Here is a 57,087-nt window from a genome sequence, read left to right as displayed (position 1 = left end):
TCTGAATGTCTGATTTGTCAAACCCCCCGAACCCCCTCCTTTCAAAATTCCTGGATCCACCATGACAGGTACCTAAACTTCTGTATACCATGGTTACACCTTGATCTTTATACAGTCTACATGCCCTAGGAGCTAGTTACTGAGGATGAGAGTCAAGCAGCCTGCTACAGAATGGAGGCCATTCTGTGAATATATTGTATCCATCTGACATGGTTAGCAACTCTAGGATAGCAATAGTGTGCATGTTTATTGTTTACTGCTGAACTTGGCGACATACCAGATACATGTAAGTAATCAAGTCTTGACCAGCCAGTGGTCGATATTATGAGCGATGATCCACATTGTCATGGTGCACTTACATGGTGTCATGAAGTCACCTAGCATGATCATCAGATCAATTTGGTTACCTCTAACAACCATGCATAGGTAGTTAAAAACAAGAACAGACACAACAGAAAAACTGCTGTTATTTGCTGATTAATAAAAACATTTGTATAGGGACGTACAACCAATATGAAAACACTTCTTTTAGAACATAATTCTACTGCATCATTATGTATACAAAGCACTCCTGACCAAATTCTCTACTTCTGATACTGGGAGGTCAATTGTACGAGGATTGGTTTCAAAAATTTATATCAGAACGATTCTTCACAACCATGATGCTTCACTTAATATCCATTGCCAACACTGAAGAGTTTGTGTATAATTCTGTCATGGTAAAATGGAGGTAAACTTGTATTTTCAGTATTTATAATTTGCTATCTGTTAAAAGTACCAACATTGGAAAACCCCTGAAACTCAACCCTTGAAATATATACCTAAATGATTCGCTTGGAAAAAAGGCTGGTATTACCAGGTATTACAGACACGCACAGAGGCTCAGACACCACATAAAGCCCATTCCAGTTAAGTTTCAATCCAAGACACAGGGGCATTTCACACATAAAACCTACAGTGAAAGAAGTGAATATAACATGAGCATTAGTTTTCCCTCATGTTGCCCAAGACCACGCTATCTAATTTGAGACAAAGGTTGGTAAATAAATCAAGATCTGACTGGACAAAGCAGTGATTGATAAAACGAGCATTACCCCACTTTAAAGTGCTACAGTGATCAACCAAACCCTTTGCAGGGGCTGATACAGCTTTTTGAAAAAAGGGGGGTGCACAGTTCATTTTAACACATTTTTACGAGAGTTTCAATGGTCATTTAATAAACTTTCAGGACAAAAGAGGGTTGCACACTACTGCACACCCCTTCTGGATCCGCCTATGCTATGTCAGTCATATTTTCTTACTTTGGATCCACGCAGAGGATAATGCAATAACATAATAATATCAGAACATGAAAATTGTATCATAAAATGCATGTGGACATTGTAAACGTTAAAGCCATGTTCACTATGCATCATCCCAGGTTTAGTCAGAATGACAAAAAGAGACTTAAAAAAGAAAAAGCCACGATGTGGGTAAAATCTCGGAAACACATCTTTCTCACAATCAGTTCTGAAATACAGTCTGAATTAAAGATTAATGAAAATAATCCGGTGATAACACAGATATGCCTTTTATCTGATAAACTCTTGCAAACACATCCATTTCACAATCAGATGTGAAATGCAATCTGAATTAATATAATCATTCAAAATGATCCTGCAACCAGAAAACTATGCCTTTCATATTCAGTATGCCATACTGATGACAGAGAACACATGTACTACACATAGTGAATATGCTGCACAAATATGCATGTATTACATGTTTACTTTTGTATAATTCAGATAAAAATGTCATGCATTTTTTATATAGCATTAAATATCTGTAACATTTTTAACATTCATGATTTAAAAACTGGCACGTATAATCAGTGTATGAAATAAGGCCCGTTGGACTGCCCGAGATGGGCTAGATTTCTGACAGACGGTCTCAATTTACAGCTAGCCAGCCCGATGGTTTGGTAAAAGTTTAGTCAACATGTTCCATACATCTGAGTAAATTTCTTTGGATTGTCTAGTCTGGTTAAATCCATTTGGGGCTGAAAACATTTTGAAGTTACCCACCCTGATGTGTGGCTGGGTTTTGGCTTATTTCATACACAGGTATAATGAACCAATGAATTAGGTGTGCATTCTAACTAGTCGTTGTTGTACACATGCACAAAAATGTACACTAACATATGTATAAATAAGGAATTAAAAATCAAATATGAATTTATATGATAAGAAGTTTTATTCTACTCTTTTGTAGAATTAGACAAGAGTCATGGTAGAACTAGACAAGACATGATACCACTACAATACTGAAAGTGGAGGAATGTCATGATTTGCAAGTCATTTACATTTTGAGCTTTGTGGTAGGGGATATGATGGCCACTCTGACAAATGAAACTGAGTGGATTTTGAAAGAATTAAAGCTCTTGAGTCGGATTCTTAGAATAATCAGGACCATAATTAGATGCAGCATAATAGCAAGTAGAAAATGTACACAGAAAATAAGAAAAGAAGTCATTAACAATTACGAATATGGACTCTTGCAAGGAAAATTGGCAGCCATCTTGGAAAAATGACGACCATCTTGAATTTCCAGTGGATAATGATTAATGCTTCTTAGTTAGTTAATCCAACTATGACTATACATATTTCTGTGTTTCTATCACCATATTAACAGTTACCCGTAAATACTGTTCCACTACAAGGAACAGAATAGGGTATTTAAGGGGATTTTAAAGAATTTTATAAAATACTGCTGGAAATCTGGAAATAATTGTGTCCTGAAATAACTGTTTATCCTGAATAATAAATTGTCAAATAAATTGTATGTCCTAAAGCAGTGATTGAAAAACCCATTCCAACAAAATAAAGCTCTCAAGCCACAAAAACAGACCACCCTCAGAATATTGTTCAGTATGTCTAGTGAAAAATCACTTTTTCTTACAATTTCTCCAGTATTTACATTGCTCATTTACTTTTCCTTTCAAACTACAGCTTATGAGTTTAAAACCTTTTCAAGGATTAGAGAAAAAATAATACTGGAATTAACTCAGCCATGTTTAGGAATTACTAAATCTAGAGCGGCACATCGACATCACAATATACAAGCTTGTCAAGTATGGAGCCAATCAGCATCTTCTTGTTGTAAACAGTTGCAACAGTTGACGCAGATATCAGGTTTCCGTCATCAGTGAACAATTCTGTCACAGAAGATACAGATCCATCCTTCAGTTTTATCTGCAGGACCTGAAAGAAAGAAGACAGGTTTGTCGTGTTTGTTGTTGAATGTCAAACTCGACAATATTCCAGGTATATGATAATAGTTGAGTAAATAATCGAGTCTACACTAGACAATCCAGTGATTGACATCATTGACATTTTCAATGCTGAAAACATAAGAAGCAAGTCAGGGGGACTGATTCTACCTAGCCTTAGTCAATGGTACTGGGGACCTATTCTACCTAACAATAAAAGTCAATGGTACTGGGGACCTATTGTACCTAACAATAAAAGTCAATGGTACTGGGGACCTATTCTACCTAACAATAAAAGTCAATGGTACTGGGGACCTATTCTACCTTACAGTAAAAGTCAATGGTACTGGGGACCTATTCTACCTAACAAATAAAGTCAATGGTACTGGGGACCTATTCTGCCTAACAATAAAAGTCAATGATACAGGGGGCCTATTCTACCTTACGATAAAAGTCTATGGAACTGGGGACCTATTCTACCTAACAATAAAAGTCAATGGTACTGGGGACCTATTCTACCTTACAGTAAAAGTCTATGGTACTGGGGACCTATTCTACCTAACAGTAAAAGTCATTGGGACTGGGGATCTCTTCTATCTAACAATCTGGCACTGACGCCTTTTGTACCTAGCAATAAAAGTCAGAAGTACTCAGGACTCCTTCTACCTAACAATAAAAGTCGGGGTACATGAGACCACTTCTACCTAACAATATTAGTTGGAGGTACTGGGGACATTCACTACCTGCATACAGGCTCCCCCACATATACAGCTAACTTGACCTGATCCAACCATGTTATTACCTGTGACGGTGACCTGACAGAAGGGTCGTCAAGGTAAGCCATGGCCTGGTAACCAATGGGATGTAGCCCGATGTAGAGGTCACCTGAGACAGGATCAACGATAACGTTGTCAGGTGCTGCGTGAAGGGGATAGATCTGGCAAAACATAAATAACATTTCATATTAAAAACACATTTACTGGCGGTAACAAATTTTACCTACATTTTCAGTATGAAATGAGACGAAATATGAAAATACTGAAGCCTATTGCATTGATACTGTGATAACATGACAGGCTTCCAATTCACATAGTTTAATCTTCATTGTTCATTTTGACAGGTACATGCTGATCAGGACACTCTGGCGACTCGTATCATGGCGGACGTAAAACACATGTGCTCAGGGAGCCTTCATTGCATGCGATATTTTACGAGATCAGGGAGTGGCTCATTATTTAAAGTTTTATTATGACATATACCAAAAAAATCCACCATACTGACTACATACTTTAAAATCATTATTTGCATAAATGAAAACATTTTATAGTCAGTTGTGGACATTGTCTGAACACAACTATGCACCCCAGCAGTACTTTATAAATCGACTCTTGACTGAGTTTGGTTTTACGCCGCTTTTAGCATTATTCCAGCAACATCACGGCGGGGGACACCAGAAATGGGCTTCACACATTGTACCCATGTGGGGATGCGAACCTGGGTCTTCGGCGTGACGAGTCAACGCTTTAACCATTAGGCTACCCCACCGCCCCTGTATAAATCAAAAACAAAACACCAGAATATTGAATACTGGCACAGAAAGCTATATCAGGTTTGGTTACATTCAAGCTTTCCTATTACTGTTGTCACAGAGTAAACCCATTTTTTTTTTTAGTAAATGGTGGCTAACAGAGGCTTACACTGAAAGGAATCAATAATGGTCTGATGTGCTGCCAGTGACCACAACCTGACGGGTGAGTGAGTGAGTGAGTGAGTTTAGTTTTATGCCGCACTCAGCAATATTGGCGGTGGTCTGTAAATGATCGAGTCTGGATCAGACAATCCAGTGATCAACAGCATGAGCATCGACCTGCACAACTGGGAACCTATGACATGTGTCAACCAAGTCAGCAAGCCTGACCAACCAATCCCATTAGTCGCCTCTTACAACAAGCATGGTTTACTGAAGATCAATTCTAACCCGGATCTTCCAGGGTACCTGACAGGTGGATCTGATCCATACATCTGACCAATCAAATTCCACCTACTTCTGTCACATCTGGGGCCCGTTCCACAAAGCCACCTTAGTATCATGACTCCCATTCTTAAACACAGACTTACCGTCTCATAGGGCTATGATCGTTCTGTGGAACAGAGCCCTTGGACCATTCCTTCATCAATGTTCTTTGTCTAATATTTATTTGTCAGCTTTTTAACATGTGTTGTCCTTTACAATACAAGGCATATGTCTGAGTACAAGTGAAGTATTTTGTCTCAACCAATCCTTTGGTTCAGCTTACCTCTCTCAGGTGTATAGAGTTATCATTTCTTCTCTCGTAGATCCTCAACTCATGTCCCATACTGGCAGCAACATAGACAAATCTGCAACATTAAGAGAAACATAGATGACTGATATAACAAAATAGATGTAACAAAACACAAAATGAGAAGCCTTCCAAAAAAGGGCACGACCTGGGTCCCTCCTTAACTGGAGGCTAATTAGCATTTGTAAATTTGAAGATTCCTTTAACAACAACAAAGGCGTCCTCACCTTCCATCTCTGGATAACTGTACACCGTTAGCCATAATGATTCCATCAGCCACTATACGATATGCTGTACCATCGAAGTAACCCACATCCGCCCAGGGCATCAAGGCAAGGGTTTCAAACATCCGTTTTAAGTGACTGGAAGTTGTCAGGTAGTTGGTGTAGTAGAAGCTGTCTTCACTGGTGGCCACAACATCATTCACCCTGGAAGAAGATCAACATGATTGAGATTGTTTCAGTGACCACTACTGGGGGTGGGGTAGCCTAGTGGTCAAACCGTCCCCTTGTCACGCCGAAGACCAAGGTACGATTCCCCTCATGGGAACAATATGTGAAGCCCATTACTGGTGTTGCCTGTTGTGGTCAGCTCTGTCTCTGGATCTTAATCCCATTGAATGTGTGTGGGATCAGCTACAACATCAGTTTTCAGAGCTTCCAAATCAAGCACAGACTCTGGATGACCTTGAGAATGCACTCAGACAAGAGTGGAACAATCTCCCACAACAGAGCATCGTGAATCTCATTACAAGCATGCAACGGAGATGCCAAGCTGTTATTAGGGTGTATGGTGGCCATACTCATTATTTATGTGACTTTTGGTACGTTTCAATCCTTCTTTCAACCAGCTGTTCACTGGGTTCAATCTGCTTGATAATGTTTTATGCCATGTTCGCGAATCACAAATGGATTAAATTGAGATTTGTCATTAAATATGGATGAAAGGAGGTGTCATTGTTCTTCTCTCGGAATCTCTTCACTGTGTGCCGATTTACAAATTTGGAATGGTCGAAAAACTTCATGATCCCTAATATGTTTTGTCCAGTATAAATAGCCACAGATATCAATTTGCTACAAGATAATCTATCAGAAATTGATACCAATAATAAGAAAAATAACTCTAAGGAAAGTTTATGGTAGCCATAGCTACCTGATGACTGTTAAGATGTCTCATGTATTCAGAAAATGCTACTTACTGTTTCAGAGTTGGATCACCGTAGTAGGATTTCACATGCTGCAGTGCAAGTTTCTCAAATGACACCTGGAATTTCTCGATCTTCTCCTGTCCGTCCTTTTCGTGGTTGACAACAAATAGGTACACTGCGCCTGAAAAGAAATCAATTTGATGTTTTGTCGTCAATGTCAAACGGATATGTACTGTAATAAAGTTTTGTCATGGATACAGAATAAGGACACCTTAATCTCACCCCATCTCTTGTCCTCAATTGCTCTGATGCCATGAAGCTGGAGTTTATATCCTGTACATCAACACGACATCCAAAACTCCTTGCATCCTTGCGACACCCTAAACTCACCTGTATCCTTGTCCTCCCAAGCACTGATGCCATGGGGCTGGAGCCTGTCCTTGTCAAAATTCTCCGTGGACGTCAGCGTCATCTCCTGCACCACCTTCCTCGGGTTCTTCATGTTGAACAAGTAGATCCTCCCCTTGATGTTGTTTTGTTTATAAAACTTATCATAGTTTGATGGGTTTTCATTTACCCGAAATCCCTGCAAACATAAGATTATGATGAATCAGCCAAAGACATGCACTGCTGTAGAGAGGCACACACTTATACACTCCCTCCTAATAACTACCCATGATATCCAAGAATACATTGAGAAGAGGGGAAAAATATCCAGTGAGTGAGTGAGTGAGTTTAGTTTTACGCCTCACTCAGCAATATTCCAGCTATATGGCGGCGGTCTGTAAATAATCCAGTCTGGACCAGACAATCCAGTGATCAACAGCATGAGCATCGATCTGCACAATTGGGAACCGATGACATGTGTCAACCAAGTCAGCGAGCCTGACTACCCAATCCTGTTAGTCGCCTCTTCGACAAGCATAGGTTACTGAAGGTTCATTCTAACCCGGACCTTCATGGGTGAAAAATAATATTCATGACTCTTTCTCTCCTGTTTTCAACTAAATACAAGTCACCATTCTGTATGGGTTAACCTCTTTATGAACTCACCAACATGAAATAGAAATTTTGAATTCAAATGAATGCTCTTGTCTGCCGTTTGTGAGATAATTAAGGTTGGGCAGGTCAGGATGTACAACTACTTACAAACTTACTGATGTAATGAATGTCATCCCATTCGGCAACATATGCATGTTTTCCGATCCAAAACCTACAAAGAATAGGAAAAGTCATCGGCTTGTGGATGAAAAGATTACTGATCTGAGTACAGTGTGCCAAATAGTTTCCAAATTTAGCTGTCCAGTTGGGCTAGCTGTGCCTGAAAGGTACTAGCCCAAAATAGAATTATCTTGTCCAAATTTTGACAGAGGTTTCATCATTAAGCTACTAATTTGATGAACATTTGTATCAGGTTATAATCTTGCATGATTTAAAAGTGTCTTAAAACTTAACAACTTGGAGAGCGTGATATATTTACAAGATGACACATGAAAATTCGCTAGTCTGGCCAGTGACTGGAGATTTACCGACCCAAATGGATTTTTCCTAGCCATGGGCTAACGGGCCGGTGGTTATTTAGCGCACTGTACAAAGCAAACTTTAGGCTAAGTTAATCATAACTCCCATACCTTAACATAGACTTACTACTGTCGTAGTGCTAAGGTGATTGTAACTACCATACCTTAACACAGACTTACGACTCTGTCATAGTGCTAAGGTGATTGTAACTCCCATACTTTAACATTGACTTATGACAGTCGTAGCGCTAAGGTGATTGTAACTCCCATACTTTAACACAGACTTACGACAGCTGTAGTGCTAAGGTGATTGTAACTCCCATACTTTAACACAGACTTATGACTGCTGTAGCACTAAGTTGATCGTAACTCCCATACTTTAACACAGACTTATGACTGCTGTAGCACTAAGTTGATCGTAACTCCCATACTTTAACACAGACTTACGACAGTCGTAGCTAAGGTGATTGTAACTCCCATACTTTAACACAGACTTATGACAGTCGTAGCGCTAAGGTGATTGTAACTCCCATACTTTAACACAGACTTATGACAGTCGTAGTGCTAAGGTGATTGTAACTCCCATACTTTAACACAGACTTACGACTGCCGTAGCACTAAGTTGATCGTAACTCCCATACTTTAACACAGACTTACGACTGTCGTAGCACTAAGGTGATTGTAACTCCCATACTTTAACACAGACTTACGACAGTCGTAGTGCTAAGGTGATTGTAACTCCCATACTTTAACACAGACTTACGACAGTCGTAGTGCTAAGGTGATTGTAACTCCCATACTTTAACACAGACTTACGACAGTCGTAGTGCTAAGGTGATTGTAACTCCCATACTTTAACACAGACTTACTACTGTCGTAGTGCTAAGGTTGTTTTGTACAATGACACCCTGGCTTTGTGGGGTGTCCAGAACGGTGTCCTTAACATTTCATTTAATTTACGTGTATGACTTCATACCGGGCAGTAAACAAGTTCCTTTGTTACAATTTTGAGATCAGAGGAAGTGGGTAAGGTTTTATGCTGCTTTTAGCAATATTCTATCAATATCGCAGCTGGGGACACCAGAAATTGGTTTCTCACAGTAAACCAGTGTCAGAAATAGAACCGGGTTCTCCTGCGTGACGAGTGAGTGCTTAACCACTTGGTTACCCAACCATCCCTTCACAGTTCTTACAAGGCAAAGGGGTAGCATAGCGGTTGAAGTCTTCCCTCTAGACACATAAGGAACTGGTTCAGTTTCCCAAATGGGTCAGCATGTGAAGCCCATATCTGGGGTACTCATCCAAGATATTGTGGAATACTGTTTAAAGTGATGTAAAACTCAGGTCACTCATTATCTCACAGAGTTTGATCAAGAAAATACCACATGGTGAAACATTAACCCATACCCATTCCTTCAACTTGATGACAACGGCCCGGGTAATGGTTGAATACATGCTTGGTAAACCCCATCAGGAAACTGAAATAAACAACATAAGCAACAAACAAACAACATAAACAACATTGCAATAAATGTCAGAATTTCACTATGGCCATTTTTCATTCATGGAGACCTCCAGGATCAATTTAGGTTCTACATTTGCCAAACCCTGAGATGTTCATTAAGAAGTAATGGGAGTCTGAAGCAGTAAAGCATATGAGGCTGACTATGGTACCAATGTTAAAGACTAAAACATTTGTGTGATGTTCTCTGCTTTTTACAGTCAGTGATTTCCCTGTTTGAACCAAAGCTGGGGAACAAACACCCTCCATTATCTCCAGGGTATACGTTACGATCACGATTACTCTCCACTATACCCTGGATGCATCCACGGCTTGGGGCTTGATGCATCGAGGATGAGGAAAGAACAACGACAGTCCGAAGATTGTTTTAGTTTGAACTATGCATCAATAAATAATCAGTACATTCTTCAATCTTATTAATTTCCATTTTTCCATCATTGTGACTTTATTATTGTCTCCAGTGGTACTTGCAGTTGATATTACTTGCATCCATTCTTAATTGTCCTGTGTACAGGAGCCAATATTTTGCGTCCCGTAAAACCCTGGGAATCCATCTCTGTGTTATCATGTTTGGAATGTTCAGCAGTTGGAAGACTGCTCGGTCTTCATGAATTTATGATTAGATGTACATCCATATCACCCTCAGTACCAAAACCCTTGCCTCACATCAGGTAATTGTCCTTATAAATACAAGCAAATACAATACCAGTGTACCTTCCCTTCCTTCTTGTCATTACAGTGCATAAATAATTGTTTGAGTATGCTTGTATTTTCATCATTTTCCATGTGTATATATGGTTTCATTTAATAAACATCACCACAAGTATTGATGCTAAATAAAAGATTCTGAAGTGTGTCCTTCAGGAGTCAAGAACTTATTACACAGTGCCAGCGCCAGAAAATAGAATAAAAGGAAACTTTGGACCTTGGAGGACATGGTTACCATATTCATAGAGATAATATGATGCAGAAAGATAAAGAAGAAATACTCACTATATCTTGACACAATGTTGAAACAGCAACACAAGCAAGCTGATGACTATTATCTTTACGTACATCTTGAATCTGAAACATATTTCTGATAACTGAGAATGACTGAAGGAATGACTATATACATATATATAGATCAAGAGGTTTAATGACTGGTCGTCATTTTCTAGATATATTAGTTGGTGAGTGGGCTGCTTGACTGGTCACTATATACAGGTATTAAAATGTGTAGATGGGGATGCACGCTCAAGCATGATGACTTGGTGGTTCATTCTCAGGTCGTGGACAACCTGAAATTTTGCATTCGCAGGACGTGGACAGACGGTGCACCTTTGATGTCCTCGGTTGTTTTTGTAAGGGATTAACTGATTGGGAAGTGTTAAAATGTGAACTGTTATCCAGAATTGTTAAGGTTTCGTGAACTCTGTTCACTCTGGTAAGCGTGTGACTGATAGGTGAGTGAGTTCACTCAGAAATTGTTTGATTTAAACATATTTTTATTCCTGAAGAATCTGGTTTGGTAAACGAGCAGAACTTTGCTTATATCCATACCTCACCAGTACATACATCATTTAAACAAAATACACAAGAACTGGATACACAAAACGACAAATTAAATCATATATGTGCATTGTAGATGCTTATAAACCTTGAGCCTGCAGTTACACTTCATTGATTGTTTACATATATTAGTCTAGAATAATTTATCAAATTGTTTAGGCTTAAAGATGTATTGATGCAGGGACTCTATTATGTTCTTATTGACATCGTTGTTTGCCGGAGGTATTCCGTATAACACAGTTTGGAGATTGTGGCCATTTACATAGAAGTAGGTATTATTTCTAATAGCAGTGTATAACTTATATGTAAAAAGATAATGAACAGTATCTTCATTGTGGTATTCACAAGCACATTCAGGGTTGTTACAAATGTGTCTATTTACTTCATCCACATTCAAATCACTACAGCCCAGCTTAAGTCGACAGTGTACGATCTGACAGAATCGAGTGCCATAATTCAGATCTAGATAATTATTTGATTCATCATTTTTAAGCAGAGATTTGAATTCACCGATTGAATTAGTGAATACGAAATTATCAGGTAATTAATTCCAAATTGTAATTGTGTCAGGTTGGAACGATTGTTCATATATTTTCGTCCTACAATTTATTGTTTCCAGCTTAGATTTATTACAGAGATTATATTGACTGTATTCAGAGACAAATTTAGGAACAAGGTCACAGAGGTAGTCAGATTGGACCGTGGGGACATCAGCGTCATTGTGTTTGCCGACACAGAGTCTTTTTTATTAAAATTTAAAAAAAAGAAACTTGTTTCGTTTCCTTGTAATTTCACAATCTAGTATTGCCCGAAGTCTTGCAATCACACACTCTGTCTATTGTCTGGCGTTAATTAGCTCAGTAACCCATTCGCACAAAGTGGACACTTTTTTCTGGACTTTGTTTTTACACGACACAGGGTGTCCACATCCCGAGAATACCCCGACTTGGTATAACACCAGACATTTTGGCAAAGTTATGATTTTTATTTGTTTTGACACCACACACTCCAACTTAGTGATATCTTGGTTTTTCACCACACCCTTCAGATAAGTAATGACTATGTGTTATTATGCACCCTCTTGTAAGTACTTAGCATAATACCTCTCACTCAGCAATGACTTAGCATTACACAACACGCCCTGGCTCAGCAAGGACTTAGTATTACACCATGCACTCTGAATCAGCAATGACTTAGCATTACACCATGCACTCTGACTCAGCAAGGACTTAGCATTACACCATGCACTCTGTCTCAGCAATGACTTAGCATTACACCATGCACTCTGGCTCAGCAATGACTTAGCATTACACCATGCACTCTGACTCAGCAATGACTTAGCATTACACCATGCGCTCTGACTCAGCAAGGACTTGGCATTACACCGTGCACTCTGGCTCAGCAATGACTTAGCATTACACCATGCACTCTGATTCAGCAATGACTTACCATTACACCATGCACTCTGACTCAGCAATGACTTAGCATTACACCATGCACTCTGTCTCAGCAATGACTTAGCATTACACCATGCACTCTGGCTCAGCAATGACTTAGCATTACACCATGCACTCTGATTCAGCAATGACTTACTCACTTAGCATTACACAACACGCTCTGACTCAGCAGTGACTTAGCATTACACCATGCACTCTGACTCAGCAATGACTTAGCATTACACCGTGCACTCTGGCTCAGCAATGACTTAGCATTACACCATGCACTCTGATTCAGCAATGACTTACTCACTTAGCATTACACAACACGCTCTGACTCAGCAGTGACTTAGCATTACACCATGCACTCTGACTCAGCAATGACTTAGCATCAGATAGGGGATGCAGGGGTGCGCAACCCCCTTATTGTCCTGAAAGTTTATTAAATCTTGTGAAAACGGGTGAAAATGAACTAGCTTTTGAAATAAAAATATATCAGATTTACAGGTCCAGCATAACAAAGTGTATCTATTTCACTATGCCATGATAAGTCTAGACAGGAATGCTAGCTCTGTTAGTCACTAGTGCTGTAATAGATACTGTACACTGATAAAATTGTAAGCATAAACTTTCATTAACGGTTGTGTACCATTCAATATTCAGTGAAGTGTACATATTACAGTAAGGCTGAAGGGGCTGTTGTCGACACCGGTACTACAACTACAAACAACTTTGGTAAAATTTTTGCGGAATATAAACTCATTCCGGTACTGGGTAGTTTTCTATATTTTTACTTTGTTTTGGGCACATTTTTGTATACTGACACATACTGGGGATACATACATGTGAGTGAATGAGTTTAATTTCTTGCCGCACTCAGCAATATTCCAGCCATATGGTGGCAGTCTGTAAATAATCGAGTCTGGAACAGAATCCAGTGATCAACTGCATGAGCATAGATCTACACAACTGGGAACCGATGACATGTGTCAACCAAGCCAGTGAGCCCAACCCCGATCCGGTTAGTTGCCTCTTACAACAAGCAAGTGTTACGGAAGATCAATTCTAACCCGGATCTTCACAGTTACATACATGCAATAGCTATACAGACAAAACCTTCAGCAATTAAGGCATTCGTGACCAACTCTTGTTATTCCGGGACAAGCCGAACAGCGACTCGAGCCCCTCTGGAAGGATTTCACATTGGCGTATGTACATCGGAACTACTTCAAACAGGAACGATAACTCTATCCCTGTTTGATTCCACTGGTACTTAATATCACCGAAGCACCTGTACATTGTATTGCTGTTTTGGTTTTTGCTTCTTCATTTTAAGGAATTAAACATCTTTGATACAACTAAAAGAAGGAGAAAAGACATATTTGTTTAAGACATATTCTAACGTAATTATTACCAGCTGTTCACCTTATATTTCCAATTACATTTCTAAATAGGGTTTAATAGTCACAAATGGGATTTGTTTTATTGAATATGCAAACAAGAGTATTAAAACTTCAGCTAAATTAAATCCCAAAGCAGAAACTCAAAATTGTCTTTAAGATATTTCTCAAACTGAACATTCATGTAATGTTGCTGTCATACCCCAAGAGGAATTTTAAATGAATTTGCTGAAAAATATATGAATGACCCCAAAAAGTCACACTAACCTATTCCCACAGATGTGAAATATATGCCCAATGTTAAAGGTCACATGCAACCAAAAAATCAAACATAATTAAAACACAATTATAAGCGTATAATCGCAGATCAAAAGTGCAATATTTTGTACTTTGGTTTACCTCCTTCGAAACGAAGCAGCCGGGATACCGAACCCAGTCAGAGCGGGTGGGTGTGCACTCAAGTGTAACGGCTGGTTCATTTGCAGATGCCGCCCTCGCAGCTCATTGTGTGTGTATATATAGAGATGTTGGGTTTTGTAAATACATGCTCATTTTTTGTGTATAACATTTTGCAATCAACAGACATCATAAAATGTCATGTGTTCAAGTATCACACCTGCCTGTCTGTGTAATTACATAATGTGACAGAGACCGAACTCTCTCATAAAGAGGCCATAAATCAATGCATTTTGTTTATGGTGTACAGCCTGATTGGTGTTAAGTTCAAATTGCATGTGGTCAGTGATAGCAGCTGTGTATTGAATATTGTCATTAGCAGACAGGCAGGCAGACACATAGGTGTCAATAAAACAAGACATTGAGTTTTGTCTGTGACAACGACATATCTATATCACAGTTAGAAATTCTGTCAACGCTAAATAATGGCATTGCTTTTAAGTATCGAACTGAGAAAGTGACTCGGTAAGAAGAACGTGTGGTGAAATTGACAAATGAAATTATATAAACAGTTAATTTACTGTCATAACATATAAAAAGCTCGCGCCTGTGAGATATCAACAAAACATTAGAAAAATAGCTCACACCAAAGCCTTCACCGAGTATTCACCGGACAACCCGCTTCCAAGTTGCACAAACCTATTTCACTGCGCACGTGCTATGAGCGCAGCCCAGCTGTTGAAACCCGTTTTCCCCAGACTTTTCTGGGGAAAATTAGTGAAACGTTTGAACTCCGATTTCGCGCGTTTTTTTTCATCGCGTTATATTTCAACTTTATAAGTTGAATTTGCATTTTTGACGATTTGTTTCGGTATGTCCATACCGAAAGGTATCAGAATCTGCAAAGTTGTGTTTTACGTTGCATGTGACCTTTAAAGATTAACGTTGATTAGTTACATACAGATATGATAATTTTTGAAACTCGAAGCGATTTATAATTACATTACCTAAAACTGTTGGAAGCGCACGTACAGTCACCACAACAAGCCCAAGATCATCAGAAATACGCTCAGTTGGACCATTGATAGCCATTATATCAACAAACGCACGTGCGTGGATTTGAATCTCTCACCTTCCATGGCAATATCCTTACTAAAAACTACATGAGAGCCAAAACAATCATGTTACCTACATTCCTTGTACTTTCAACATGATGATACATATTTTTCAAGATTTTTTAAACAATGACATAATGTCATAAATGGTTTAAGTATTTGGGATTATTTTTATCCAAGCACCGCCTTCATTATGCGCGTTCTGATTGGTTTGTCGTATTTTCGCACATAACAAGCATCGAGACAGGGACGAGTCTTCCATTCGTGACCAACTCGTGTTATTCCAGGACAAGCCGAATAGCGACTCATGCCCCTCTGGAAGGATTTTATATTGGCGCATGAACATCAGAACTACTTTAAACAAGAACGATAACTCTATCCCTGTTTGATTTCAATGTTTGTTAATATCACCGAAGCACCTGTACATTGTATTGCTAGGTTGTTATTTTTGGGTATTTTTCACTTATTTATTTTAAAGAATTAGACCTCTTTGATACAACTAAAAGAAGGAGAAAAACATATTTGTTAAAGACATATTCTAATGTAATTATTACCAGCTGTTCACCTTATATTTCCAATTATGTTCATTTTCTAAATAGGGTTTAATAATCATAAATGGGAATTGTTTTATTGAATGTACAAATAAAATAGTATTTTTTCAGCTACATTAAATCCCAAAGCAGATACTCAAAAATGACTTTAAAATATTTCTCAAACTGAACATTTGTGTAACCTACTGTCACACACCTGGTGGAATTTTAAATGAATTTGCTGAAAAAAATATGAATGACCAAAAAACAGTCAGACTAAAATATCCCCACAGATGTGAAATATAAGCCCAATGTTAAAGATTAAGGTTGATTAGTTACATACAAATACGATATTATTGTTTTGAAACTCGTAGCGATTATAATAACATTTCCTACAATTCGTCGTCGAGGCGCATGTACAATCTCCATAACAAGCCATTAGATCGTCAGAAATACACTCAGTTGGACCCATGAAAGCAGTGATGTCAACAAACGCACATGCGTGTATTTGAATCTCACACCATCATTCACATGATTCTTATTAAAAACTTCATAATAGGCAACAAAATCTTGTTAGCTACGTTCTTTGTACTTTCAATATGACGATATATAATTTTCATGATTTTTAAAATAAATTACATAATGCCATAAACAATTTAAGTACTCGGGATTATTTTTATCAAAGCATCGCACTCATTTGCGCGCGTTCTTGGAGGTTACGGAAAGGGGTGAGTGGTGACGAATGCGAGTCTTCTTGGAGTTTATGGAAAGGGGCGAGTGGTGACGAATGCAATTAAGGGTGCAACATGAATACACATACAGAAGAAACAAATTTATCCTGGGTTCAGTTGTATATATACTGATATATCAGTCATAGCAAGTTTTGATCAGGCCCTAACGTAGTTCATATGAATAAACTCGTATTCCAGCCTAGGCCTACATCGAGCACACCTTGTTATGTTGCAAAGTCGTCTAGTTATATGCTGGACTAGCCCTAACGTAGGTGTGTCAAGTGCTACTTTGGACCAACATGGAAACTGCTGAGCAGCCAGTGGCCGCCATAGCCTATGGTCTTACCGTCAACACATTCTACCCCTTATCGCGTGTCTTGACTGTAGAACCCCATCACAGCTCTCAGCTACCGGTGGATCGTTAACATTAGCGATCAGTGAAGCGACAGCTGTAGCCTTTGCAACAATACAGTCCTGGCAAACAGCATTGTTACTAAATGTGTAAGTGCATCGCCAGCATGCACTAGAGCGGTTAGTTTATGCAGAGTCCTGTCCCAACAGCAGAGCGGATGAAGAATTTTAAGTGAAATTATGTCTCTACTGAAAAGAAGCAATATTCAGTGGAGAATATATATCGAACAGAGCCAATGTTCAATGCAGAAAACTGTAGTCTACATATCACAACGTCTGAACGACAAACGTCAGTTCTGGTCGCTATAGAGGTTACCTTCTCTGCCCAGTTGAACAGTGAGATAAGACTTCGGCTGCACAACAACAAAGGGAGGTCACTCTAATGTTTTGAGGGAAATGCCGGTTAAAAAAAGTCTGGCGGGGCTCAGCCAAGTATGGGTTCTGATCCATTATGAGTGGTAACTTGTTTCACTTTTGTATGTATTTGACTGAGTACGTGAGAAGTATCATATAACGGAAGGCCACACGCAGCTCTAAACATTTTCAGACAGTTTATTGTTACACGTACTCGAATTTGTACGTGCAGCAAATGAACGATTATTTAGTGTCTGAACCATATTATAGTACTAAGACCCCGCCAGTGACAGTATACCTTGATGCCAGTTTTAGGGTTACAAGCCCCTGTGGTTGTGAGAAAACAGCTATTTGTACTTCCATGATTCCCTTCCGCCGCGTTATATAAAAACATGATTCACGGAAGTGAACGGGCTGGACACATGGGTGAATACCTAATTAACCCTTATCCCACGAAGCTTTCTTCATATCCATTAACGCCAAGTGGGCCTGTGAGGCCCGGTCACCCCCTTTTGATTTATATCAAAGGACCTGACAGGATATTACGTTCTTCTTCACTATCACTAACACTTTCTTCAAAGGGAGGTTCGAACTCAGAATCTGATCCACTGTCAGAAGGTACTGCATCAGCACCACTACCATCATCATCTGCAGCAGCAGGTTGGAGTAAAACATCGCGAAAATTGCTTCTCAAACTTCTTTAAGTGGCATTTAGAAGCTGGTATGGTGTAACGGAACACTTTTATGGATAGACAACTTCTTTATTTCAGTGGATGCGACGTTTCGGTGTAGATCCTAGCACCGTTATCTAGCAAATGATACACAGCATCTGCACAAGGAGAAATATATACATGACGGGTATTTGGGTTTATACAATAGAAGAGGTTGATGTGTGTTGACATGAGGCTTGTTGTGATAAGAAATGATTGAAGCCAGTAGACAAATGATGGGTTATTCTTGATTAGTTAATCGTAAGCTTTAGGGATGTAATAACGTTGATCTCTGTTGATTGTCGGGTTGAGCCGTTTGATGTTTATTGCCTCTAAGAGTTCTCTTATCCCAAGGCCTACCTATGGGATCACATCTCTCCCCCATCATCAGCGAGATCTACATGACAGAACTCGAAGACAATGCCCTCCTCACCTCACCCGTCACACTAATATGCTGTTTCCGGAAAGTAGATGACACAGAAAGACCCCACCACCTTGCTTCCACGAGACCACAAAACCCTCCTGTAAGAACTTAGGGACAAAACGAGATAGGTCCGACTCTACACAAGCAGCTCACAGTTCCCCATCTTAGACTACCCTACGCCCGAGGTCCACAAAGACCCCATCAAAGCCCGTCTCCAAGTCTGTTCCAGGACCATAGTCCATTACAATACCACCAAGCATCTCGCCCGCCTTCTCGCCCCTCTAGGTAAATTAGCTAAATCCTTTATCTCGGACTCTAACGAATTCTGCAACAAGGTCAGCACCATCACCCAGCCAGGCAAAATAATTAGTTATGATGTGGTTGATCTATTCACCAATGTACGAAGAGACGAAGCCCTAGCCATCATTAGAAGAAAGGTTGAAGACATCCGCGCTAAACCTAAACACCCATCTCACAGTAGAAAGCATAATCCGCCTCCTTCATTCCTGTATAAGTTCAACATACTTCACCCGGTCTGATAAAATCTACCAACAAACCCACGGTCTACCTATGGGATCACCTCTCTCCCCCATCATCACCGAGATCTACATGACAGAACCCGAAGACAAGACCCTCCTCACCTTACCCGTCACACCAATATGCTGGTTCCGGAAAGAAGACGACACTTTTGTCATAATCAACCCCATCGATGATCCCATCTCCTTTCTAAAACACCTTAATGCCCAACATCCACGCATGAAATTCGACGTCCAAGTAAAAAAATACAACAGCAAACTCTAAACATCTGTCTACAGGAAACCAACCCGCACAGACCAATATCTTCACTTCTCATCTAATCACCCACTGCAAGTCAAGAGAGGTATAATCGCCACCCTAGCCAGAAGAAGCAAAGAACATCAGTTCCACAACCCAAGGCCTTGAAGTCGAGTTAGAACACCTTCACCATGTCTTCATAAACCTTAATCAGTACCCAGCTAATCTAGTCAACAGAACCATCAAGACCACCCTCAACCCAAAAGACAAACCACCACGTCAACAATCATCCCCGTTCATCACCAGTATACCATATGTCGATACAACCAGCCACCATATCCGCAGATTACTAAAGAAGCAAGCCAACATAGATGCTGTGTACCAGAGAGGAACATCAATTCAGCATATCCTACAAGCCAACAGTAAACCAGCTACAAGCAACAAAGAAGACCCTTCAGGCGTTGTCTACTACATTCAATGCAAATGCGGAGACTCGTACATATAAACCCAAATACCCTTCATGAATATAATGCTCCTTGTGCATATGTTGTGTATCATTTGCTTGATAACAGTGTTAGGATCTACACAGAAACGTCGCATCCACTGCAGTAAAGAATTTGTCTATTCATAAAAAGTGTTCCTCTTCTCAAACCTGCTCGACGATTCATCTTTGACTGACAGTTACTATGCAATGTATTCATAAGGAAGCTTTATCAAGTGGCGTTGACTGGAAGCTGACGGGGGTGACCGGGCCTCAGAGGCCCGGCAAAGCAGTTAATGCAATACTATTTGCTTTTTAAAATTAATGGTAATTATTTCAAAATAATTAAACTGAAACTTTTACACAGCAATCAGTATTGTAATTTTCAGGAATACATTGAATACTGAACATTTATATAAAGAAATGAAGTTTTGGCATACCATTAAAGTGCACTTCGGGCCTCAAATGACCCACTTGGTGGGATAAGGGTTAAGTATTATAATTAATACTGTTTCATTAATTTAACGAACGGCGGAGAAATTTTGGAAATACCGATAAAATATGGCGATAACTGTTCGGCTGCCAGTAGAAGTATTTTATGTCTGTTTCCTAATTTGACATAGATATGTTTCATACTTTGTGTGTGTGTGTGTGTGTGTGTGTGTGTGTTTTGTTTTTTTATTCCATTTCTTACATATATGCATATACAAGGCAGACATAAAATCTGGAAAATGTACATTTCAGTGATCAATAATTCAGTCATGTTATGCACGTCATGGATAAGTGTGATGAATACGTAAAAGTTTTAACAGATCAATTCAATTTCACTTAAATGGCACTATAGAAAATTAAAGTGATTGCTGACAACACTGTGATTGATAATTTTATGAGCGCTTCAAAGGATAATTCAGGCAGTTGTTTGATAGTTAACATCGCACTCCAGTTGGCATCCGGCGTTCTGAAAATATAATCTAGTCTGTATCCGGCGGTCGACCCAGTGATCGATGCTGTGAGCAACGTGACACATCTTCGGTGTACAGTGACACGCAATCAAGCCATCTATTATCACGCTGACGATTAAGTTGCCTGATTCGCCTCTTACGTTTCGGGGAAGGTGGAGTAGCCCACTGGTTATAAAGCGTTCGCTCGCTGCGTCGAAGACCCGGCGTTCGATTCCCCACTTGGGTAAAATGTGTATAGCCCATTTGCTGGGATATAGCTGAAAGAGATTTCCGAAAGTAATCTGGATTTTTATAGCCAGACAGTGCATGCTCTTTGCTGCACAATTTCAACTGGAAGGTGATTTCTGTTGCGTTGTGGCGATGCCTTTTTAATCCTTGTAAGAAATCTCATCAACATCAACATTTTCAGGTCAAGTCGAATTTTCACTTGTACAATTGTGTAAAATCATGTTATGAACACTTTTGTTACATATTTTGACGATTGTTTGAACGCAATAGGTAATTAATAGATTTTTGAAAATACAATACGTCTATGCGTTTCTTTTTGGGGATAGTATATTTGATGTTGGAATGAAGCTAGGACACAAAATCCCCCCTTTGAATCGTTATAACTATATATGCCTCATTCCGGATAATGATTTAATATGTATGTTTCCTTCTTTCCACTGCAAAATCCCAGCCGCATCATTAAATGGACGTTAAAGGATGCTACATGTTGTTATCCTGCCTTATGCTAGGTAAGGGACCGTTCATAATTTATGGCCGGGGTGGAGCGGGGGTGTTGATGATTTTTATGGAGAAGCATATGTACAATGTTAATGGACCCCCATGTATGTACAAAGTGACATCCCCTGCATGTGATGTACAAAATGAACGACATCCCTCCCCTTCCCATAATTTCTAAGCATATTATTTTAATATTTTGAGTACAAAATTGCTGGACCCCACCCACCCCACCCCACCCCCAGTCAATGTGTACAAAGTTGATGGCCCCTTCCTCCCCAGAACAAACTGGGTGACCCCCTTAAAATCATCATTTATTTCACCCCACCCCCACCCACCATCCCTAAATTATGAATGGTCCCTACAGGGGTTAAAACAGGGAAGGGACGGGTCGGCCCCGATTCAGCATACTGTTTCTGTGTGGGTGTCATAGCATGAAGCGCATTAGCCTGGGCGCTCACACACTTGCCTATTTCACCCCACCCCACCCCACCTCAGCTCACATCACTCCTGTTACATTAACCCGATCCCGTTAGTGGCCTCTTACGACAAGCATGGGTTACTGAAGATCAATTCTAACCCGGACCTTCACGGGTCTCGGTATCTTAGTAATTAGGTACAACGATAACACAAAATTACCCCATAACGGTAAGTCTTGCATATCCACGCATAAAGTGTGAGCGTACTTGGACCTACCTTTGCGCCTGAATCCTCCAGTGTGCATTTAGCAATACACGTACCCTCCTACAATGACTGTTTCCGTTAGTATGGGTTGAATTCAGTGGGCGTTTGATCGTCGGTGTTTACTACAAGCACACACTACACATTCATACAGAGAGACCTTACAAAAGACACCAATCCAATCTGGTGACCGACAGCTGTCACATTCATACAGAGAGACCTTACAAAAGACACCAGTCCAATCTGGTGACCCACAGCTGTCGCACAAAAATTACCTGGCCCGACATGTTGACTGAATAACACCTGTACACATTGTCCAATACCTCTGTCCCCAATCACACTGCAGGTGAAACTATATAAAATACTGATGATATCATTTCACACCGTCTGGAAACAAAGACATTGAACATGATATGTCATTGTCACAATGAGCAGTGTATTTCAAATTCAACATGTCGATGAATTGATAAGTTTACAGCTGCAACGATATACAGTTACAATTAAATATGTATTGTATCTGGACAAAAGAACTTTGTGAGACACATGTGCACATTAATGAGCATCGCTACATGCATATATTGGTTAAAGCGTTCGCTCGTCACGCCGAAGGCCCGGGTTCGATTCCCCACATGGGCACAATGTGTGAAGCCCATTTCTTGTGTCCCCTGTCGTGATATTGCTGGAATGTTGCAAAATGCGGCGTAAAACCCGACTCAATCACTCACACATGCATATATACACATGAGCATTAGTTCAGCTGTACCTGAATTCAAGCCCAATTTTTTATAATCTTGGTTCACGAGCTGCGAAGGCGCAAAGAACATTTGGGTAAAATTTCCTACTTGTACTACAGTTTTCTGAACTGATTTAAGCGATGAAAGTTGTAAAAATAACTTTTCTTGTCATGTCAAGACCTCAGACCTTCATGAAGTACACGATGACAAGTTATTGGTGTGCATGACATAGCGATGTCCTGTCGTAACAACGGGTTAACTTGAACAAAACCACACGGTTACTAGGTCGACATGTGAGGAAGTACGTGGCCTCCACAGGCCCTCGTGTCTGCGAGGATTAAAGATATTTAGAAAAATGACTTATTGTACTGTGAAGCATTTCGAATGGGGGTCATCTACATACCCTTTTTGTCGAACAATATTCTAATAATCCAAGCCTTACATTTGGAACTTTCAGGTACAGTCGAGCATGCTCTTTCTTCGAAGATTTCAAAGAGTTTCTTCAGATTCTTACTGACATGTTTGTATGTGACCAAAACGATGTCTTGTCTAGACTTAGCATATGTTTCTGACGGGTGCCACCTGTGGGGCAGGATACGCTCACCTTTTCACGAATACCTGGTATCATTACTATTTCATAGTGATTCCTAAACACATGCTCTGTCATCGTATCACATGGTGACAATCGCTGGATTGTTTGGTTCAGACCCGATTTGTTCACAAACAACATCATACAACTGTAATACTGCTGAAACAAATATCTGCTCATGATATAGGCACAACTGTACAATCAGCTCTGCTCTTGGCAGAGATGTCTTATGAATGTGGAAAGGATTTTGTCGCTTCTATTATAGAAATCTTTTTCGGTATTTGTTCATGGGAACACTTGCCTTGCAATTGCAAGTGTTTGTGATAGGTGCCACGGGTGGGCACACGTTATATCCTAATACACTGGTAACGTAACGGACGAACTATGGAAGGGTTTTGTTTCTTTTTTATTACTAAAACATGAAATTCTCAAACGTTGAGAAAGTTGAAAAATGTCCACATTTTAAAGGGGCACATTTACGTCACAATACACGAGTTTGTGAATCACGGAGCCAATCAGCATCTTCTTCTTGTACACAACTGCAACTGATGAGCCCGACACGAGGTGTCCGTCATCAACAAACAGTTCCGTCACCGAGGACACCGTCCCTTCCTTCAGTTTCACCTGCAGGATCTGAAACACGTGACAGCCAAGTCTAGGTCAAAGTCCAATGTGTGTGTTTGTTGTTTGACGCCGCGCTCAGCAATATTCCAGGGCCTAGATTTTCGAAGCTCTCTTAGCGCTAAGATTGTCGTAAGTTAATGTTAATGTATGGCACTTACGACTATCTTAGCGCTTAAAGAGCTTCGAAATTCTAGGCCCAGCTATATATATAATTGAGTCTGGATCAGACAATCTAATGAGTGACCTCATGTGCAGCTGAGATACGATGACATGTGTCAACAAAATCAGCGAGCCTGACCAGTGACCATCCGATCCCGTTAGTCGCCTCAGACAACAAGCATGGGTTGCTGAAGACCAATTCTATCACGGGTTCAACATGTGGACGTACAAGGTGTGAAAGAAAGAGTCAAAAGAACCACAACAAATGTTCAATTAACAATTGTTCTTCTTTGAAAATAGATTCCCTAGGGCCAAATTAATTTTTTTCAGGAAATGGTTTCCAAAACATCGCTTTCCACTTACTGATCTCAAGGAAATATAAACAGTCTACAAGCAACAAACTACGTATAAAAACCTCGACGTCTAAGTGACATTCGTACCTGGGATGGTGCTTCTAAAGAATGATCCACAAAGTGATGAAACAAAAGATGTCCGATAGGATGGAAGGCGATATACAAATCCCCGGATACTGGGTCCTCCATGATATTGTCAGGGAACGAGTGGAAGACATACGACTAGGAAAGAAAGGTGATGCATAAAGGTTGATAGCATTACGACATTGTCATCACATTTCTTTGTCACCGAGGGGACTTATTTATAAAACAAACATGATCAGCTCACTTCTTCATAAGAATCGTACGACTGTTTCCCTTGAAGTTTATGTTCCACTGATAGAATACTTCCTACTTTTAACTTAACGCTTAAAACGCGTCTACGTTGTTATGTTACGTGGGTTCGGCACCTTACCCAAACTATGAGGTTGGGAATGGCTCTCTGAAGTCATTGGAGTGAAAGATCATCAAAAAAAGTCTGAGGGCTGTTGAAAATGGACGTGGGCTGTCTGGCGGCAAAAAACACAACCCCGCGGCGGTTGGGTAGCCTGATAGTTAAAGCATTCGCTCGTCACGCCGAAGACCAAGGTTCGATTCTCCACATGGGTACAGTGTGTGAAGCCCATATCTGGTGTCCCCCGCCGTGATATTGCTGGAATATTGCTTAAAACGGCGTAAAACCTTACTCACTCACCCCCTTCTTTCGTGGAGTAAATAATCTAATAACCCAAGCGTTTCCCGGCGTATATGTTTTGTATATAACACGATAAAATGTTTATTATTGTTAATTTATCCGCTATACAACTGATTCATTAGCGTACCTGCTTCAAGGTTAGGGAATTATCGTTCCTTCTCTCGTAGATCTTCAAATCATGTCCCATGCTGCCTGCGACGAAGACGTACCTGAAACACAACGCTGTCGTGGTTAGAGTAGCTAGATGTATGTCTTGCAGTTGACACATATATAGTGTACATCCTATGACGTCAACGGATGACATCATGATACTATGGATGATGTCATATGTTTCCGTAATGGTGAACTAACGTGGTCAGCAAAATGTGGGATTCACACCTAAATCAAACTTGTTCTGAAGTATACTGATCAAAGTTTCAATTTGATTAACTTAGTAAAGCAATGTTATAATGTATAGCATTATTTCTGATAAGATTCAGAAGAGAACAGAGGTGAACAAGTTACTATATTTGACAAGGCGTCATGAGTAAACTGGAAATTGTAGAACAGCATTATTAAAGCCCTACAGTACAGAATGTGCCGCCTTATAGCTGGAATATTGCTGAGTGCGGCGTAAAACTAAACTCACTCACTCATCACCAATGTTATTACATAATTTCTATTCTGTCATTGTACTGCAACTAGAATATATATGTCAACTCTAATCTGCATTGTCACTGTAAACTAGTCTGTATTAAATAATTTGTATTGATGCGTGCAAATTAGTTAATGTCATATTACAATTAGTAATTGTATAATAATTCTCTTTGGCTTCCACGCTGAATTCTTCGGGTACAAATTCCTGGGTTAACTGATTGTTCCAATGTGGAAATCGACATGGATCAACATGCAATGAAGAGATAAACGGCCATTCAATGTAGTGTCATCCCACTGGACAGATTCTTGGGGAGACGATTCTGTACTGCGAGTTCCGGCACTTAAAACTATTCGAATGCTAAAACTATTTGTCTGGAGCTGTTAGAAACAACCATAGCACAAAACACTATTAACTATTTGGATAAATTTACCACGGCGAAATATGTTTGAATTGGAATATCAGTGCTGTATAAGGCTGAAGATGAACTTACTTTCCATCCCGAGACATCTGTATACCGTTTGCCACGGAGATTCCATCTGCTACTGTGCGGTATCCTTTGCCGTCATGGACGCCGACGTCAGACAAAGCCATGAGAGAAATCAGCTCCAGCAAGAGTCCAGCGTTACTTCCGAAAGTGTGGGAGTTAGTGAAGTAGAAGCTGTCATCACCGGTGGCAACGACGTCGTTCATTCTGGCAAGAAACATTACAGCGCCGATAAGTAAGTTCAGTATGGGGAATGTCCTTGATTTCATCAAGTGGTCTGAGGGGCGATGAGGTAGCCTAAAGCTTCGCTCGTCACGCCAAGACCCGGGTTCGATTCCCCACATGAGTACAATGTGTGAAGCCCATTTCTGGTGTCCCCGCCATGCTATTGATGGAATATTGCTAAAAGCGGGATAAAACTAAACTGACTCACTGACTCACTCATCAAGTGGTCTTTTAGTCTTTGAGTTCATTGTATAGCATCCCTGAGTTCAAAGGACTTTTAAGTTAATGTTAATTAGTTACTTACGACTATCTTAGCGCCCAAAGGCATTAATTCGCAAATTCGCAGAGTTGCGTCGCTTGACCGTGGCAGGAACATATGGTCATGTGTTCAAGTCCCAGAGTGGCTCGTGGGTTTCATCAAAGTGGTAAGCGTCCACGAACAGTATCAGCTTTCCTCCAACTACAAGCTGACACGCAGTGATCAAGCGGTGACCAAACATCATCACTGGTGGCAATGAGCAAATCTCTCTCTTTCTTAACTGTTCTCAAGACGTAAGACTCAATCACAAACTCACCAACTATATATAAAACTTTCAACATACTTTTTAATTGTTGGATCTCCAAAGTAGGATTTCAGATGTTGAAGAGACAGCTTGGCCACAGACACCAGGAATTTCTCTATTTTCTCCTCTCCATCTCTCTCGTGATTAACAGCATACAGATACAATTTTCCTAAGAACAATATTTCATAAGATCATTCCTCACACATTTCCTTCACAGTGTGTCACACTGACACATCAAAGCTGGATATAATGTTTAACTTACATATGTAGATCTCCACATCGAATACAATCAAATGCCCCTTCTCCCTGCAAAACAGTATCATTCAATAAGCCATACGCTTTTGACACTGGTCTCTCATAACCTTTCTTACCTGTGGAAGGAATTCAACCTTCTTTGAAATACAGACCCAGTAAGAACTGTAAGTGTCTCTAAAAAATGATAAGAAATGGAAGTGTCTTCCGATGAAAATTGAAATTATCTGTTAAGAACCGAAAACGTCTCTGGGGACCCGATAAGAAATACAAGAGTCGCTTATGGACTAGTATATATAAGAACTAACATTTGTTCCTATCTCCTGATAACACCTCTACGTATCTCTGAAGTTCCTGGGAACACAGGAACTAGTGTCTTTGAAGAACTGATAAAAATAGAAACTGAAAACATCACTGATGCCTTGCCAACACCTGTCCACCCACCTGTTTTCTTGTCTTCCCACACACTAATACCATGGGGCTGAAACCTCTCCTTGTCGAACTCCTTGGTGGAAGTGAGACTCATCTCCTGGACCTCCTTCTTGGGTTTGTTCATGTCGAACAGATAGATTCTGCCCGTGCCATTGTTCTCGGAGTAGAACTTGTCATAGGCTGGTGAGTTTTCTTGAATCCGAAATCCCTGGAAACGTTCATATTGCTTTCATTTTGCATCAACACAGCCATGCTCGCTCATTACAGTCGCCGCCACACTCATACCTTGACTACCTGGATTGGGGTCACAAAGAACTGCTTTCCCAAGTATTTAATTCAAACAAGTTGATCGTAAAAGAGAATAAATCTTGGAAAATAACAAAAGCTTTAAAAACATATGCGTGTCATCTTCTGGTTCATCATCCAGACCTCGTTTTTTTCCAGCTGGACAAATGTGACTACCTAAGCGGCTTGGGTTCACAAAAAACTGTTTTCCATTATGTACAAGTTTTTAATAAAACCAATTTGATCGTTGAAAAGAATATATCTTGGGAAATAACAAAAACTAAACAAAAATCTTCTGCGTCACCATCCATTCCAGACCTCGTTTTTTTCCAACCGGACCATTGTGGTCATCAGGGTGTTCTGTAATACTGCAGGGTCTGACGCATATATCTCGTATATCTAACATCTCCGTGACGTGAGTCACGTGACTACGTTGTGAGCTGGTTGTAACGCATTTCACTTTCACATTATATAGGGAGTGCTCTTGTTCACCGTAGATTCTTATACGGTTTGTGTAGCCACATCGTTTCTTCAAAGGCTGATTAATAAGATGGTATATTTAAATTTCGAAGGTGGTTACTTGCATTAATTTCACGACATTTTCCTTCCAAGATTTACACTTACTGATGAAATGAACACGGTACCATTGTCCATCAAGTGCATGTCTTCAGAGCCGATACCTGAAATGATAATAAAAGACAATATAACATCTAGTCAGTGGAAGCCCGGCGTTGGCACTAACACAGTATCTCAAGCAAGATGATGGCGTTGGTCGGTTCCCTTATTACCATCTTCGTCATGCCTGGGACAGCAGTCCATCTTTGGTACAACCCTGAATATGTATAGGGCTTCAGGGAAATGACAATTACACATACGCCCATATACAGCCTAAGATGCATCCAAGCCAAAAAACTTGCCCGTTTTTATGAAACCAAAGTGATTGTGTATATCATTGAATTTTCTTTCACTTTTGACAGTAATGCGATTTACGATACCCATGAAATACATGGCAAATATGCGGGCCTCGACCTGCATCCCAAGTACACCGTTGTCAGGCTCCCCAGTGTTCTCGGTGCCCTTGACTTGGTACCTCTTGACCTCTTGACGCAGATCAGGAGAGTGCTCTGGTTCGGTGGCACAGTCCTTCTAACACACTGGGTAATGCAGAAGGCTGTAGTGTCTACATATTCTCCGGAAAGTTCTTGATTTGTTCGACCAGATGTCTCTGGGAGAAGTCACAATGGCTGTCTGGGCTGCGTGTAGAGGGGACAAGGGTACCAAAGCTGATGATCAGCCGAACGAGTCCGACTGTGCCAGGACCTCCCAACTTCTCTATGCGGCATGCGGCGGGCAGGTGGTGTTGTCATTGTCGACTCCTCAGGAAGAGGAACTGTTTGTACCCCGAGCTGCCTGGAGCTTGGTGTGATGAGACAAGCGTGTAAAAGTAGGATACAATAGCTTACCCATTCCTTGAACCTGGTGGCATGGTCCAGGGTAGTGGTTGAAGATGTGTTTGTGGTAATCCAGCTTGGAACTAAAACATACACAAAAAAGGAGTGAATAGTGCTCAGTTTCCACAAGTGGAAAATATGTATTCGACCCAGTCTTTGTGGAGTGATTGTGTAGGGCTTAGGATATTATTTTTGTCACTAAGAGTCAGTTTAATGTGTTGGGAAAACTACCATCGCCTGTTAAAAGAGGTCATGCGTCACTTTCTGTGATTGCATTACTCTCGTTCTTCATCGCAGAAGCATTTTGATGGAATTTGTGTGTTTGTTTGAACAAGAACACCTGGTGTCATCCCCGATCTGCCAGTTGTCCACTTATATTTCACCAAAATTTATCCTTTACGCCCAAGGAAATCTCTTATCTGTTTGGCAAGTAAAAAAGACTTTGTATTATCCGGAGTTAATGTTGAATATATACTCATAGAAACAAATAAACAAATGAAAGTACAAGTGTTCCTTTATTTATTTCCAGAATTTCACCCACAGTGCAATACATACCTTGTGAAGAAACCTGGAAAAGAATAAAGGAACACTTGTTCTTTCATGTGTTCCCTTATTTGTTTCCATGAGTATATACAATCATTGTCGCAGTGCTGACATTAATTTATGAGATGGTTGCCAGGTTGATTCCCTTCAGTGAAACACAACGTTATGGATCAGTACTAACTAGTCATTTAATCCAGGATTAAAGCTCCGTCGATGATGACATCTTGGCACAGACTGGGGAAGTAACTCTGCACAGTTAAATGCGGCACCCAACTCACTGGAAATATTTGGCAGTGAGGCACATGCTAACCCATTTCGCTAACCCATGGTGGTATAATTCGGACTAGTTAAGCGACATCAAAGCCATTTGATAGTTGGGGGCGTGCCTAGGTTGGCCGTCAACTTCGGTGTGATCGGCTGCCGTTGTAACAACACCCACACGACAATGAAGTATCCTATAATCTAAATGCTCTGAAGGTTGTCCTTTGCCATTTGTAGGATAGGTGGGCTCCTCGTTAACTCTGGCTTCAAATGTGATGTCTCTGTAGTGTGGATGGAGGTTTGATATGGACAGCTTGAAGAGTGAGTGAGTATGGTTTAACGCCGCAGTGTTGCTGCAATATCACGGCGGTGGACACCAGAAATGAGCTTCATACATTGTGCCCATGTGGGCAATCGAACCCGGGGACTTTGGCCTGACGAGCGAACGCTTTAACCAGTACGCTACCCCAACGCCCCGTCACTATATGGCTGGAATAATGCCAATGTGACGTAAAGCCGAACTCAACTTAACCCCACCGCCCGACAGCTCGAGAAATACTTACCAGAGCTTTACGGCGTGTTGAAGCACCAGCAGCGCCAGTACACTGATCACTATAGTCTTCATGTACATCTTGAACCTGGAAGAAAAGACGTTTCTGTTCAACCGCGCATACATGTCATAATACCAGTTTAGCTGTCCTGTGTATACAGTTTTGTAAGCCAAAACAGGAAGTGGTTTCGTTGGGTCCGCCATTTTGTTTTCATAAAACCGGAGGTTTTCTTTTTGTATCCGGATCCTTTTTCTGCTATTACTTTCTGTGAAATAAAGTATAGGATTTAGGGTTAAGTGACTGAAGGTGAGGCTGATATAGCGTTTTCACAATATGTTCGATTTGTTGCTTTGAAAGAGTTATGCGTGGTACATTAGTTTTTTTACCTTAGTTTTTTACTCATAACTGAAAATATATTATGAACAACGGAGGGGATGCTATAACAGCAGCTATGTGTAGTCAACACTGGATGTTACTCAGAGTACAATATGACAATCACTGATTGGATGGATTGGTCAGGCTCGCTGACTTGGTTTACACATGGCATCGTATCACAGTTGCGTGGATCGATACTCGTGATCTTGATCACTGGATTGTCTGTTCCAGACTCGATTATTTACAGACCGCCGCCGTGCAGCTTGAATATTGCTGAGTGCGACGTTAAACAACAAACAAATTGTTGCAAACTTATCATTTGCATCCTGCCATCATACAACTGGAATATTGCTGAGGGCGACCTTGATCATTTTTATTGATATTCCTGTTCCATGTCATGTGTCTTTTAACAGTCTAATATGCAGAAAAAAGATCTATCGTTTCAGGTTTTTCACATTAGTGTATAGTCCCATTGGTCACCCAAGATAGCACACCTGGCAACTAATTGCATGATGTCCGCCATACTTTAAAAAAGTAATTTAGTTAGCCAATAATGAGCAATCAATCAATGTATTGGCGGTTAATCCTTTGAAAGAAGGACGTTATTTTTACAAAGAGACTTTACGACAGGGTGTATTCAGTATAGATTAGTAAATCTACATAAATAAACACTACCTTTTGATAAATCCGCTGTGCAGGATAAAAGCAATTAATCAATCAGCGTGTTATAGGTTAATCCTTTGATCGATGTTTGTTTTGTAACTCATCTGATAATTCCTCTTACTGCACTTCCATGCGTATATTACATAAGATGTAATACATTTGCCACATCAGACCTCAATTTATAATGATGAGTATTTACTCCAGACACAAGAAATGCCAAATGGGAACCTTTGTCGGGTAATCTGAGTGGTGTTATCACTAATTATATCTGTTATAAATTCATTAACTGACCATCAAGTGAATGATGACAAATAACATGTGTAGGTTTACCATCAAACAAGGGTTACGGCAAGAGAGTAGTAATCGCTGTATTACATGCAAGTTTGATTGCCTGAAAAATAAAATTATGGGCCGACACTGTTTCGAGGATACTGTCGTAACTGGCGTTTGGGCTTCAGTTAACCCTACCCAAGTTACCTATTAATTATGGCCGTTCCACATTGTTCGGGGAGATGGTAGCTCTGGCGCTCCACTCGCTCGGTCCGTTGCCGGATGATAGGCTCCTACCACACAGGCAACTGAGTGACGTGGACTGGCTTCGGTCACTTAAAAGCGCGCACCACTCGCTCAGTGCCAAACCTATCTTTTTATATGGTTCGAGCCTGGCCGGATCCTGATCACATGTTTCAACCCATCGTTTTGATTCGTTAATCCTGTATCCGTCCCAGCACTCATGAATATTATGATTGGAAAATTATCGGTAAATACAGTTCGGTAACTCCCCCAGTTTTTATTGATCTGTTATTGGGTTCTGTCTCAAGCGACGTATATATTTCTAACTTACGACTAAACGCCATTTTCTTAGACTTTGTCTCCCCCCAGTGTCTAGACGTTATCCATCATGAGCCAAACTGCAAATCTACACACGGAGTCTGATGTAATTCTCTTACTGATTTAGGGATGCATTTTTTACCTTATAACAATACGAACGGAAGTTATAGAAATATATATAAGCATTTGCTGTGTACTTAGTTAAAAACTGTATATACCTATACAGTACCTAAGTAAAATTTCAGATTTGCAATGGCAAAGACGGGTTGTTTAGTTTATGGATTCAAATATATCAAATGTGTTTTTTTTAATATCATAGCATACGTAATAGACATCATATATAAATATCGAGGTGAAAAACACAGAAATAGGATCAAATTGGATCAGTCACTTTACTACGATCCAAACATTTGAAAATCTGAAAAAGCCTACACTGCTGGGATACTTTATTACAATCCGACAAGAACTACCAGGGATATTTTTCAAATAACGGCATCTGATGGGCATCCACCCTTCCCACTGATTAGGTTAAAGAAAATTCTGCCAAGATGGGCAGTAGCCCAGTCCGTCACGGTCGAGGGAGCAGGGGCTGACCAGTTTGCGGCTAGGTTTCGTAATTAGACTGTTGGCTGGAAACAATAATCGCTCTGGATCAGTGGCCCGCAGTGGGAACCAACTCCCGCACAACGGTCCACGTGACCACCACCTAGCCAGAGTGGTTTTGCCAAAGAGCCAGCTGCATGACCATACCGTTTTCATTCAGTGTCGCGCGAACTATGGATTATGGACTATCTGTATAATCGAGTCTGTTACTGTCGTCAACGGAGACGGTAATGTCGTAAAAGTTTCTCCGGAAGTTATTTCCGGGTTCATTTAGACGCACAAATGTAGTTTTGAGAGTTTAAGGTACTTTACAGTATACGTAAATGAACTTGCATGCAAAGGTGTGTCGAAAATTATCCAATCAGCACTACTTGAGGCGTTTCAAAATGCATTGCACGTGTCACTGTCAGTAGGCGATACATGATTATGACGATTCATTTTGTGTAAGCGTATAGATGCCAAGATAGACAGCACAGGCAGAAATGGAACACCGTTTCAGACTGCTGAATACACCAGCTTACATCCTATCAAACTCTGCTTCAATTAAACATTCGTTAGTGGGTCTCCGGGTGCCAATCCCAGACAAATTCCCCTGCACTTCCCCACAACACACAGACTCACACCATACCTTTCGCTTAGTTCATTATAAGTATAAGCACCTACCAGTGATAGAAAGGTCCTCCTAGCTATAAATCCCAGAGGAAGTGTTTCGTTGTGTCATGCTAAGGCGAAAACGCCGTACCCTGGCCCCTACAAGTAGATTGAGTGGCCGTGGTCGTTTGTAAACTGCAAATCATCATGGGACCTCAAATCCTTTGATGACTCGACAAAACACCATTCAGACAATATACCCGCGGAGATAGACTAACGCTTAGTCTCTGAATATGTGTAATCATTCTGATAGTAACATTTAAATTGAAAATGAGCCTGCAGTGAGATGAGAATTCAGATAGACTTATTTTATTTAGGGCTTTAGCATTACAGGCAGGGCGAGGCAGTAGGTAGCCTTGCTCAGAGGCTGTACTGAATGAGCACTGAGCACATGGATGTATAGTAATGCTATTCTTTGAAGAGGCAATTTTTAAGTCTTTACAAGCGGACAGTTTAAGGACCCCAGTCTGTAATTCATTTTTTCAGAAATCATCATTTAAACTATTAATTTTTACCTTAGAGACTTGTGCAAGTCTAGGCAGTAGGGAAAATAATGTGGTTCAGGGACTGTGAGACAGACTACCCCTGGGACTGCGTTAAGCGACAATCATGGTACCACTACAAGCCGCAAAACTCGACCCGCTCATGACGTTAGTGGCACAGCTAAGAATCAACTCTCCTGTATTTTGTCGACTTCGTATGGGTCCGAATTACGGCCGTTTCACTCTTTTGCTTGCTACAAGAGTACATTTTCTATCGGATGGTCGGGCTCTGTGACGTTTTTGATTACTCTGTGACGCAGTTGATTACTCGATTACCCTGTGACGTGGTTGATTACTCTGTAACGTGGTTTAATACTCTGTAACATGGTTGCTTACTCGATGACGGTTGCAGTTACTTTGATAGCATGAATCGATGCTCATTATTTCAGTCATTGGTTCAATTGAACCAAGCAGGAAACAAAACCTATCATATTCTAACGTCTGTCGCTGCACATGACGCCGACTAAGATCGAACCACCGACAGACGCTGTCTATCGAAGACCAGGGATTAGATCTCTCCTACTATCGGTTTATATCAATATTTGTATACCACAAAAAGTCACAGACAAATCAAACTTTGCATTACCGTTTACCTTGATATCAGCACGTATACGTTTTCGGAACCTGTTTTATCATTTCTGTGCCTAGTTCTCGAATGAGTCCCAGTTGTGCTGATTCATTGCTGTACACTTATCAGTTGTCTTATTTATATCGTATAGGGTCGAGATGACCTTGTCATCGTTTCCTTTCAACAAATAAGAAACGGTTGTACCCCATGCACGTCCGTCCCACGCGGGTAAAGATGCGGGTGAAAGTTCAAGGTTAGAGCAGGTCCCCACTCACCAGCAGCCTATTCTGTCCTGTGAGTTGCCTACATGATCAGATGATGTCAGTCATATGTTTGTCTGGTACACATTCTATGGGCCTATAGTCCGTTTGGATCAAAAGCGGACCGATGAATTGCAATGCAACTCGAAAACTAAAAAACATATAATACTCAATGAAACGCTGATCATAATCAAAACATCAGACCAACTCTGTGGTTTGTTTGCAGAATTTATGTTCTAAAATTACCAAAGTTGTTTAACGAACTAAAATTAAAATTTTGACACTGTTCACTATATGTTACGAGGGAGGAGTGCAGAGAAAGGGACATCCAGGTGTTAGAGAAGCACGTGCACAAGTGCCCACCAAGTTATTGATTCATTAACCTGTGCTGTGCCATCTCCATCCTTTCTCGCACACATGGCTGTCTCTTTCTCTGCACTCCTCCCTCGTAACAAATAGTGAACTGTGTCCAAATTTTAATGATAGCTTGTTAAACAACTTTTTAATTTTTAGGATATAAATTCTGCAAAAACCTCACAGAGTTGGTCGGACGTTTTAATTATGATCAGCGTTTCATTGAGTATTATATGTTTATTAGTTTTCGAGTTAGATTGCAATTTATGGGTCCGATTTTGAGCCAAACGGACTATAGACCGCCGTCACATACCTGTGTTAGATCGGAATAATGCTCAATGATGAAACAACCTTGTCTTGAGTCAATGGCTTCTGTTAGGTTATTTTCAAGTAGACATGTACGTGTGCACTCGGTATCACCCTGAACGCGACTGGCGTCTAACGGTCTTTTCCAACAGCCGATATACGTCACATCTGCATCAATTACGTGACATATACCGTCACACATACCGTCTCATAGTCCCTGAACCGCATTATTTTCCCACCAGGTTACCCCGCCGCCCCTTCATACTGAGAGTGTAGAGAATCACAGATATGGGACGTAGAGAAGCGTGTGATTTACTTCTGCGTACACCCGTGCCCATGGTGTCAATATCTGGGTTGTCTTGTGGAGATGCGGTTATTTACAGACGGTCACCATATAACTGGAATTAGCTGAGCGAAACGCCAAACAACAAACAAATATAACAATCAAACATCCGAGTCAGTGAGTGAGTTTAGTTTTAAGCCGCTTTTAGCAGTGTTACAGCAATATCAAGGCGAGGACACCAGAAATGGGCTTCACCCATTGTACCCATGTGGGGAATCGAACCCGGCTTTTCGGCGTGACTAGCGAAAGCTTTATCCACTAGGCTACCCCACTGCTCCACCTGTGAAGATGCTACAATACATCTATGGTCATTACCTTACTGACAAAGGAACCATGGATCATGTAATATATGTTAACTTATATCTGTCATGTGGGATAGTTGCTGTTTCGGGTTTCGGCGTGACGAGCGAACGCTTTAACCACCCCACCGCCCCAAACGTCCGGGTGAATGAGGACGGGTGTCACTGTTTGAAAGGTCATTGTAAAAGTGCAAATGGCAGAGAATACATTTCTCAGGACCATTTGCTATCATTCATAGTTGCCAGTAAAAGGAAATACTTGACTTAGAGGATGGGAGCTGAAGCTTCGTAATGTTGATGATGGTGAGAAAACCCTTCACTGGTCCCGGAGGGATGACGCGGAGAGCCCTTCGATGGGTGACCGTGTGTGACAGCTTGACTCCTGAAAGTTTCTTGGACATCAGTCCTGCCCCACAACGAAGCACATGTTATCCATGTGGTCTCACCTTAGGCAAGTGAGTTAGTTCAAAATTGCCTCTGTTCACCCAGCAGAAAATGGGTACCCGGTGAAATAAGTCATGAGACTATCAACCTTCTAGCGCCTTACAGGCAGCTAGGGTTATCCAGAGTAATAATGATCAGATTGTGCGCCTTGAGTAGGATATCTAGCCTGGAAAAGGCATGTTATAGATATTCTCATTATTATTACATCATCTTGGTTATGTGTGTTGGCTCCTAGGGCCTGGTTGACAACCGTAGAGGATACATAGTAGAATACCGGTGATGACTGCCGATTGAAAAGGAGACAGTTTTTTTTATTTACGTCTGAGTAGAGGTACTGATGTATCAAAATTGTATCATGACAATGTATAAATATTTGATGACGATCGGTACAGTAACCTTGGTGATGTATCAATATTTGATGACGATCGGTACAGTGACCTTGGTGATGTATCAATATTTGATGAGGATGGGTACAGTTACCTTGGTGATGTATCAATATTTGATGACGATGTGTACAGCTACCTTGGTGATGTATCAATATTTGATGATGATCGGTACAGTTACCTTGGTGATGTATCAATATTTGATGACGATCGGTACAGTAATCTTGGTGATGTATCAATATTTGATGACGACGGGTACAATAACCTTCGGGATGTATCAATATTTGATGACGATCGGTACAGTTACTTTGGTGATGTATCAATATTTGATGACGATCGGTACAGTGACCTTGGTGATGTATGAATATTTGATGACGATCGGTACAGTGACCTTGGTGATGTATCAATATTTGATGAGGATGGGTACAGTTACCTTGGTGATGTATGAATATTTGATGACGATGGGTACAGTGACCTTGGTGATGTATCAATATTTGATGAGGATGGGTGCAGTTACCTTGGTGATGTATCAATATTTGATGACGATCGGTACAGTGACCTTGGTGATGTATCAATATTTGATGACGATGGGTACAGTTACCTTGGTGATGTATCAATATTTGATGACGATCGGTACAGTAACCTTGGTGATGTATCAATATTTGATGAGGACGGGTACAATAACCTTCGGGATGTATCAATATTTGATGAGGATGGGTACAGTTACTTTGGTGATGTATCAATATTTGATGAGGATGGGTACAGTTACCTTGGTGATGTATCAATATTTGATGACGATGGGTACAGTGACCTTGGTGATGTATGAATATTTGATGACGATGGGTACAGTTACCTTGGTGATGTATCAATATTTGATGACGATCGGTACAGTAACCTTGGTGATGTATGAATATTTGATGAGGATGGGTACAGTAACCTTTGTGATGTATGAATATTTGATGACGATGGGTACAGTAACCTTGGTGATGTATCAATATTTGATGACGATGGGTACAGTAACTATGGTGATGTATGAATATTTGATGACGATGGGTACAGTAACCTTTGTGATGTATCAATACTTGATGACGATGGGTACAGTAACCTTTGTGATGTATGAATATTTGATGACGATGGGTACAGTAACCTTGGTGATGTATGAATATTTGATGAGGATGGGTACAGTAACCTTGGTGATGTATGAATATTTGATGACGACGGGTACAGTAACCTTTGTGATGTATTAATATTTGATGAGGATGGGTACAGTAACCTTTGTGATCTATGAATATTTGATGAGAATGGGTACAGTAACCTTGGTGATGTATCAATACTTGATGACGATTGGTACAGTAACCTTGGTGATGTATGAATATTTGATGACGATGGGTACAGTAACCTTTGTGATGTATGAATATTTGATGACGATGGGTACAGTAACCTTGGTGATGTATCAATATTTGATGACGATGGGTACAGTAACTATGGTGATGTATGAATATTTGATGACGATGGGTACAGTAACCTTGGTGATGTATCAATACTTGATGTGGATGGGTACAGTAACCTTTGTGATGTATGAATATTTGATGACGATGGGTACAGTAACCTTGGTGATGTATGAATATTTGATGAGGATGGGTACAGTAACCTTGGTGATGTATGAATATTTGATGACGACGGGTACAGTAACCTTTGTGATGTATTAATATTTGATGAGGATGGGTACAGTAACCTTTGTGATGTATGAATATTTGATGAGAATGGGTACAGTAACCTTGGTGATGTATCAATACTTGATGACGATTGGTACAGTAACCTTGGTGATGTATGAATATTTGATGACGATGGGTACAGTAACCTTTGTTATGTATGAATATTTGATGACGATGGGTACAGTAACCTTGGTGATGTATCAATACTTGATGACGATGGGTACAGTAACCTTTGTGATGTATGAATATTTGATGACGATGGGTACAGTAACCTTGGTGATGTATGAATATTTGATGAGGATGGGTACAGTAACCTTGGTGATGTATGAATATTTGATGACGACGGGTACAGTAACCTTTGTGATGTATTAATATTTGATGAGGATGGGTACAGTAACCTTTGTGATGTATGAATATTTGATGAGAATGGGTACAGTAACCTTGGTGATGTATCAATACTTGATGACGATTGGTACAATAACAGCAACCTTGGTGATGTATGAATATTTGATGACGATGGGTACAGTAACCTTTGTGATGTATGAATATTTGATGACGATGGGTACAGTAACCTTGGTGATGTATCAATATTTGATGACGATGGTGTACAGTAACTATGGTGATGTATGAATATTTGATGACGATGGGTACAGTAACCTTGGTGATGTATCAATACTTGATGACGATGGGTACAGTAACCTTTGTGATGTATGAATATTTGATGACGATGGGTACAGTAACCTTGGTGATGTATGAATATTTGATGAGGATGGGTACAGTAACCTTGGTGATGTATGAATATTTGATGACGACGGGTACAGTAACCTTTGTGATGTATTAATATTTGATGAGGATGGGTACAGTAACCTTTGTGATGTATGAATATTTGATGAGAATGGGTACAGTAACCTTGGTGATGTATCAATACTTGATGACGATTGGTACAGTAACCTTGGTGATGTATGAATATTTGATGACGATGGGTACAGTAACCTTTGTTATGTATGAATATTTGATGACGATGGGTACAGTAACCTTGGTGATATCAATACTTGATGACGATGGGTACAGTAACCTTTGTGATGTGAATATTTGATGACGATGGGTGCAGTAACCTTGGTGATGTATGAATATTGATGAGGGATGGGTACAGTAACCTTGGTGATGTATGAATATTTGATGACGACGGGTACAGTAACCTTTGTGATGTATTAATATTTGATGAGGATGGGTACAGTAACCTTTGTGATGTATGAATATTTGATGAGAATGGGTACAGTAACCTTGGTGATGTATCAATACTTGATGACGATTGGTACAGTAACCTTTGTGATGTATGAATATTTGATGACGATGGGTACAGTAACCTTTGTGATGTATGAATATTTGATGACTATGGGTACAATAACCTTTGTGATGTATGAATATTTGATGTGGATGGGTACAGTAACCTTGGTGATGTATCAATACTTGATGATGATTGGTACAGTAACCTTTGTGATGTATGAATATTTGATGACGATGGGTACAGTAACCTTTGTGATGTATGAATATTTGATGACGATGGGTACAATAACCTTTGTGATGTATTAATATTTGATGAGAATGGGTACAGTAACCTTGGTGATGTATGAATATTTGATGACTATGGGTACAATTACCTTTGTGATGTATGAATATTTGATGAGAATGGGTACAGTAACCTTGGTGATGTATCAATACTTGATGACGATTGGTACAGTAACCTTGGTGATGTATGAATATTTGATGACGATGGGTACAGTAACCTTTGTGATGTATGAATATTTGATGACTATGGGTACAGTAACCTTTGTGATGTATCGATATTTGATGTGGATGGGTACTGTAACCTTGGTGATGTATGAATATTTGATGTGGATGGGTACTGTAACCTTGGTGATGTATGTTCGAATCTCCACATGGGTACCATGTGTGAAGCCAATTTCTGGTGTCCCCCGCCCTGATATTGCTAAAAGGTGCGTGAAGCTAAACTCACTCACTAACGCTTGTGTCAGTTGTGAATTGTCAGCTGATTATTTGGGTGTTTTCTATGTTAACTCCACATTATATTTTATATTATCTTTCCCTGCCTCTTGAAGTTACCTCTCAAGTTGTAGTCCCATCGTATACGTATCACGCATCACAATCAATGAGTGAGTGAGTGAGTAGGGTTTTACGCCATTTTTTAGCAATATTCCAGCAATATCACGGCGGGGGACACCAGAAATGGGCTTCACACATTGTACTCATGTGAGGAATCGAATGCTTTAACGACAAGGCTACCCCACCGTCCTCACAAACGATGAGTGGAATTGGTTGCCTAATGTTTTCCTTACAGGTAATTAACTACAGTTATTGCTAAAGATATAATATGTAATTGTTAAGAATTGCTATCACTCGACAGTAATGCATCATTCGTGACTTTCAGACGGTGTTAAATAAGTTGATAGTTAATTCTGTTTCACTGACTTATAATTACCCCTCTATGAATAAATATTCAGGGTGATAATCATATATCTAAAAGCGTATGACAACAGGGGTGACCGGGGATCTTTGCCGTGGTGATATGTCCCTGTATGTCGAGCCATACAGCTTCAGCCTTTTGTTTCCCACAACCCGTGTTGGTTCAGGTAGGTTACCGCGCCTCTGCGTGTGTTTATGAACGCAACCACTATCATCAGTATTTGAAAGCGATTCATAAACATATGAATATTATATGAAGCGTGCTTTAGAAGTGTGTTTTTTTCGCTTTTATTATGAAAATATGCAAGTTAAAAGCTCTAAGAATTTTAAATATTTCTACATTTTAAAGGGGCACAGTTACATCACAATACACGAGTTTGTTAATCACGGAGCCAATCAGCATCTTCTTCTTGTACACAACTGCAACTGATGAGCCCGACACCAGGTGTCCGTCATCAACAAACAGTTCCGTCACCGAGGACACCGTCCCTTCCTTCAGTTTCACCTGCAGGACCTGGAACACGTGACAGCCAAGTCTAGGTCAAAGTCCAATGTGTGTGTTTGTTGTTTGACGCCGCGCTCAGCAATATTCCAGGGCCTAGATTTTCGAAGCTCTCTTAGCGCTAAGATTGTCGTAAGTTAATGTTAATGTATGGCACTTACGACTATCTTAGCGCTTAAAGAGCTTCGAAATTCTAGGCTCAGCTATGTATATAATTGAGTCTGGATCAGACAATCTAATGAGTGACCTCATGCGCATCGATCTATGCAGCTGAGATACGATGACATGTGTCAACAAAATCAGCGAGCCTGACCAGTGACCATCCGATCCCGTTAGTCGCCTCAGACAACAAGCATGGGTTGCTGAAGACCAATTCTATCACGGGTTCAACATGTGGACGTACAAGGTGTGAAAGAAAGAGTCAAAAGAACCACAACAAATGTTCAATTAACAATTGTCCTTTTTTGAAAATAAATGCCCTAGGGCCAAATTAATTTTTTTCAGGAAATGGTTTCCAAAACATCGCTATCCACTTACTGATCTCAAGGAAATACAAACAGTCTACAAGCAACAAACTACGTATAAAAACCTCGACGTCTAAGTGACATTCGTACCTGGGATGGTGCTTCTAAAGAATGATCCACAAAGTGATGAAACAAAAGATGTCCGATAGGATGGAAGGCGATATACAAATCCCCGGATACTGGGTCCTCCATGATATTGTCAGGGAACGAGTGGAAGACATACGACTAGGAAAGAAAGGTGATGCATAAAGGTTGATAGCATTACGACATTGTCATCCCATTTCTTTGTCACCGAGGGGGAGTTATTTAAAAAACAAACATGATCAGCTCACTTCTTCATAAGAATCGTACGACTGTTTCCCTTGAAGTTTATGTTCCACTGATAGAATGCTTCCTACTTTTAACTTAACGCTTAAAACGCGTCTACGTTGTTATGTTACGTGGGTTCGGCACCTTACCAAAACTATGAGGTGGGGAATGGCTCTCTGAAGTCATTGGAGTGAAAGATCATCAACAAAAAGTCTGAGGGCTGTTGAAAATGGACGTGGGCTGTCTGGCGACAAAAAACACAACCCCGCGGCGGTGGGGTAGCCTGATAGTTAAAGCGTCCGCTCGTCACGCCGAAGACCAAGGTTCGATTCTCCACATGGGTACAGTGTGTGAAGCCCATATCTGGTGTCCCCCGCCGTGATATTGCTGGAATATTGCTTAAAACGGCGTAAATCCTTACTCACTCACCCCCGTCTTTCGTGGAGTAAATAATCTAATAACCCAAGCGTTTCCCGGCGAATATGTTTTGTATATAATACGATAAAATGTTTATTACTGTTAATTTATCCGCTATACAACTGATTCATTAGCGTACCTGCTTCAAGGTTAGGGAATTATCGTTCCTTCTCTCGTAGATCTTCAAATCATGTCCCATGCTGCCTGCGACGAAGACGTACCTGAAACACAACGCTGTCGTGGTTAGAGTAGCTAGATGTATGTCTTGCAGTTGACACATATATAGTGTACATCCTATGACGTCAACGGATGACATCATGATACTATGGATGATGTCACATGTTTCCGTAATGGTGAACTAACGTGGTCAGCAGAATGTGGGATTCACACCTAAATCAAACTTGTTCTGAAGTATACTGATCAAAGTTTCAATTTGATTAACTTAGTAAAGCAATGTTATAATGTATAGCATTATTTCTGATAAGATTCAAAGAGAACAGATGTGAACAAGTTACTATATTTGACAAGGCGTCATGAGTAAACTGGAAATTTTAGAACAGCATTATTAAACCCCTACAGTACAGAATATGCCGCCATATAGCTGGAATATTGCTGAGTGCGGCGTAAAACTAAACTCACTCACTCACTCATCACCAATGTTATTACATAATGTCTATTCTGTCATTGTACTGCAACTAAAATATATATGTCAACTCTAATCTGCATTGTCACTGTAAACTAGTCTGTATTAAATAATTTGTATTGATGCGTGCAAATTAGTTAATGTCATATTACAATTAATAATTGTATAATAATTCTCTTTGGCTTCCACGCTGAATTCTTCGGGTACTAATTCCTGGGTTAACTGATTGTTCCAATGTGGAAATCGACATGGATCAACATGCAATGGAGAGATAAACGGCCATTCAATGTAGTGTCATCCCACTGGACAGATTCTTGGGGAGACGATTCTGTACTGCGAGTTCCGGCACTTAAAACTTTTCGAATGCTAAAACTATTTATATGGAGCTGTTAGAAACAACCATAGCACAAAACACTATTAACTATTTGGATAAATTTACCACGGCGAAATATATGTTTGAATTGGAATATCAGTGCTGTATAAGGCTGAGGATGAACTTACTTTCCATCCCGAGACATCTGTATACCGTTGGCCACGGAGATTCCATCTGCTACTGTGCGGTATCCTTTGCCGTCATGGACGCCGACGTCAGACAAAGCCATGAGAGAAATCAGCTCCAGCAAGAGTCCAGCGTTACTTCCGAAAGTGTGGGAGTTAGTGAAGTAGAAGCTGTCATCACCGGTGGCAACGACGTCGTTCATTCTGGCAAGAAACATTACAGCGCCGATAAGTAAGTTCAGTATGGGGAATGTCCTTGATTTCATCAAGTGGTCTGAGGGGCGATGGGGTAGCCTAAAACTTCGCTCGTCACGCCGAAGACCCGGGTTCGATTCCCCACATGAGTACAATGTGTGATGCCCATTTCTGGTGTCCCCCGCCATGCTATTGCTGGAATATTGCTAAAAGCGGGGTAAACCTAAACTGACTCACTGACTCACTCATCAAGTGGTCTTTTAGTCTTTGCCATTGTATAGCATCCCTGAGTTCAAGGACTTTTCGGGGCAGTAGTTACCAGGTCTCCCAAAGGCATTAATTCGCAAATGCAGAGTTGCGTCGCTTGACCGTGGCAGGAACATATGGTCATGTGTTCAAGTCCCAGAGTGGCTCGTGGGTTTCATCAAAGTGGTAAGCGTCCACGAACAGTATCAGCTTTCCTCCAACTACAAGCTGACACGCAGTGATCAAGCGGTGACCAAACATCACTGGTGGCAATGAGCAAATCTCTCTCTTTCTTAACTGTTCTCAAGACGTAAGACTCAATCACAAACTCACCAACTATATGTAAAACTTTCCACATACTTTCTTATTGTTGGATCTCCAAAGTAGGATTTGAGATGTTGAAGAGACAGCTTGGCCACAGACACCAGGAATTTCTCTATTTTCTCCTCTCCATCTCTCTCGTGATTAACAGCATACAGATACAATTTTCCTAAGAACAATATTTCATAAGATCATTCCTCGCACATTTCCTTCACAGTGTGTCACATTGACACATCAAAGCTGGATATAATGTTTAACTTACATATGTAGATCTCCACATCGAATACAATCAAATACCCCATCTCCAAGCAAAACAGTACCATTCAATAAGCCATACGCTTTTGACACTGGTCTTTCATAACCTTTCTTACCCGTGGAAGGAATTCAACCTTCTTTGAAATACAGACCCAGTAAGAACTGTAAGTGTCTCTAAAAAATGATAAGAAATGGAAGTGTCTTCCCATGAAAATTGAAATTATCTGTTAAGAACCGAAAACGTCTCTGGGGACCCGATAAGAAATACAAGAGTCGCTTATGGACTATTATTTATAAGAACCAAAATTTGTTCCTATCTCCTGATAACACCTCTACGTATCACTGAAGCTCCTGGGAACATAAGAAACTAGTGTATTTGAAGAACTGATAAAAATAGAAACTGAAAACATCACTGATGCCTTGCAAACACCTGTCCACCCACCTGTTTTTTTGTCTTCCCACGCACTAATACCATGGGGCTGAAACCTCTCCTTGTCGAACTCCTTGGTGGAAGTCAGGCTCATCTCCTGGACCTCCTTCTTGGGGTTGTTCATGTCGAACAGATAGATTCTGCCCGTGACATTGTTCTCGGAGTAGAACTTGTCATAGGCTGGTGAGTTTCCTTGAAGCCGATATCCCTTGAAACGTTCATATTACTTTCATTCTGCATCAACACAGCCATGCTCGCTCATTACAGTCGCCAACACACTCATACCTTGACTACCTGGATTGGGGTCACAAAGAACTGCTTTCCCAAGTATTTAATTCAAACAAGTTGATCGTAAAAGAGAATAAATCTTGGAAAATAACAAAAGCTTTAAAAACATATGCGTGTCATCTTCTGGTTCATCATCCAGACCTCGTTTTTCCAGCTGGACAAATGTGATCATACCATGACTACCTTAGCGGCTTGGGTTCACAAAAAACTGTTTTTCATTATGTACAAGTTTTTAATAAAACCAATTGATCGTTGAAAAGAATATATCTTGGGAAATACCAAAAACTAAACAAATATCTTCTGCGTCACCATCCATTCCAGACCTCGTTTTTTTCCAACCGGACCATTGTGGTCATCAGGTCGTTCTGTAATACTGCTGGCTCTGAAGCATATATCTCGTATATTTAACATCTCCGTGACTTGAGTCACGTGACTACGTTGTGAACTGGTTGTACCGCATTTCACTTTCTCATTATATAGGGAGTGCTCTTGTTCACCGTAGATCCGTCTACGGTTTGTGTAGCCACATCGTTTCTTCAAAGGCTGATTAATGAGATGGTGTATTTAAATTTCGAAGGTGGTTACTTGCATTAATTTCACGACATTTTCATTCTAAGATTTACACTTACTGATGAAATGAACACGGTACCATTGTCAATCAAGTGCATGTCTTCAGAGCCAATACCTGAAATGATAATAAAAGACTGTATAACATCTAGTCAGTGGAAGCCAAGCCAAGCCATGAAACTTGCCCGTTTTTATGAAACCAAAGTGATTGTGTATATCATTGAATTTTCTTTCACTTTTGACTGTAATGCGATTGACGGTACTCATGAAATACATGGCAAATATGCGGGCCTCGGCCTGCATCCCAAGTACACCGTTGTCAGGCTCCCCATTGTTCTCGGTGCCCTTGACTTGGTACCTCCTGATCTTTTGACGCAGATCAGGAGAGTGCTCTGGTTCTCCATCGGGAGCACAGTCCTTCTAACACACTGGGTAATGCAGAAGGCTGTAGTGTCTACAAATTCTCCGGAAAGTTCTTGGTTTGTTCGACCAGATGTCTCTGGGAGAAGTCCCACTGGTTGTCTGGGCTGCGTGTAGAGGGGACAAGGGTACCAAAGCTGATGATGAGCCGAACGAGTCCGACTGTGCCAGGACCTCCCAACTTCTCTATGCGGCATGCGGCGGGCAGGTGGTGTTGTCATTGTCGACTCCTCAGGAAGAGGAACTGTTTGTACCCCGAGCTGCCTGGAGCTTGGTGCGATGAGACAAGCGTGTAAAAGTAGGATACAATAGCTTACCCATTCCTTGAACCTGGTGGCATGGTCCAGGGTAATGGTTGAAGATGTGTTTGTGGTAATCCAGCTTGAAACTAAAACATACACAAAAAAGGAGTGAATAGTGCTCAGTTTCCACAAGTAGAAAATATGTATTCGACCCAGTCTTTGTGGAGTGATTGTGTAGGGCTTAGGATATTATTTTTGTCACTTAGAGTCAGTTTAATGTGTTGGGAAAACTACCATCTCCTGTTAAAAGAGGTCATGCATCACTTTCTGTGATTGCATTCCTCTCATTCATCGCAGAAGCATTTTGATGGAAATTGTGTGTTTGTTTGAACAAGAACACCTGGTGTCATCCCCGATCTGTCAGTTGTCCATTCATATTTCACCAATACTTATCCTTTACGCCCAAGGAAATCTCTTATCTGTTTGGCAAGTAAAAAAGACTTTATATTATCGGTAGTTAATGTTTAATATATACTCATAGAAACGAATAAACACATGAAAGTACAACTGTTCCTTTATTTATTTCCAGAATTTCAACCACAGTGCAATACATACCCTGTGAAGAAACCTGACAAAGAATAAAGGAACACTTGTACAAAATGTACTTTCAAGTGTCCCTTATTTGTTTCCATGAGTATATACAATCATTGTCGCAGTGCTGACATTAACTGATGAGATGGTTGCCAGGTTGATTCCCTTCAGTGAAACACAACGTTATGGATCAGTACTAACTAGTCATTTAATCCAGGATTAAAGCTCAGTCGGTGATGACATCTTGGCACAGACTGGGGAAGTAACTCTGCACAGTTAAATGCGGCACCCAACTCACTGGAAATTTTTGGCAGTGAGGCACATGCTAACCCATTTCGCTAACCCATGGTGGTATAATTCGGACTAGTTAAGCGACATCAAATCCATTTGATAGTTGGGGACGTGCCTAGGTTGGCCATCAACTTCAGTGTGATCGGCTGCCGTTGTAACAACACCCACACGACAATGAAGTATCTTAAAATCTAAATGCTCTGAAGGTGGGCCTTACCCATTTGTAGGATAGGTGGGCTCCTCGTTAACTCTGGCTTCAAATTTGATGTCTCTGTAGTGTGGATGGAGGTTTGATATGGACAGCTTGAATGAGTGAGTATGGTTTTACGCCGCTCTTAGCAGTGTTGCAGCAATATCACGGCGGTGGACACCAGAAATGAGCTTCATACATTGTCCCATGTGGGGAATCGAACCCTGGTCTTTGGCCTGACGAGCGAACGCTTTAACCACTACGCTACCCCAACGCCCCGTCACTATATGGCTGGAATAATGCCAATGTGACGTAAAGCCGAACTCAACTTAACCCCACCGCCCGACAGCTCGAGAAATACTTACCAGAGCTTTACGGCGTGTTGAAGCACCAGCAGCGCCAGTACACTGATCACTATAGTCTTCATGTACATCTTGAACCTGGAAGAAAAGACGTTTCTGTTCAACCGCGCATACATGTCATAATACCAGTTTAGCTGTCCTGTGTATACAGTTTTGTAAGCCAAAACAGGAAGAGGTTTCGTTGGGTCCGCCATTTTGTTTTCATAAAACCGGAGGTTTTCTTTTTGTATCCAGATCCTTTTTCTGCTGTTACTTTCGGTGAAATAAAGTGTAGGATTTAGGGTTAAGTGACTGAAGGTGAGATTGATATAGCGTTTTCACATTAGGTTCTGATTTGTTGCTTTGAAAGAGATATGCATGGAACATTAGCCGAAATTTAATGTTTTACCTTAGTTTTTTACTCATAACTGAAAACATATTATGAACAACGGAGGGGATGCTATAACAGCAGCTATGTGTAATCAACACTGGATGTTACTCAAGGTACAATATGACAATCGCTGATTGGATGGATTGGTCAGGCTCGCTGACTTGGTTTACACATGTCATCGTATCACAGTTGCGTGGATCGATACTCATGATCTTGATCACTGGATTGTCTGTTCCAGACTCGATTATTTACAGACCGCCGCCGTGCTGCTTGAATATTGCTGAGTGCGGCGTTAAACAACAAACAAATTGTTGCAGCCTTATCATTTGCATCCTGCCATCATACAACTGGAATAAAAGCAGCGTAAAACTAAACTCACTCATTCACTCACTAGCATATATCAAAATTCTGTCAATCTGTTACATCTTTAAAATGACATCCAGTTATATTTAACATACTCACGGTTATGCTTCATGTATGAGATATATTCCCTTAACATCCAAAACTGGAAAGTATGAACTATAAATATAAATATTTACAGAAATGAGCAACCATGACAGCTGACGACGGATTGGTTATATTGTATAGGTACAGATTTCTACATTGGTGGTATTAATTTTTGCATTCTCAAACACCTCCTCGTTTTTCAGTGAACCTTAGGATACTGTGCGGTCATCCCAACATAGCCTTGAGATGGACCAATCATTTTTACCATGTATGGGTATACATATTGGCAATCCCCAGCAGTTCTGCCATTTGTCTCAGTTCATGAGAGAGGTCCAAGACGTCAAAGAAGAAGATGCCGTTAATACCACCCCCGAGGCTCAGAGCAGCTAACTTCCAGTGACACTTGAGGCGGATCAGAAGAAGGGGAACAGACCAACGTTGTAACTCTGGCCCTCTTGGAGGAGCAGGCCCGTCAGGTGCTCAGAGAAAGAACAGTATGGATGAAACTGAGACGGGTCAAACTGGGACATTACGACACTCTGATGCAGGAGTTAATGTGAGAGTCGCCTGGGGACCTCAAAGCCTACCTCAGAATCGGACCACCCATGTTCCGAGAGATGCTCGAGAGGCTGACTCTAGGCCTAAAAACCGCACCACAACTGCACGATCACCGTACTTTCTCCGCTCAGCCTCCGGAGGGATGCCGCAAGTAAGGACTCCCTACGATGTCGGTGCAGTAGCTGCGGAGACCGTACGAGCTCCGTAAGATCTCCGTAAGATCTTCGTACGAATTCTGTGCAGCCTCCATGCAGGACTGCCTCGGCCTGTCCCCAAGGAAATTGCAAGATGCCCGTAGACAATGTGAAGACAAACGTCGTAGCCCGCGGTCACCAACGATGCCTAAACAATCGTACCGAAAATCGTAGACTACTTTATCGTAGGGAACCCGTGGCAGATGGTGATCCATATCTTAACGCCGCAGTCAGTAATATTCCAGCTATATGGCGGAGGTCTGTAAATAATCGAGTCTGGACCAGACCAGCTTTAATCCAGTGATCAACAGCATGAGCATCGATCTATGCAATTGGGATACGATGAAATATGTCAGCCAAACAAAATACTCCCAAGCACCGTCCAAATAGTCGAAGCAACGATATATACTGCAAAAATTAGTTTATGCTGCAAAATTGGCAGCATTAGGTTTCTTGTAACGGAGTACTTTGAGTATAAAAAAAACAACCACATCGTCTTAAAACTACCCTTAAAGGGCCACTGATCCAGAGCAATGACCGTGGACTGGTTGTTGCTTTTGTTATTGTTTTTCTCCAGTGAGTACCCGGATGATATCCCCAGAATTATTGACTGGTTCGTTACCTCTGCTGCGCCACCCCCATGCGCACTTGACACACTCCGACGCAGTGATGACTTAGCATAACATCACTGCCACGGGCTAATTTGCATATCACGTGACCGGACTTTTCTCTTGTTTGTAAACAAACGCGCATATTCATAATAAGAAGAGACTGGCCTTACGCAAGTTTTTCGGCGCGCTCTTCACAATGTTTTACATTGTTAGATATATATTCTTCCACAACTGCGACAATAACATTTATGACAGTACATTTTTAGATCTCAAACTGGATGCATCGTTTGCTCTCTGTTGGCTTCGATGACAGCACGTGGAACCGTACAAACTATGTAAACAAAGTATCGCTACGCAAATCGAAATAGTGTTACATGTTTTAGGATATTTTACTAAACCATTCTAACAAAGATGTTTAATTAAATGTGTAGACTCGTCAAAAATAAAAGAGTTAAGGAATATGTACATTATATTGAATGAACGGTGCAAGATGTGACGAATCGTCACATCTTTCTGGCCTGTGGCAGAGGTGCTATGCTGGCTTGCCGCATGGAACACTGGGTAGGAGAGTGGCGCAATTGATAGTATAAGTACAGACTGATCAACAAAGATGAACTCTTTTTTACTCGATAATCTTATGTTGATTTTGTTGTAAAATTATGTAGACCTTAATGATAAAATTTGGTTTCTTATATACTTTAAACATATTCACTTTGATCAACATTTCACATTACTGTATAGTCCCATTGGTCACCCAAGATAGCCCACCTGGCAACTAATTGCATGATGTCCGCCATACTTTAAAAAAGTAATTTAGTTAGCCAATAGCTCGTCAGCGCAATCAAATTGTTTAATAAAATGACAACAAATGCACGTGCGAAAATGAGAGGGAAACTCAAACGTCTATCATCCAATATGTCACTATCTGATGTTTTATCTTGGTAAGAATAATTTTAAAAACGAGTACAAATATTTTTTAAAGAAACACATTCATTCAGTGTAATGTGCTAGCCAATCAGATCGTCGGAGGTAGTGAAGTCAAGCGCTGACGAGCTAGTTTTGTACACTTCCGGCACAGCAACTCGGTCTTTGGCGATTTAATAAAAAACATCAAATGCATCCCCACGGAAAGCCCATGTAAATGCCTCCTACATACACCGGAGATATGGACAAAAGCTTTTGATACTTGTGAGACGTTTAAAATACGATATATTCATTGACATGTGCGTAATTGTCCGGTTTTCGGTCATGTCACCGTATTTCTGTGATGAACCTTTATGTATTATATAGTAGGGGGTGTTGATACTAAACCGGGGCCTAGTGTATCGATTTTCTGACTCGCAGTGGGGGCCTGTGGGATTATGGACTGTCTGTATAATCGAGTCTGTTACTGTCGTCAACGGAAACGGTAATGTCGTAAAAGTTTCTCGGGAAGTTATTTCCGGGTCCATTTAGGCTCACAGATGTAGTTTTGAGAGTTTAAGGTACTTTACAGTATACGTAAATGAACTTGCATGCAAAGATGTGTCGCAAATGTTCCAATCAGCACTACTTGAGGCGTTCCAAAATGCATTGCACGTGTCACTGTCAGTAGGCGATACATGATTATGACGATTCATTTTGTGTAAGCGTATAGATTTCCAAGATAGACAGCACAGGCAGAAATGGAACACCGTTTCAGACTGCTGAATACACCAGCTGACATCCTATCAAACTCTGCTTCAATTAAACATTCGTTAGTGGGTCTCCGGATGCCAATCCCAGACAAATTCCCCTGCACTTCCCCACCACACACAGACTCACACCATACCTTTCGCTTAGTTCATTATAAGTATAAGCACCTACCAGTGATAGAAAGGTCCTCCTAGCTATAAATCCCAGAGATAGTGTTTCGTTGTGTCATGCTAAGGCGAAAACGCCGTACCCTGGCCCCTACAAGTAGATTGAGTGGCCGTGGTCGTTTGTAAACTGCAAATCATCATGGGACCTCAAATCCTTTGATGACTCGACAAAACACCATTCAGACAATATACCCGCGGAGATAGACTAACGCTTAGTCTCTGAATACGTGTACATCATTCTGATAGTAACATTTACATTGAAAAGGAGCCTCAGTAAAATGAGAACTTCAGATAGACTTGTTTTATTTAGGGCTTTAGCATTACAGGGAGGGAGAGGCAGTAGGTAGCCTTGCTTAGAGCCTGTACTGAATGAGCACTGAGCCGATGGATGTATAGTAATGCTATTCTTCGAAGAGGCAAGTTTTAAGTCTTTACAAGCGGACAGTTTAAGGACCCAAGTCCGTAATTTATTTTTTCAGAAATCATCATTTAAACTATTAATTTTTACCTTAGAGACTTGTGCAAGTCTAGGCAGTAGGGAAAATAATGTGGTTCAGGGACTGTGAGACAGACTACCCCTGGGACTGCGTTAAGCGACAATCAAGGTAACACTACAAGCCGCAAAACTCGACCCGCTCATGACGTTAGTGGCACAGCTAAGAATCAACTCTCCTGTATTTTGTCGACTTCGTATGGGCCCGAATTACGGCCGTTTCACTCTTTTGCTTGCTACAAGAGTACATTTTATATCGGATGGTCGGGCTCTGTGACGTTTTTGATTACTCTTGACGCGGTTGATTACTCGATTACCCTGTGACGTGGTTGGTTACTCTGTGACGTAGTTTAATACTCTGTAACATGGTTGCTTACTCGATGACGGTTGCAGTTACTTTGATAGCACGAATCGATGCTCATTATTTCAGTCATTGGTTTAATTGAACCAAGCAGGAAACAAAAACTATCATATTCTAACGTCTGTCGCTGAGACGCCGACTGGGGTCGAACCACCGACAGACGCTGTCTATCGAAGACCAGGGATTAGATCTCTCCTACTATCGGTTTATATCAATATTTGTATACCACAAAAAGTCACAGACAAATCAAACTTTGCACTACCGTTTACCTTGATATCAGCACGTATACGTTTTCGGAACCTGTTTTATCATTTCTGTGCCTAGTTCTCGAATGAGTCCCAGTTGTGCTGATTCATTGCTGTACACTTATCAGTTGTCTTATTTATATCGTATAGGGTCGAGATGACCTTGTCATCGTTTCCTTTCAACAAATAAGAAACGGTTGTACCCCATGCACGTCCGTCCCACGCAGGTAAAGACATGGGTGAAAGTTCAAGGTTAGAGAAGGTCCCCACTCACCAGCAGCCTATTCTGTCCTGTGAGTTGCCTACATGATCAGATGATGTCAGTCATAGGTTTGTCTGGTACACATTCTATGGGTCTATAGTCCGTTTGGATCAAAAGCGGACCGATGAATTGCAATGCAACTCGAAAACTAAAAAACATATAATACTCAATGAAACGTTGATCATAATCAAAACATCAGACCAACTCTGTGGTTTGTTTGCAGAATTTATGTTCTAAAATTAAAAAAGTTGTTTAACAAACTATCATTAACATTTTGACACTGTTCACTATATGTTACGAGGGAGGAGTGCAGAGAAAGGGACATCCAGGTGTTAGAGAAGCACGTGCACAAGTGCCCACCAAGTTATTGATTCATTAACCTGTGCTGTGCCATCTCCATCCTTTCTCGCACACATGGCTGTCTCTTTCTCTGCACTCCCCCCTCGTAACAAATAGTGAACTGTGTCAAAATTTTAATGATAGTTTGTTAAACAACTTTTTTATTTTTAGAATATAAATTCTGCAAAAAACTCACAGAGTTGGTCGGACGTTTTAATTATGATCAGCGTTTCATTGAGTATTATATGTTTATTAGTTTTCGAGTTAGATTGCAATTCATCTGTCCGATTTTGAGCCAAACGGACTATAGACCGCCGTCACATACCTGTGTTAGATCGGAATAATGCTCAATGATGAAACAACCTTGTCTTGATTCAATGGGTTCTGTGAGGTTATTTTCAAGTAGACATGTACGTGTGCACTCGGTATCACCCTGAACGCGACTGGCGTCTAACGGTCTTTTCCAACAGCCGATATACGTCACATCTGCATGAATTACGTGACATATACCGTCACACATACCGTCTCATAGTCCCTGAACCGCATTATTTTCCCACCAGGTTACCCCGCCGCCCCTTCATACTGAGAGTGTAGAGAATCACAGATATGGGACGTAGAGAAGCGTGTGATTTACTTCTGCGTACACCCGTGCCCATGGTGTCAATATCTGGGTTGTCTTGTGGAGATGCGATTATTTACAGACGGTCACCATATAACTGGAATTAGCTGAGCGAAACGCCCAACAACAAACAAATATAACAATCAAACATCCGAGTCAGTGAGTGAGTTTAGTTTTAAGCCGCTTTTAGCAGTGTTACAGCAATATCAAGGCGAGGACACCAGAAATGGGCTTCACTCATTGTACCCATGTGGGGAATCAAACCCGGCTTTTCGGCGTGACTAGCGAAAGCTTTATCCACTAGGCTACCCCACTGCTCCACCTGTGAAGATGCTACAATACATCTATGCCCCAAACGAACCATGGATCATGTAATATATGTTAACTTATATCTGTCATGTGGATAGTTGGTTTCGTCGTGACGAGCGAACGCTTTAACCACCCCACCGCCCCAAACGTCCGGGTGAAAGGACGGAGGTGTCACTGTTTGAAAGGTGTGCAAATGGCAGAGAATACATTTCTCAGGACCATTTGCTATCATTCATAGTTGCCAGTAAAAGGAAATACTTGACTTAGAGGATGGGAGCTGAAGCTTCGTAATGTTGATGATGGTGAGAAAACCCTTCACTGGCCCTGGAGGGATGACGCGGAGAGCCCTTCGATGGGTGACCGTGTGTGACAGCTTGACTCCTGAAAGTTTCTTGGACTTCAGTCCTGCCCCACAACGAAGCACATGTTATCCATGTGGTCTCACCTTAGGCAAGTGAGTTAGTTCAAAATTGCCTCTGTTCACCCAGCAGAAAATGGGTACCCGGTGAAATAAGTCATGAGACTATTAACCTTCTAGCGCCTTACAGGCAGCTTGGGTTCTCCAGAGTAATCATGATCAGATTGTGCGCCTTGAGCAGGATATCTAGCCTGGAAAAGGCGTGTTGTAGATATTCTCATTATTATTACATCATCTTGGTTATGTGTGTTGGCTCCTAGGGCCTGGTTGACAACCGTAGAGGATACATGGTAGAATACCGGTGATGATTTCCGAATGGAATAGGTCCTGGGTTTTATTTAGCTGTACACTGATGTATCCATATACATATAAAGAAGGATGGATATCAGTGTATCGCTTTTGATGAGGATGGGTACAGGAACGTTGGTGATGTATCAATATTTGATGACAGCCTACCTTGTGATGTATGAGATGAGGATACATAGTGAATACCTTGGTGATGATTGCCGAATGGAAAGGAGACAGGTTTTGATTTACCTTGGTGATGTATGAATATTTGTACGATGGGTACTGGTGTATGTATGAATATTGTATCA

General features: G+C 40.8%; 3 protein-coding genes across 5 annotated transcripts; all 3 read right to left on the bottom strand.

Moving 5' to 3' along the window:
• Positions 1–1,979: 1,979 nt before the first annotated feature.
• LOC124291145 (serum paraoxonase/arylesterase 1-like) lies at positions 1,980–17,695 on the bottom strand. The gene is made up of 10 exons (XM_046728067.1): positions 17,644–17,695; positions 10,751–10,822; positions 9,643–9,713; positions 7,873–7,928; positions 7,106–7,301; positions 6,767–6,896; positions 5,796–5,996; positions 5,545–5,626; positions 4,050–4,184; positions 1,980–3,239 (listed from the first exon to the last, which is right to left on the bottom strand). Exons 2-10 carry the CDS (start codon positions 10,813–10,815, stop codon positions 3,069–3,071), a joined length of 1,107 nt encoding a protein of 368 aa, XP_046584023.1. The 5' UTR covers positions 10,816–10,822; positions 17,644–17,695; the 3' UTR covers positions 1,980–3,068.
• A 6,454-nt stretch (positions 17,696–24,149) lies between these two features.
• Positions 24,150–35,591, bottom strand: LOC124291143 (serum paraoxonase/arylesterase 1-like). The gene is made up of 10 exons (XM_046728062.1): positions 35,571–35,591; positions 31,325–31,399; positions 29,970–30,040; positions 29,131–29,186; positions 28,234–28,429; positions 27,577–27,706; positions 26,756–26,956; positions 25,756–25,837; positions 24,983–25,117; positions 24,150–24,392 (listed from the first exon to the last, which is right to left on the bottom strand). The coding sequence occupies exons 2-10, from the start codon at positions 31,390–31,392 to the stop codon at positions 24,222–24,224; spliced, it is 1,110 nt and encodes a 369-aa protein (XP_046584018.1). The 5' UTR covers positions 31,393–31,399; positions 35,571–35,591; the 3' UTR covers positions 24,150–24,221.
• Positions 35,592–42,390: 6,799 nt separating this feature from the next.
• Positions 42,391–54,879, bottom strand: LOC124291142 (serum paraoxonase/arylesterase 1-like). 3 transcript variants are annotated; one of them, XM_046728059.1, is made up of 10 exons: positions 54,819–54,879; positions 49,428–49,502; positions 48,066–48,136; positions 47,391–47,446; positions 46,486–46,681; positions 45,828–45,957; positions 45,030–45,230; positions 44,025–44,106; positions 43,250–43,384; positions 42,391–42,647 (listed from the first exon to the last, which is right to left on the bottom strand). In XM_046728059.1, the coding sequence occupies exons 2-10, from the start codon at positions 49,493–49,495 to the stop codon at positions 42,477–42,479; spliced, it is 1,110 nt and encodes a 369-aa protein (XP_046584015.1). In that variant the 5' UTR covers positions 49,496–49,502; positions 54,819–54,879; the 3' UTR covers positions 42,391–42,476. The 3 variants fall into 3 exon arrangements, with proteins under 3 accessions (XP_046584015.1, XP_046584016.1, XP_046584014.1); XM_046728060.1 differs by lacking the exon at positions 54,819–54,879 and adding an exon at positions 54,569–54,640; XM_046728058.1 differs by lacking the exon at positions 54,819–54,879 and adding an exon at positions 53,450–53,487 and having other exon boundaries at positions 42,392–42,647.
• Positions 54,880–57,087: the final 2,208 nt, after the last annotated feature.

The sequence above is a fragment of the Haliotis rubra genome, unplaced genomic scaffold (assembly GCF_003918875.1).
Source record: "Haliotis rubra isolate DU_JTF1 unplaced genomic scaffold, ASM391887v1 Scf483, whole genome shotgun sequence".
Taxonomy (NCBI): domain Eukaryota; kingdom Metazoa; phylum Mollusca; class Gastropoda; order Lepetellida; family Haliotidae; genus Haliotis; species Haliotis rubra.
This window is presented reverse-complemented; position numbering and strand designations above follow the sequence as displayed.

Bases quoted from the DNA above. Each gene is read 5' to 3' on its own strand.
- LOC124291145 (XM_046728067.1), bottom strand. From the start codon at position 10,815: ATGTACGTAAAGATAATAGTCATCAGCTTGCTTGTGTTGCTGTTTCAA. The intron at 6,897-7,105 runs GTGAGTTTAGGG...ATTTCTTTTCAG, and splicing joins TTGGGAGGACAAGGATACAG to GCGCAGTGTACCTATTTGTT. The intron at 5,997-6,766 runs GTAAGTAGCATT...ATCTTCTTCCAG, and splicing joins GGTGATCCAACTCTGAAACA to GGTGAATGATGTTGTGGCCA.
- LOC124291143 (XM_046728062.1), bottom strand. From the start codon at position 31,392: ATGTACATGAAGACTATAGTGATCAGTGTACTGGCGCTGCTGGTGCTT. The intron at 30,041-31,324 runs GTAAGTATTTCT...TGTATGTTTTAG, and splicing joins CAACACGCCGTAAAGCTCTG to TTCCAAGCTGGATTACCACA. The intron at 25,118-25,755 runs GTACGCTAATGA...TTTCTTTCCTAG, and splicing joins ATTCCCTAACCTTGAAGCAG to TCGTATGTCTTCCACTCGTT.
- LOC124291142 (XM_046728059.1), bottom strand. From the start codon at position 49,495: ATGTACATGAAGACTATAGTGATCAGTGTACTGGCGCTGCTGGTGCTT. The intron at 47,447-48,065 runs GTAAGCTATTGT...TTATCATTTCAG, and splicing joins CCACCAGGTTCAAGGAATGG to GTATTGGCTCTGAAGACATG. The intron at 45,231-45,827 runs GTATGTGGAAAG...GTTTCTTGCCAG, and splicing joins GGAGATCCAACAATAAGAAA to AATGAACGACGTCGTTGCCA.